The following is a 60,948-nucleotide window of genomic DNA, read 5'->3' as shown; positions in this document are numbered from 1 at the left end:
ATTAGGCAAGTGTATAGCAAAGCCAGTATTAATGGGGGATTTTAACTTGAATACAGATTGGGAGAGGCAGATAAACACCTGTCAGAAAGGTAATGAATTTCTGAAGTGTGTCTGGGACAGTTTCCTACAGCAACGTGTCCCGGATGCGACAAGCAATATTTGATTTAGTAATGAGTTGGATTTAATTAGATGTCCATGCACAGTTAAGTTACTACCAAAAGTGATCTCAACATGAACCAAGTTCAATACCGTGTTTGAAAATGAAAAGCATGAATCCATTACTACAGATTTAGGTCAGGTAAGTCTGACTTTAATGTGATGGAGCAGAGGCTGCCCATCTAGTAAACTAGGAAAATCTACAAATGAGTAAAACAACAGAAGAACAGTGAAAGATTCTATTTTATTATTAATTTTGGGAGATGTGGGTGTCACTGGCTGGCCAGCATTTCTTGCCCATCCCTAGTTGCCCCTTGAGAAGGTGCCTTTGAGAAGCTGCCTTCTTGAACCGCTGCAGTCTACCTGCTGTAGTTTGACCCACAGTGCCCTTACGGAGGAAATTCCAAAATTTTGACCCAGCAACAGTGAAGGAACAGTGATATATTTCCAAGTCAGGTTGGTGAGTGGCTTGGAGGGAAACTTGTAGGTGATGCGGTTCCCATGTATCTGCTGCCCTTGTCCTTCCAGATGGAAGTGGTTGTGGGTTTGGAAGGTGCTGTCTGAGGATATTTGGTGAATCTCTGCAGTGCATCTTGTAGATGGTACACACTGCTGCTACTGAGCATCGGTGGAGGGAGTGAATGTTTGTGGATGTGGTGTCAATAAAACAGGCTGCTTTGCCGTGAATGGTGTCAAACCTCTTGAGTGTTGTTGGGGCTGCACTCATCCAGACAAGTGAAGAGTATTCCATCACACTCCTGACTTGTGCCTTGTCAGGTGGAGTCAGGAGGTGAGTTACTCGCCAGTGTTCCCAGCCTCTGACCTGCTCTTGTAGCCACTGTGTCTATGAGGTGAGTCCAGTTGAGTGTCTGATCAGTGATAACCCTAAGGATGTTGATAGTGGATGATTCAATGATGGTAACACCATTGAATATTAAGGGGCGGTGGTTAGATTGTCTCTTATTGGCGGTGGTCATAGCCTGGCATTTGTGTGGCACAAATATTACTTGCCACTTGTCTGAATATTGTTCAAATCTTGTTGCATTTGAACATGGACTGCTTCAGTATCTGAGGGGTCATGAATGGTGCTGAACATTGTGTAATCATCAGCGAACATCCCCACTTCTGACCTTATGATGGAGGGAAGGTCATCAATGAAGGAGCTGAAGTTGGTTGAGCCTAGGACACTAGCCTGAGGAACTCCTGCAGAGATGTCCTACGGCTGAGACGATTGGCTTCCAACAAACCATGACCATCTTCCTACATGTCAGGTATAACTCTAAACACCAGAGTGTTTACCCCCGTTACCCATTGAATCCAGTTTTGCTAGGGCTCTGTGATGCCACACTCGGTTGAATGCAGCCTTGACGTCAAGGGCTGTCACTCTCACCTCACCTCTGCAATTCTGCTCTTTTGTCCATGTTTGGGCCAAGTTTGTATTAAGATCAGGAGCTGAATGGCCCTAATGGAACACAAACTGGGTGTCACTGAGCAGGTTACAACTGGATGTGACAGGACTGCAGAGCTCAGATCTGATCCATTGGTTGTGGGATCGCTTAGCTCTGTCTATCACTTGCTGCTTTCGCTGTTTGGCGTGCAAGTTTGGTGGCTTCACTGGGTTAATATCTCATCTTCAGATATGCCTGGTGCTGCTCCTGGCATACCCTCTTACACTCTCCATTGAATTACGGTTGATCCCCTGGCTTGGTGGTAATGGTTGAGTAGGGATATGCCAGGTATGAAGTTACAGATTGTGCTGGAATACAATTCTGCTGCTGTTGATGGCCCACAGCGCTCAATGAATGCCCAGTCTTGAGTTGCTACATCTGTGTGAAGCCTGTCCCATTTAGCAGGGTGATAGTGTCACACAACACGATGGAGATTGTTCTCAATGTGAAGACAGGACTTTATCTCCACAAGGACTGTGCGATGATTCCTCTTACCGATACTGTCATGGACAGATGCAACTGCAGCTGGCAGATTGGTGAGAATGAAATCAAGTATGTTTTTCTCTCTTGTTGGTTCCCTCATTGTCTGCCACAGACCCAAACTAGTACCTATGGCTTTAAGGACCTGACCAGCTTGATCTGTAGTACTGCTGCTGAGCTATTCTTGGTGGTGGATACTGAAATCCCACACCCAGGGTACATTTTGTCCCTTTGCCATCCTCAGTATTTCCTCTAAGTGTTGTTCGACATGGAGAAGTACTGGTGCATCAGCTGAGGGAGGATGGTATGTGGTAATCAGCAGGAGGTTTCCTTGCCCGCGTTTAACTTGATGGCACAAGACCTCATGAGATCCAGAGTCAATGTCAAGGACTCCCAGATCAACTCTCTCCCAACTGCATTCCACTGTGCTGCCACCTTTGCTGGGTCTGTCCTGCTGGTGGGACAGGAAATACCCAGGGATGATGGTAATGCGAATTGTTTGTAAGATACGAATCTGTAAGTATGACTGTTAGGTTGTTGTTTGACTAATGTGTGAGTCAGCTCTCCCAATGTTGGCACTAGCTCCCAGCTATGAGTGAAGAGGACTTTGTAGAGTCAATAGGGCTGTTTTGCCATAGTCTTTTCCAGTGCCTAAATTGATACCAGGAGATCCATACGGTTTCATTTCTTTTGAGACTTTGTAGCAATTAGCACAACTGAATGGCTTGCTAGGCCATTTCGGAGGGCAACTGAGAGTCAACCACATTGCTGTGGGTCTGGAGTCACATATAGGCCAGAACAGATTAGGATGGCAGATTTTCTTCCCTGAAGGACATTAGTGAACGAGTTGTGTTTTTCTGACAATCGACAATAGTTTCATAGTCATTGTTAGATTCATAATTCCATTTTTGTTTAAGAAGCATTTAATGCAATACAGAACAAATTCTACCCAAGATGGAAAAGCTCTACTTTACAGCAAAAAACAGCCATGGACGTATTAACTGATAAAGAACAGCCTAAAATTTAAAAAAATGGCTTGCAAAAATGCCACAAGAACACACAGATTCTGCCCAATGGCAATGATGCGAAGACCAGCAAAGGGCCACAAAGCAGTTTCTAAAAGCTACTAAAAGGGGTTATGAAATGAAACTTGCCAGGGACGTCAAAGACAATAAGAAGAAATGTTATGGCTACATTAAGGAAAAGGGGACGGTCAGGAGCAATAAAAGATCAAAAGTGGGGATATTGTCAATGACTATGGGGAAATGGCTGAATACCTCAGTATTTACAGTAGAAAATGATAACAGCCCTGTGGAAGTAAATAGTGGATAGGGGACAGGAACTATATAAAAGTAACACAAGTAAAACATAAATAATGAGGAAACCAATGGAACTAAAGAATGACAAATCCCTAGGACCTGATAGTTTCCACCTGAGAGTGTTAAAGGGAGAAGGGGAGCACATTGGAAATGCCCGAACTATACTGTTTCAGTACTCTTTAGGTACATGACACATCCCTCTGCATTGGAAAAGTGCACATTACCGCGAGTACAGGAGTTGGAAGGTCATGTTGCGGTTGTACAGGACATTGGTTAGGCCACTTTTGGGGTATTGCATGCAATTCTGGTCTACCCCATACAAGAAAGATGTTGTGAAACTAGAAAGGGTTCGGAAAAAATTTATAAAGATGTTGTGAGGGTTGGAGGGTTCATGCCATAGGGAAAGGCTGAATAGCTGGGGCTATTTTCCCTGGAGTGTTGGAGGCTGAGGGGTGACCTTATTGAAGTTTATAAAATCATAAGGGGCATGGATAGGGTAAAAAAAAAGGCAAAATTTTTTCTCCGGTGAATCTCAAAATAAAAGACATAGGTTTAAGGTGAGAGGGGAAAGGGACAAAAGGCAACTTTTTCACACAGAGGGTGGTGCGTATCTGGAAATGAGCTGCCAGAGAGAGTGGTGGAGGCTGGTATAATTACAACATTTGAAAGGCATCTGGATGGATTTTTTTTTCTTCCTTTGTCCATTCAAAGGCGTCACTGGCTGTGCTAGCTTTTATTGCCCATCCCTAACTCCCAGAAGGCAGTTAAGAGTCAACCACATTGCTGTGGGTCTGGAGTCACATTTAGGTCAGACCAGGTAAGGATGGCAGTTTCCTTCTGTAAAGGACATTAGTGAACCAGATGGGTTTTTCCCGACAGTCAACAATGGATTCATGATCATCATTAGACCCTTAATTCCAGATACTTTATTGAATTCAAATTCCACCATCTGCCATGGTGGGGTGCAGACCCAGGTCCCCAAAACATTATCCAGTTCTCTGGATTAACAGTCTAGCAATAATATCACTAAGCCATTGATTCCCTATATGAATAGGTACATAGGTATATGAATAGGAAGGGTTTAGAGGGATATAGGCCAATTGCTAGCAAATGGGACTTGGCTTATATAGGATTTCTGGTCAGCATGGACGAATTGGACTAAAGGGTCTGTTTCCATACTGTATATCTCAATGACTTGAGGAGACTAAGGTAGTAGGCAGGAGAATGACCATTGATTAAAAAAAAATTAAAAATCAAACTCTTCTGAAAGCCCATAAAATCTTAAAGGAGATTGTTAACCAAGGTAGATGTCCACAGAATTGAGGGCAAACTAACATGGCTGGAGAATTGACCGAGTAGCAGATAAAAGAAAGTAGAGATAATGGGTAGGTACTTAAATCTGCAGGATATGACCAGAGGTGTCTCACAAGGATCTGTGTAAGGACCTCAATTATTCATATTATTTATTAACGTGGATAATGGCATAGAAAGTCGGACATCCAAATGTGCTAATGACAAAATTAGGAGGCATTGTCGAAAGCACAGATGATAGTGTAAAATTACAAAGGGATATTGATACACTGGTCAAAACTATGACAGATGGAGTTCAATGTAAGCGACTGTGAGGTTAACAATTTTGGACTGAAAGAAGAATAGATTAGGATGGCATGAAGCTCATATTCAAAAAAGGAAGTGGTTGGAAAAGGTCAGCAGGTCTGGCAACATCCATGAAGAGAAATCAGACTCAATATTTCGGGTCTGGTGACCCTTCCTCAGATCTGAGGCGATGACAGTGAGGTAGGCTCAGCAGCAAACTATGGCATCTGAGGATTGATGACTTTGTTATTGGTTGGGTATGGTGCTGGAGGCAGCAAAGTAATGGTGGAATGGTGTCACAGTGACATTGATGAGGTGGATCACATCAAGAGACTCTGGTGCTGGTGATGGAGGAGGGGAATTATCCCAGGGTGAAAGTTGGTGCTTGAGGATCAGCAAGTTCAAGGTTAATTGGGTCTGGCGAGGCGGGAGTGGTTCTGAGTTAGACTTCTGTTTAAGCTTTATTTTTTTCATTTTTCTCATATTGTGGTGACAAAATGAAAGCTTTTCACTGTATTTTACTGTACTTCTCATTGCAAAACACACAGGACAATGAAATCATTCATTTGAAGTTCTGCTTCTGAATTATTCTAGAGTTGGGTTTGTTGTCTAGTTCCTCCTTAAAACAAGTGAGACAACTCCAACCAGAATGTTATGAATGAATTTGCCCAGGTGTCCCACAATACCAAAGCAGTCAGGTCAATATGAACACAAGCTAGTATCACTACAAAACAGTCCAAACTTTATTAGGAAACAAGTTCCAATAACCTTTAATACTAAACATATTGTGTGTAATAACCAGTTGGCCCCATAAGTTTACAATATTTCCTGAGTCGTCTTGTAGATTTTAGATAGTCACTCTCTCCCCCCACTCTGGATGGTCAGTTGGCGTCTACCTGTTACTGTGCTGGTCTCCTCAGAAAGCCTCCAGAAGAGTTAAGACTGAAGTCAGCAGGTGAACCCTGTTTTATACCACCTTAGCTGGTTTTCTGGAACTTGTTTTGGCCATTCAGTGGGACTCACCTAATAGTTTGAAATAGTGTCAATCATTTGGATGGCACGGTACTGTTAGTTCCTTTGCGTAGCAGGATCCGGTATCTTTCTGTCTGAGCCCCTCTTTTGTTTGGTGGATAAGTTGTTGAGGGTGTGTCTATCCAGGATAACTGTTGCCTTTTTGGCAGCATGTATGGTACAAGGGTTTTGTGATTTCAGAGTCTAACTTTGCCAATGTAACCAGCATCCCTTGCTGCTTGACCAAGTTAGCAGTCTGTGTTTTAGCAGCCAGGAGACTCCTACAGATTCTTATACAATTTTCTGTCTTTCAAATTTGCAGACTGATATTGTTGATATTCTTTAGATTCTATCATCCCCAACATTGATTACACTTCTGCAAACCTCAAATCTGTAGCTTACATTCTTGTTAGAAATAGCTCCCTGTTCCTTGTTACATTCAATGTTAGCTGTCAGTATGAAACAGCCTGTCCTCCAATTAACCCCTTTACTTCAAGATATTCCTTTATTGCCCATTTGTCATGAACCAGTATTATCAAGCATTAACAGTCAATCACTCCCAGGAGTGGACATCCAAAGAGATTTTGCAGTTCTGCCTAACAGATCTTTAAAATGCCATAAATAGGTGCAGAAAGCAAGCAGGAGACAGAAAGGACTGCAGAAACTGGAAGCCAGAGTCAATAAATGTAGACCTGGATAAATATACAAGGTCAGACAGCATCGGGGAGCAGCAAGGTCAATGTTTCAGGCCAAAACCCCTTCATCATGACAGGGGAGGGGTAGGGAGGAGGGGAGGGGAGGGGAGACCAGAAATAAATAGATGGATGGGGCTGAGACTGGGGATAGGTAGGTGGGATGGTGATAGATGGATACAGGTAGGAGGTTATTGTGATTGGTCAGTGGGAAGTGTGGAGCAGACAGGTGAGTAGGAAGATGGACAAGTTAGGATTGGTCAGGGACACAGGAAATGGGATAAGTCTGGGAGCAGAGGAAATTTGAAGCTAGTGAAGTCAATATTCAGGCCCTTGGGCACCTAAGGCAAAATATCAGGTGTTGTTTCTCCAGTTTACACATGGCTCCTCTCTGACAGTGGAGGAGACCAAGGATAGATGTATCGGCAGGGGAAATGGGAGCAGGGAATTAAAATAGATGGCAACTGGAATGTCGGGTTGGTTGATGCGTGCAGACCACAGATCTCCTGTGTATAGCCTCCAACCTGCTAGAAATGGCTGGTTCGGGGTTGGGGAACTATCTCCTACCCAAGATCCATGAACCTGACTGTCCTGGTCAAACCATTGTCTTGGACAGCTCCTGCCCCACCAAGCTCAAATCATCCTACCTCGACTCTTTTCCTTCCTCTTTGGTCTAAGAACTCCCCACCTATGTTTGGGACACAACCCATGCTCTCCACCTTTTCCAAAACTTTCAATTCCTCAGCCCCAACATGTCATCTTCACCATAGATATAAAGTTCCTATATACCTGTATTCCCCATAACGATGGCCCAGACGTCCTCTGCTTCTTCCTCTGCCATAGGCCCAAGCAGTCCCCTCCCAGACACTCTCATTCACTCGACAGAACTCGCCCTCACCCTCAACAATTTTTCCTTTGATTCCTCCCACTTCCTACAAACCAGGAGCTGGCCTTGGGCATCTATATGGGCCTGAGCTATGCCTACCTTTTTGTGGGATTTGTGGAATAGTCCCCTCTTCAACAAATACACTGGCACCATCCATCACCTCTTTCTATGTTATCTTGACAATTGTATCAGTGTTGCCTCATGCTCCCATCAGAAGTTCAACTTCAACTTTGCTAACACCTTTCACCCCACCCTCAAATTCTCCTGGACCATTTTTGACACCTCCCAGCCCTTCCTGGACCTCTCTGCCTTCATTTCTGGAAACCAACTTACTGCCGACATCCATTTCAAACTCACTGACTCCCACAATTATCTCAACTACACCTCTTCTCACCCACCCTCCTGCAAAAATGCCAGCCCATACTCTCAATTCCTCCACCTCTGTCGCATCTGGTCCCAGGATGAAGTGTTCAACTCCAGAACATCCCAGTTATCCTCCTACTTTAGGGACTGTAGTTTCCACTCCTCTGTAATTAAGGATGCCCTCAACTGCATCTGCTCCATTTCCTGTGCTTTTGCCCTCAAAACTCCCTCCCCGCACCAATGACGATTGAGTCCCCTTAGTCCTCATATACCACTCCACCAATCTCTGAATCCAACGCATCATCCTCCAACATTTTCACCACCTACAATCAGACCCCACCACCAGAAAGATATTTCCTTCCCCATCCCTATCCACTTTCCATAGGGACCATACATTCTGCAATTCCCTAGCCAGCTCTACACTCCTCACCAATTTCTCCACCACACGCGGCACCTTTCATTGCAACACCCACTTCTCACCTCTGTCCAATGCCCCAATCTTCCCACATCCAGCAGAGATTCACCTGCACTTCATCCAACTGATCTATTGTATCTGTTGCTTAAAACGTGGTCTTCTCTTATATGAGGGAGACCAAACACAAACTCAGGGACCGGTTCGCTAAGCATCTGCGCTCTGTATGCAACCAACTCTACCTTCCAGTTGCCGTCTACCTTAATTACCTCTGTGCTATCCCCACCTCTCCAGACCTGCCAAAGCATTTTGTCCAAAACGCTGACTTTCCTGCTTCTCTGAAGCTGTCTGACCTGCTGTGTTTATCCAGCTCTGCGTTTATTGACTCAAAACAATCAAGTAGGCTAATGGAATGCTGGCTTTTATATCTAGAGGACTAGAGTATAGAGCTGTAGAAATTATACTGCAAACATGCAAAATCCTGGTTAGACCCCACTTGGAGTACTGAGAGCAGATCTGAGCACCATACCTGAGGATGGATGTATCGGCCTTAGAGGGAGTACAACATAGATTTACAACAATGATACCTAGACTTCAGCAATTATGTTATGAGGACAGATTACACAAAATAGGCCTGTTTTCTTTAGAATTTAAGGGATGATCTGATCAAAGTCTTCAAAATATTAAGAGGAAAAGGCAGGATAGATAAGATAAACTATTTCTGCTGGTTGGGGATTCTAGAAATCGTCTGAAAAATAGAGCCGGACCTTTTAGGAGAGATGTTAGGATGCACTCTACACACAAAAGGTGAGAGGGGTTTGGAACGCTCTTGCACCATCAGCAGTTGCTAGTTTTAAATCTGAAACAGATTATTTTTGTTTTATTAAGCAAAGGTATTGAGGGATATGTTCCCAAACAGGTATATGCAGTTAGGCCACAGATCAGCGTGATCTCACTGGATGGTAATAATAGGCTTGAGGGGCTGAATGGCTTACTCCTTTTCCCTAGTTCTTATTTTCTAAAGCTAATGACGTAGGGGAGAGGATGTGTGATCGAGTGATAGGTATTGCTTCAAAGTCAAGCACATAAACCAGGGGTTTGACCTGTTAACTGTAACCAACTGGGATGATGTCAACAAAAGAAAAAGACCCGCACCTTCAGTTGAAAAAGTGCTGATGGAAATGTGCATTCAGTTTGAAGACCATGTTTGTGAGGAGTTAAACAGGGCTAGAAAGTTTGCCTGAGCTACAGGAAGAGGGCCCAGGAAAGATCGCACTGTGAAAAACTGGGAAAGAAACAGAAGAAAATGTAAATTTGATTGGTTCCCAGAAATTTGCATGTTTATGTGAGACCGAGCAATGTAATGACATTGCACTTTTACTGAAAGTAGGCTGTGGAATATTTATTTGATAATTCAAAATATAACTTGCCTCCAACAAGAATATCCTGTTTATTTAATTTTTTTTGGACTTGGCTCCATAGAAGTGTTAAACTGTGAAATCTTATATGATCACCGATAGTTAGAAGTTCGAATTTGTTTTGAGAAGTTCAGTCTCCAAACAGTGATTGTTTGAAAATAGCATCATTTCAGCTCATCATTAAGCTCAATTCTTTTGGTTACTGCAGCCATATAACAGCCTCCACGCTGCTTGGCCTGCTGTGTTCATCCAGCCTCACATTTTATTATCTTGGAATTCTCCAGCATCTGCAGTTCCCATTATCTCTGATACTATTTTAACCTCACTGCGAAGCCTCTTCCAGGGATGCCTAACCTGAAGAAGTTACCCTCCAGACCAACCTCAGGGAATCTCTCTCCCATTCCAACTATCTTCTTTACTCTCCATCTTTGGTCCGCCTCCCCCCCTCTCCCTATTTATTCCAGTTCCCTCTCCCCATCCCCCTCTCTGATGAAGGGTCTAGGCCCGAAACGTCAGCTTTTGTGCTCCTGAGATGCTGCTTGGCCTGCTGTGTTCATCCAGCCTCACATTTTATTATCTTGGAATTCTCCAGCATCTGCAGTTCCCATTATCTCTGATACTATTTTAACCTCACTGCGAAGCCTCTTCCAGGGATGCCTAACCTGAAGAAGTTACCCTCCTCCCTCCGGACCAACCTCAGGGAATCTCTCTCCCATTGCAACTATCTTCTTTACTCTCCATCTTCGGTCCGCCTCCCCCTCTCTCCCTATTTATTCCAGTTCCCTCTCCCCATCCCCCTCTCTGATGAAGGGTCTAGGCCCGAAACGTCAGCTTTTGTGCTCCTGAGATGCTGCTTGGTTTGCTGTGTTCATCCAGCCTCACATTTTATTATCTTGGAATTCTCCAGCATCTGCAGTTCCCATTATCTCTCTCCACTTTGAGAGGTGCAGGTTTCCTTTAAGTAGCAAGTGGACTCCACACACAACTGCATGAAAGCAAATTACAAAACAAGGATTCACTAAAACAGAGGCTATCTCAGAAGTAAAGGAAGGGAACATCTATAAATTAGAAGCGTCAATATTTACATAACACAATACATCATTCATTGATAAACAGCATATCATTTCTGTGGAAATTATGGTGGCAATTAAACTTGAGAAATTCACTTCCTTATTGCTGTGTTGTCTAATGACATACAAGGTGAAACAGTCAGGCTGCTCCCTGTTATTGAAAGTACTGCTTATACTGTCTCCAACACTTCACTGGCCAGGAGTAGCACTTGGTTAATAAGTGAGCAGCACATATATCAACCGGAAAGTGTTAATTGCTACAATTGTCATGCTAACCAATTTCACCACTAAACTCCTCACGATTAGTTTTAGGTTCATTTATTGTCACGTATTTTGTTACAAAATACAGTGAAATCTGTCATACAGTACTTGCAGCACTGGTATTTCTCTTTCTCCTTGGAAACTGGATACTGTACTCCTCCGGGTGTATACCCCATCCCTTCAGAAAATAAATATTCATATGACTTATATTCAAATGTTTTACATAAATGGAGAAATGTCTCAAGGTATTAAACTAGAGTGATATACATTAAACCATTCATAGCACTGAGCCACAGAAGGAGCTATCAGGGCAGATCACCAAACATTTGGTTAAGAGGTATATTTTAAAGGGAGATACCTGGAGATGCAGAAAGGCTTTGGAAGAGGATTCCAGGCATTAGGATCAACACATTGGAAGTACAACCACCAATCTGGTATTTAGAAGAAGCCAGAACTTGAGAAGCGCACAGATCTTGAAAGCTTTAGGGACTGGAGGACGTGGCAGAGATAGGCGGTGGTATAGGAGCTGGAGGACGTTGCAGAGATGGGTGGTGGTATAGGAGCTGGAGGACGTGGCAGAGATAGGCAGGGGTATAGGAGGTGGAGGACGTGGCAGAGATAGGAAGTGGTATAGGAGGTGGAGGACGTGGCAGAGATAGGAAGTGGTATAGGAGGTGGAGGACGTGGCAGAGATAGGGAGTGGTATAGGAGGTGGAGGACGTGGCAGAGATAGGGAGTGGTATAGGAGCTGGAGGACGTGGCAGAGATAGGCGGTGGTATAGCAGGTGGAGGATGTGGCAGAGATAGGCGGTGGTATAGGAGCTGGAGGACGTGGCAGAGATAGGCAGTGGTATAGGAGCTGGAGGACGTGGCAGAGATAGGGAGTGGTATAGGAGCTGGAAGACGTGGCAGAGATAGGGAGTGGTATAGGAGCTGGAGGACGTGGCAGAGATAGGGAGTGGTATAGGAGCTGGAGGGCGTTGCAGAGATAGGTGATGGTATAGGAGCTGGAGGGAGGATGTTACAGACATAGGGAGGGTCAAAGTCTTAGAGGGATTTCAAAATAAGAAACAAGCTTGTAAAATGGAAGCATCATCGTAAATGGAGTGAAAGTCAGCTAGTTCAAAGATGATAGGTGAATACAATTTAGTGTGAATTAAGCAGCAAAACTTTGGAAATCCATAATTGTCAGAGAAATATGGGAGGCTGAGCAGGGGGGCATTGGTACAGTTATGTCTGGAGTAACAAAGCCATGGATGAGTTGAGGTCAAACACTGCTGCAGAAGTCTAAGTAGGCAGTGTGGTGTGTGGTCACAAGTTCATCCCAAGGTTGAACACAACATTGAGGTTGCAAACAGTCTTTCTCAGCTAAAGACAGACACCATGCATGGAAACAGTGAAGTGGGAGTAGCATCTATGACAGCAACCAATAAATAAGGGCTTCCATCTTCCCAATATTTAGTTGGAGGTAGTTGCTGCTCTTCAACATTGTCTCCTTTGGCAGGAAGAATAGGAAAACAGCAAATTATTTTAATGGAGAGAGAATACCAGACTCTGAGCTACAGGGGATCTGAGAACATGAATCACAAAAAGTTAACATTCAAGTTCAGTTAGTGATCAGGGACAATAAGGTGTGACTGCAAGTGAGGCAGGTTGGGGGACCTTGAGTTCAGGAGTGGAGGAGTCTCAGCTTTTGACCTTATCCAACAGGTACGAGGTACTTGCTCCCTGTGTGGATGAGGAAAAGGGCTGCGGGGAGGATGAGCCAGCTGACCATGGCACTGTGGTGCAGAAGGCCATTCAAGAGGGGGGAGCAAAAAGAGAAAAGTGGTAGTTATAGGGGATTCAATAGTTAGGGGGATAGATTCTCTAAATCCAGAAATGTTATTTCCCCAGCACAGATAGATTTTGAATTGACCCAATTCACGTTTCAGCAGAGCGAGAACGAACTTGTCACCGTTAGCATTATCCAGTCCCTTCAGGAATCCAAAACATAATCCGTGTTTCACTCTCATCCTCCATCTGTTTGTTAACACCGCACTTCTCACTCCTCCCAGGTGCTGAGCACTGAGGACAACAGGTACAAAGCCAAACTACACGGGCAAGCATATCCTATGCAAGCTGGATTAGGAGTACCGCATGGTGTGTTGCCAGCCCGGTGCCAGGGTGCGGGACATCTCTGATGGGCTTGAAAGGACATTGGAGCAGGAGGGGGAGGATCCAGTTGTTGTGTTCCACGTTGGGACTAACATCAAAGGCAAAGCTCGGGTAGAGGACCAGTTCAGGGATTATCAAGCACTGGGAAAGAAATTGAAGAGATTGTTTTTGTCCACTTTGTATGCCTTCTCTTTCAATTTGATAGCCTCCCTTATTTCCTTAGACACCCATAACAGATTACCCCTTTTCGTACAGTCCTTCCTTTTCACTGGAATATACTTTTGCTGAGCACTTTGAAAAATTACTTTGAAAGTCCTCCACTGCTCGTCAACTGTCCCACCTGTTTCCAGTCTACTTCAGCCAAGTCCTCCCTCATTCTATTGGGAAAACTTTAAAGGTCAACAGAAAGCCACAAAAAGAGCTATAAAGAAAAGCAAGATAGAACATGAGAAAAAACTAGCACAGAACATAAAGACAGATAGCAAAGGTTTCTACAAATATATAAAACGAAAAAGAGTGGCAAAAGTAAACGATGGCCCTTCAGAGGATGAGAAGGGGAATTTAGTTCTGGGGTATGATGAAATGGCCGAGGCATTGAACAGGTATTTTGTATCGGTCTTCACAGTGGAGGACACTAACAACATGCCAGTAATTGACAAAGAGACGAAGGTAGGTGAGGACCTGGAAACAATCATTATTACAGAAGAGGTAGTGTTGGGCAAGCTAATGGTGCTTAGGATTGATAAGTCTCCCGGCCCCAATGGAATGCATCCCAGGGTGCTAAAAGAGATGGCGGGAGAACTGGTGGTAATTTTCCAAAATTCGCTGGACTCTGGGGCAGTCCCGGCAGATTGGGGAACAACAAATGTGACGCCACTGTTTATAAAGGGAATTGACAAAAGATGGGGAATTATTGGCCAGCTAGCTTAACCTCTGTAGTGGGGAAGATGCTTGATTCTATTAGCAAGGAAGAAATAGTAAGGCACCTCGATAGAAATTGTCCCATTTGACAGACACAGCATGGGTTCATGAAGGGCAGGTCATGCTTGACAAATCTTTTGGAATTCTATGAAGACATTACGAGTCAGGTGGACAGTGGGGACCCAGTGGATGTGGTGTACCTAGATTTCCAAAGGCCTTCGACAAGGTGCCGCACAAGAGGCTGCTGCACAAGATAAGGATGCGTGACATTAGGGATAAAGTATTAGCATGGACAGAGGATTGGTTGACTAACAGGAAGCAAAGAGTGGAGACAAATGAGGGCTATTCTGGCTGGCAATCAGTGACTAGTGATGTGCCTCAGGGATCGGTGTTGGGACCGCAATTATTTACAATTTATATAGATGATCTGGAGTTGGGGACCACATGTAGGGTGTCAAAGTTTGCATGAGACACTAAGACGAGTGGCAGCACAAAGTGTGCAGGGGACTGTGAACTGTTGCAGAGGAATATAGATGCGTTGAGTGAGTGGGCAAAGGTCTGGCAGATGGAATACAATGTAAATGTGAAGTCATGCATTTCAGTAGGAGTAATAGTAAAAGGGATTATTACTTGAATGGTAAAAAGTTGCATCATGCTGCTATGCAGAGGAACCTGGGTGTCCTTGTGCATGAATCATAGAAGATTGGTCTGCAGATAAAGTAATTAGGAAGGCAAATGGAATTTTGTCCTTCATTGCTGAAGGGTTTGAATTTAAAAGCAGCGAGGTTATGCTGCAGCTGTACAAGGTGCTGGTGAGGCCACACCTGGAGTACTGTGTGCAGTTTTGGTCTTCTTGCTTGAGGAAGGATGTACTGGCACTGGAGGGGGTGCAGAGGAGGTTCACTAGATTGATTCCGGAGTTCGGGGAGTGGGCTTATGAGGAGAGACCGAGTAGATTGGGATTTATGTTCATTGGACTTCAGAAGAATGTTGGGGGATCTTATAGAAACATATAATATTATGACGGGAATAGACAAGATAGAAGTAGAGAGGATGTTCCCACTGGCAGGTGAAGCTAGGACAAGAGGGCATAGCCTCAAGATTAGAGGGAGCAGATTTAGGACTGAATTGAGAAGGAACTACTTCCCCCAGAGAGTTGTTAATCTATGGAATTCCTTGCCCAGTGAATTAGTTGATGCTACTTCAGTAAACATTTTTAAAGCTATAAGGAATTAAGGGATACAGTGAGAGCGCGGGTATGTGGATCTGAGTCCACGAAAAGATCACCCATGATCTTACTGAATGGTGGAGCAGGCTCAAAGGGCCAAACGGCCTACTCCTGTTCCTAGTTCTTATGTTCTTTATGTTCTTAATGTTCTTAACATGTTGGTACAGCAAGTAATTAGGAATGCAAATTGAATATCATCTTTAATCACAACGAGAAAGCTCTAGAGAGCCAAGATGCACAGAACTGGCCAAAAAGCCATTTCTGTCTCTCAATAACTTTAGGTTACAAAGGCATAGTTCGTACTGCTTGTAAATCGAACAGTGGCATTGTCAGGCAAGTTTATAAAATTTAGATAAGTCATGTTAGTGTTATGAACCAGTCCAAACTCCCTCAAAATACATTTAAGAAGATAGCTTAGACCCAGATGTTTTCATACTTTAATGGCAAGTGCCAGGTGCCGCGTTCTGGATGCAAATCTTTTGAACAGACCAGAGTAGGAGTAAGGAGCATGAGCTGAGTCTCATTTACAAGATAATGCCAGAGAGCACTTGTAGGAGTTGGAATAGAATCTAGAGGAAGACCTAAGTTTGTGGGGACAGTGGGGAAGATTTGGAGAAATTTTGTCCCAATGGGATAAGAGAAAGCATGGAAGTGGAACAGAAGATGAATGGATGATCTCAATCTACATGATAGAGACGCCCATGAGATCCTGGCCTCATTATCAGAGGAATATGCAAAAGAAGCAGGGAAGGATGGTTTAAGAAGTTGTCTTAGTGGTAAAGGGATGCTACTTTTGTTTTTCAAGGTGATTTTTGAATTGCAGAAACTATAAGAGAAACAACCTATCTCAACATTTGCTTTAGTTGACTTGAGTATTCCTGAAAAAGGCATTGCCAGGAGAAATGAACCAGAGAACAGCTGTCACATATTTTGCTGAGTTGAAACAGGTGCTGTGTGAACATATTGTTTTGTCTACAAAGCAAAGGCCATTACTAATCAGAGTTAACAGGTCTAATTTAAAATTTAAACAAGGCTTGTCAATTGCTTTTAAGGGTCCATTCACTATGGCAACACCTCTAACAGAGTCCACCTGACAACTAGTCAGATTCTCCTCCCATGCAGTACAGATGTTGGTGTTCTCCTTAAAATGATGTTCTTGTAAACTGCCCTGGTGAAAGCAAGATGAAAAACTTCGATAAAAGGTGTCTTTTTCTCAGCAACACTTACATTCTGTGCCACCAAATGGGGGCTATCTGTATAATTGAAACTCCAAACTGTTCATTGCATCTACTATATCATCCATCATTGAAACACTGATTTTCAAATTAATGTAATAGATTTATTTTGACAAAAGATAGTGATAATATTTTGAAATTTCCTTTCCAATTTCTGTTCAGGCACATCATTCTATATAATCTCCGTAAGTATGTCAGGTACGACAATGTTGACTGCTAAAGTCTCTGAAGCTATAGTCAATAGTGAACCTTGGTAAACTTACAGAAGTAGGCATATGATAGGATCAATGCCATCTAGAAGTCTTGCGCTCCATTCTGACTTGGAACAAATCACAGTTTCTTCATTGGCACTGGGTGAAAATCCTGGAACTCGCTCCCTGACAGCAATGTGGGCCTATCCTTACCAGAATTACTGAAGCGGCTAACTCATCATTAATGCCTCAAGGGAATTGGAAACAGACAACAACACTGGTTTTACGAGAGAAGGTCGCACACTAAGAACAAATAAAATAAATGAATTGGCACACAACACACAAATATAGGGGAGTTAAGTGGCAATGCCACACCCACTAGGCATCAGTCCTGTGATTACCCACACTAATTCAATCGTTCAAGGGCTACCCCACCAGCAATAGGACTTATTTTTAAAAAATTTCCTTTCCCGTTGTCAAACTTTCTTCTGGAATAAAAACTCCACAAGATTTAGGCAAAAAGAATACTCACTAAAACATATTGTATTTCTCATCCATTTCAAGTCTTTTTTTGTAATAAAGTCACTCTTATAGTGGCACAATCTGCAAGACCCAGACTATCCCTTCCAGTGCGAATGTTACCACACTCTCAAATGGAATGGGGACAGCTGAATTACTGGATGAGTAATTCAGACCCAAGGGGTTCAGAAGCCATTGCTCCAATCTGCCAACTTGAAATTGGTTGAGTTAAAAACTGAAAGTATAAAACTGTATATTAGTGAAAGACAAACAGTCATTAAAACACAACCAGTTCATAAACATCCTCTTGGGAAGAAATCTGCCACCAACATGCTGTTGGGTCCATATGTAACTTCAGGGCCACTGCAATGTGGGTAATTTACTGGTCCCCTGAAAAATCACAGCAAGTTCATGAAACAGGGCACTAACAATGCTCCAACTTTTTTGAAACAAGATGTAAACAATCCAAACAGGGCAAGTGCCACACTAGAGCTGGTTTTGGGGAATGAGTCCAGCCAGGTGATTAAAGTTTCAGTCTGGCGGAATTTCAAGAACAGTGACCACAATTCTGTAAGCTTTAAGTTACTTATGGATAAGGATAACAGCAGCCTTTAGGTGAAAGTGCTAAATTAGGGGAAGACAAACTACTACAATATTAAGCAGGAATTTGGGAATACAGGTTGGGATGCCTATTTAAGGAGTCTTTTAAAGGCCAGTTGATTAGATTTGAAAACGAGCACATTTCTAGGAAAATGAACACAGAACAGTACAGCACAGGAATGGGCCCTTTACTAGTCCCTTCTGCCTGCCCTTGCTACGTATTGCTCCATTCCTTGCATATTTACGTGCTTATCTAAACATCCCTTGGCCTCTTACTAGGTCACTGTGGATCCCGTGTGACTTCACATTTTGTATCAGCCTGCCACAACGGACCTGGTCAAAGGCCTTGCTACAGTCCATATAGACAACATCTACCACCCTGCCCTTGATCACCTTTGTCATTTCCTCAAAAAGGTCAACTGAGTTTGTGAGACATGAACTTTCCCGTACATATAGATAGACTGGTGACTTTCCAGAGAAATAGCAGATGGAGTTTATTGCAGACATGCAAGGTGATTCAATTCGGAAGATTTAATGCAGGAGGGAAATACACAGTAAACGGCAGAACCTTTAGGAGCATCAACCTACAGAGGATCTAGGCATATAGGGTCCACAGTTCCCTGAAACTGTCAGTATGGCACATGGCATGCTTACCTTCATCAGTCAGGGCAGACAGTGCAAAAATTGGCAATTGCTGCAGCTCTATAGAACTTCAGTAGGCCACATTTGGAATATTGTGTACAGCTCTAGTTGCTACACTACAAGAATGTGGAGACTTTGGAGAGAGTGCAGAAATGGTTTACGAGGATGATGCTTGGTTTTTCGAGTATCTATGAGGAAATGCTGGACAAACTTGGTTTGTTTTCATGTGGATGTGGGCAACCTGATAGAAATTTACAAAATTATGAGAGGCATTGATAGAATGGATAATCAGAATCTGTTTCCCAGGGTAGAAATATCAATTACTGAGGAATTTAGGTTTAAGGTAAAAGGGGGTTAAATTTAAAGGCGACACAAGAGGCAAGTTGTTTTTTTTAAACAGAGCGTGGTAAGTGCATGGAATGTACTGCCAGGGAGGTGGTAGAGGCAGATACAAGAGCAACATTTAAGAGGCATCGTGACAGATACACAAATAGGGAGGGAAAAGCATTATATGCAACATGTAGAAACAAAAGGCTTTTAATTTATAAAGGCATCATGTGTCAGTGTAGACTTTGTGGGCCAAAGGACCTGTTCCTATGCTGTACTGTTCTTTGTTCTTTTAGTTTCTAGAAATTTCTAAAATAATCACCCGACTTCAAATTTTCTATTTTTAAACAAAAGCTCAATTTTTCACTAAAGTTGTGTGTGCAAGGATGCTGACGTTTATATTCAACTTACAACTAATTTCCCTCCACAATCAAATTTTCACATTTCTGATGTACTGAACAAGGACATCAGCCACATCTGTCCTACTATCAATTTGAATTTGGTGACTTCAGCAGCACCTTGAGACCCACTACCAGTCCACTTGCTAGAAGAACAGCCACGGCACACAGTACTGGTCCCTGGAAAATGAAAAAGACAAAATTAGTCACTCCCATTTCAGCACCAGAGTCAGTATAGTGTGAATTAAAGAGTAAAACTCTGGCCTCAGTGTTCCCATCAAAGAATCCCAGCACAGGGTTAGATACAGGGAAAAGCTTCCTTTACACTGTTCACATCAAACACTCTCAGGACAAGGATAGCTCGGGATTTAATACAGAATATTTTCTTTTCAAACTTTTCCGTCACCTGAGGCATGTCGCTCCTCAGGTTAAACTACCCCAGTCATCTCTCTCATGACAGAGGTGCCTTATGGTCCTCTGGGACTAAGGAGACCTTTCCAGATGTAAACTGGCTGTCGTATGTTATTTAAGATGTTGAAAATAAGGAGTGTATGTTTACAATGTTTCTTTAAGCATGAATTAAAGACACAGAAAATCGGAAGCTTATTCCTTTGCATAATTGATCACCATGTGGTACAGCTGTACCCCCTATGCTCATGCATTAGTAAAGGCCTGGAGTGGAACAGAAGCTCAATGGTTAGCACTGATACCTCTCCGTTTGATTCCACCCTCAGGCGACTGTGTGGAGTTTGCACATTCTCCATGTCTGTGTGGGCTTTCTCTGGGTGTCCAGTTTCCTCCCATTGTCAAAGGTGTGCAGGTTAGGTAGATTAATGGAAAGGATGGGAGAGCTGGGACTGAGTGAAATGCTCTGCAGTGGGCTGGTGAGGATCTGATGGGCCCAACGGCCTGTTTCTACACTGTAAGGATTCAATGATTCTGTGATGGCTTAGTGTGCACATTGCAGGATTTCAGAAATACTGGTCAACCAAGGGATTTGTAAAACAGAGGAACTGAAAGAAACAAGCACTGTTAAAGAGACAGTTCTCAAAAGGTTAACTGACTGGAAGATGACAAATTCCATGAATTGGATCAGCTTTCATTGTGTTCTAAGAGATGGACATAATGATAATGGACACACTGGTCCACATACTTCAAAATTCTATAGATCCAGAATAGGTTGCTGTACACTGGAAGGTAGCAAATGTAACCCTTCTATATAAAGAAGGAATAGGGAGAATAGAGAAGTACAGACCAGTTACTTTGACATCAGTTGTAGAGAAAATGTTAGAATCTCTTATGGATGATGTGATAACTGGACACTTAGAAAATAAAATTAAAAATGGGCAGAGCCAAGCTGAATTTATGAAAGGAAATTGCATTTGACAAGTCTGTTGGGAGTATTTTGTGAATGTTATTGTGGCATATTTGGTGTATTGGATTTTCAGAAGACTTTTGCTAACGTCTTCCACATGAGGTTAGTGAACAAACGTAGAGCACATAGGACTGGCAGTATGGATTGAGAATTGGTTAACAGTTAGAAAGCAGAAAGCAGGAATAAAAGACCATTCTCATGATGATAGGCTATTACTTAAAGATCAATGCTTGATCCACAGCTGTTCACAACCTATATAAATAATTCCGATTGGAGACCAAATGTCATGTCTCCAAATGTACTGATGGATGGCAATGTAAATGCAATGAAGATGCCAGCAGGCTTCAACCAGATTTGGACAGGTTAAATGGAAAAGTTAGATTGCAGTAAAAGGAATACAAGGTGAATAAGCATGAAATTATTCATTTCAGTAGAAAACAAGCAGTAAGCTGGGCCCAGAGATAGTGGGAACTGCAGATGCTGGAGAATCTAAGATAATAAAACGTGAGGCTGGATGAACACAGCAGGCCAAGCAGCATCTCAGGAGCACAAAAGCTGACGTTTCGGGCCTAGACCCTTCATCAGAGGAAGGGTCTCTGATGAAGGGTCTAGGCCCGAAATGTCAGCTTTTGTGCTCCTGAGATGCTGCTTGGTCTGCTGTGTTCATCCAGCCTCACATTTTATTATCTTAGTAAGATGGGCTAATGGTAAGATTCTTAGTAGTGTAGATGAGCAGAGAGATCTCGGTGTCCATGTACACAGATCCTTGAAAGTTGCCACCCAGGCTGACAGGGCTGTTGAGAAGGCATACAGTGTTTTAGCTTTTATTAACAGAGGGATCAAGTTCCGGAACCAAGAGGTTATGGTGAAGCTGTACAAAACTCTGGTGCGGCCGCACTTGGAGTATTGTGTACAGTTCTGATCGCCGCATTGCAAGAAGGATGTGGAAGCTTTGGAAAGGGTGCAGAGGAAATTTACTAAGATGTTGCCTGGTATGGAGGGAAGGTCTTACGAGGAAAGGCTGAGGGACTTGAGGCTGTTTTCATTGCAGAGAAGAAGGTTGAGAGGTGACTTAATTGAAACATATAAAATAATCAGAGGGTTAGATAGGGTGGATAGGGAGAGCCTTTTTCCTAGGATGGTGATGGCAAGCATGAGGGGGCATAGCTTTAAATTGAGGGGTGAAAGATATAGGACAGATATCAGAGGTAGTTTCTTTACTCAGAGAGTGTAAGGGAATGGAACGCTTTGCCTGCAACGGTAGTAGATTCGCCAACTTTAGGAACATTGTCATTGGATAAGCATATGGGCGTACATGGAATAGTGTAGGTTAGATGGGCTTGAGATCGGTATGACAGGTTGGCACAACATCGAGGGCCGAAGGGCCTGTACTGTGCTGTAATGTTCTACGTTCTAAAGGTGTTTCTTAAATTATTAAGGACCATGTCTTTTCACTTTGGAATCTTAAAACTATTGAGTGCATTGAGAAAGAACTGTTTTTCAAAAACAGGGATTTTCCAGGGTTGCTGCATAATTTTACAGCAAGAGACATTTTACAAGTGGATCAACTGCTCTGTGTCTCTTACAAAGCAGTGGAAGTATCCAGATAAAACAACATTAAGTGGGTTGGTCAGCCAAATGCGGTTTATTTCAACATCAGAACCAGGAAGCAAAGACACTGAGCTCCAGTTTCTTCTACTTTTGCCAATAACTGATCTTTTTCTAATTTGTTTGTTTGCGTATGTGTGTGTGTATGTGCATGTGTGAGGAGCGTTTATAAGGGAATTAAGGTTTCAGCTAGTAGTGTTATTTGCCAATGGTTTATGTGCGTTTACCTGTATCTATTGTCTAGTTACTTTTCGTTAATAATAATTGTTCAGTACACAAGCTGGTCCATGCTTTCTATCAGCTTGGGTCTTGAAGTCATGTAAATTGGGAAACTCTGTGTCCCTTAAACAAAAACTTTAAAATTCAGCGTGACTTTATCCATGTATCGGTACAACTGCAGACCAAGGACAGCCAAGTGAGAAATCCACACTTCCAGAACAAGACCTGAACAAGTTTTCAAACTAACAATAATATAAGGATGCTGAGACTTTATAGTTGTAAATTTTACCACCCCTACCTGTGTGTAACTAATATTGCTTCTATCCAATATTTTCTACTTTACTCGTGGCATATGACAGCTATATTTGGGGAAAAAAAGGAATGTCACGTAATGACCTTTAAGAGACATCCCTGTAACAGATCAACATGCAAATGAGCCAAGTACTTAGATTTTGATGCATAGTGACAAGGTGTCTATACTGTAATACTCAAGGCATAAGCTGCGTCTGGAGGTTATTCTGTATTGTACATATTAGTTTAGCTGTAATAACGCCAAGCAAACAGAATCCAATTACCACATTTGTGTTATCTTTACATGACTCAAGAATATCAATGTATATGGTACTGTACCCCATCAAGAGTCAGTGTATATGAAGCTGTGAATGGAAGTGTATCCTAACAATAGAAACTGGAAATGGAACTGAATCCTAACAAAGAGCAACACTTTCAGGAAAGAAGGGTAAATATACCTGTAACAGGTGCAGACATCCATAAATGTGGTATACAACTTTGGATTTTGCTTAAATTGAAATCAATGTCTGAGCACCGATAATGTCTTAATAGTGTTACTTACCCAGCCACCCATTTGTGAGATCCAAGGAACAACAATCTTCAGAATAAATACTTCAACCCATTTCTTAAAAATAGCAAAGGATTCTGACTCCAAAATCTTTAAAAACAGGAACAGAAAAATTATTCACCGTTGTCTGCTACTGCTCCCTGCTCAAAATGTCTTAAGTCAGGTCACAGCTGAAACAAAGTTATAATGACATTGTGCCCTTCATCCCAACCCTGGAATTATTCTCCAGGGCCTTTCCTGCTGAAGAGAACTGTTTCTGTATACCGTGGTTCTGTATCAAAGCCAGAGCTTTCCCAGTAAGGTTAGTCTTCTATCTCTGTTACCTCTAGATTGTCTGAGAATTTTTACTTAATCATTATCCCTCCTTCCTTCTATAAAAGGACATAAGAACCAGGGGCAGGAATAGGCAATTGCGCCTCGTAAGCCAGCTCCACCAAGTAATATGATCATGGCTGACCTGCATATTCCCCAGGCCACTCCCCATAATCATTTACTCCATTACTAATTAAGAATCTGTCCATCTCCTCCAATTTATTCAGTAGTTCAGCATCCATCAGCACTATACATGCTGTCATTGTGACATCATCGAGACATATGACCATCTTCCATTTGTAGAATGACAACACCTTTACTGCTCCTTTTCACAGATTTCATAAAATCCCTACAGTGTGGAAGCAGGTCCTTTGGCCCAACAAGTCCACCCAGGCCCATCCCTCAATAACCTACCTACTCTACACATCCCTGAACATATTTGGACAATTTAGCATGTCCAATGCACCTGGCCTGCACATCTTTGGGCTGTGGGAGGAAACCACCCCACCCAGAGGAAACCCACACAGACAGGGGGAGAATGTGCAAACTCCAGACAGTCAGCTGAAGGTGGAATCGAACCCAGGTCCCTAGAGCTGTGAGGCAGCAGTGCTAACCACTGAGCCACCATACCGCCCCTGTTCCATTGTCAGGATGCATGAATGACCTCTAACCTTTGGTGATCTACAATACTTTTACTTTTGTTGGCACCCATCATGAACACCATATGCCCTGCCAATGATAACATTCCCCTACTGGGCACCACGTCAGGGTAAATCAGACACTTCAGCTAAATCAGAATGCTTTAGCATTCTGTTTGATTTGAAATGCAGCATCTGACCCCTTATCCTTCCCAAGACCAAGATCAAGTTATTACTGCCACAGTTCTGAACTGGCCCATTCTCCAGGGCAGAGGGGCTTCCCATTCCTCAGTTTACAGGAACACTGCACCCCCCCCCCCCCCCCCCCAATTACCTGAGTATATGTTACACCCATTAGGCAGAGTGAAGCAAACATTCAACAGGCAGAATACAAAGCATGTTGTGTTGATTGCTTTCTTCAGCCATACATCCTCCAGCCTCTCTAAATTTCTGCTCACCAAAATCTCTCTTGCCCTTCCTCGGCCTATTAATCCAATGCACCTGTCCTTGTTAATTTATATTGGTTCCTGATACTATAATACATCCTCAGGGGACATTTAACGCTGGTTATACACAGTAAAGTTTTCTCCAAATTGTCTCATCATGCTTTCCCATAGCATTAGCCAGGTACAGAACCAGTCCATTACCCAGGTACAGATCCCATCTGTTCCTGAGATATAGTACATTACCCCATAATGGTACTGTTTATTACCAACACAGATCTGAACTGGCCCATTCCCCAGGGCAGACGGCCTGCCCATTTCGTCGGTTACAAGAACCCTCCCATCCCCCTCCCCCAATTACCCGGGTATATGGTACACCCATTAGGCAGAGTGTAGTGAACATCCAACAGGGAGAGTACAATGCATGTTGTGTTGATTGCTTTCTGCATTTTTGATTGAATGATGAGTACTCACTGCAGGCAGAAATAATTTTGCCAGCTGGAAGAAAAGAATGACAGGAGCAGCTTTCCCAGCTCCTGTAGCGACTTTTCGACTGAAGATGGTATTTGACAAGGACTGTAGAATGTGTAGTGGGTTGGAGCTCTTCAGGAGGGGCCCAAATACCCTGGAACACAAACAGAAACAATGGACATGTGGCCTTTACCTGACCCACCCTAAACTTCCATTCCTAGAGAGGGTCAGTGTTTTACTCTGTAACATGGAGCAGCTTTAAAGAGAAGGCATAAGATTCTGGACCAACAACTGGTTGCACATTTGCAGAGTTTGAACCACAGAGTTGGAAATGAAATAGTGACTGAATTTCTGTGGGGGTTCTCCCGATTTCCCACAGCCTACAAAAACCTCAGGGGAAAGTCTACTGAAAGTAACAAAAATGACCACTGATTCAAGGTTTGTAAAGGATGTGTGAGGAGCACCCAGAAGTTCACAGCAGGACTTCTAGATGCTGCAGGTGAACTTGATTGTTGTGAAGTGAATGAGAACTGAAGGCTAAAAAGCAGCATGTGACAAACTCCAGGCAGTATCTGCTAGGGCATTGCCAGGGTTGGAGGGTTTGAGCTATAGGGAGAGGCTGAATAGGCTGGGGCTATTTTCCCTGGAGCAGAGATTGAGGGGTGACCTTAAAGAAGTTTATAAAGTCATCAGGGACATGCCAGGGTAGGGAGTCCGAAGCTACATTTAAAATGGATCTGGATGGGTACATGAATAGGAAGGGTTTAAGAAGGATATGGGCCAAATGCTGGCAAATGGGACTAGATTAGGATATCTAGTCGGCATGGGCAAGTCGGACCAAAAGGTCTGTTTCCATGCTGTACAACTCTATTATACAGTCACATCACTTCTTTTTAAACGAACTGTGTTTAGGTCCTGTATCATTCTTACTTGTTAAAATTCTGCATGTTTCATCCTTTAAAGCTAGAGAAAAAATACCCCAAACTGAAACGGATCTGAGGGTTTGGTTCAGACTGTTATAAAGTTCCCTTTTCATATCCAAGCGCTCAAATATGTGCAAAATCCAGTGTTCACTAACTTGCCCAGTTGTGAAAGTGTGTGCCTTCGTCCCCTTTGCTGAAGAAATAGCTTGAAAACCGATAGTGTTATGTTTTATAAATTCAATGGTTTTATCTAAGAAGTTATAGTAAAAGATCTCCTATTGTTATTTAAAATTTACTTATACAGCTTTGTACTGAAGAATTGTGACCTCAAAAGAGTTGAGGCAAGAGTTGGAATATTTAAATATATTATATCAGTTATTATTTGATTATTAATTAATTATTTTCATTACTTGAGAATAAAATTTTGGTTGACATTTTAAACTAAACTAAAATAGGTCTGACCTTATGTTCTTTTGTTACCATAGATCAGAATGTGGGGTAATTGAAACTGTCCAAAGCTGAAAGAAATGAATGTACAGGGTGTGAGATTCATTTTTGTTGTCTCACCAAAAGGCTGTGAAGGTTTGAGATGCAGGACCTTACCACTGGGAGTGAATTGAGCCAAATTATTCCCAGAGAGGGAGGTTTGAAAAGAGTCAGAAACCTTTCATGCAGGAGTCATGAATTTACGGAGCAGAAAGAAAAAAAAACTTGTGTGAAGGATCAAGGATCAAAACATTAGGAGTTAATAGAGGGAAAGTTACATTAAAAGCTACTTTTCAGTGAAACACACAGCTGCCTGTATTTTTTAAATAAGGGACAAAACAAGCCCTCAAACACAGGACGGCTAACTCACTGCATAACAATGTGAAATTGCAGATAAAAATTACACATGCCTAAAAAAAACGATGCTGAAAATTTGCGTGCTCACACTTGCACATAAGTTACTTTATTGGTTAAATAAAATCCCAATCAGATAAAAGGAACATTAGGCTCCAAATTTATCTTGTTGGATGAGGTGCCTTGCTTAAGCAAATTGAGCACGTGTTTTTCTCACTCTAGTCCAAAGAATAAATTCAAAAAGCTCAATTTTTTGGAAATTTAATGGAAACCCTAATTATAATAGGTGGCCCTTTCACCAAATATGGGAAAATGATGCAGGTGACATATCATTGATTTGATCAGCGACTGATCATCTTCCACGCAATAGTTAGTTAATTATATTTGTAAACCGTATTTGGGATTGTGCAGTCAGAGATGTACAAGATGAAAACAGATCCTCTGGTCCAACTCGTCCATGCTGACTAGATATCCTAAATTAATCTAGTCCCATTTGTCAGCTTTTGGTCTATATCCCTCTGAACCTTTCCTATTCGTGTACCCATCCAGGTGCCTTTTAAAATGTTGTAATTGTCCTAGACTTCACCACTTCCTCTGGCAGTTCATTCCATGCACACACCACCTTCTAAGTGAAGATGTTGCCCCTTAGGCCCCTTTTAAATCTTTCCCCTCTCACCTTAAACCTATGCCCTCTAGTTTTGGACTCCCCTACCCTGGGGAAAAGATCTTGGCTATTCACCCTATCCATGCTCCTCATGATTTTATAAACTTCTATAAGATCACCCCTCAGCTTCTAACACTCCAGGAAAAATAGCCTCAGCCTATTCAGCCTGTCCCTGTAGCTCACACCCTCCAACACCAGCAACATCTTGTAAATGTTTTCTGAATCCTTACAGGTTTCACAATGCCTTTCTTACAGCAGAGAGACCAGAACTGAATGCAAAATTCCAAAAGTGGCCTAACTAATGTCCTGGGTGGCTGCAGCATGACCTCCCAACTCCTGTACTCAATGACTGACCAATAACGGTGAGCACACTAAACGCTTTCTTCACTATAAAAACCAAAAGAACTGCGGATGCTGTAAATCTGGAACAAAAACAAAGTTGCTGGAAAAGCTCAGCAAGATCTGGCAGCATCTGTGGAGGAGAAAACAGAGTTTTACCTGGTCAAACACCAGGAGTGACAGTGAAATTAAATTCGGTGGGGAAGAGAGATTGGAACGGAAACCCCGTCAGAGGGAGGAGGGGAACTTCTTCAAGAACTTTCTTCACTATCCTATCTCCCTGTGACTCCACTTTCAATGAACTATGAACCTGCACTCAAGGTCTCTTTGTTCGGTAACACTCCCCAGGACCTGACCATTAAGTGTATAAGTCCTGCCCTGATTTGCCTTTCCAAATGCAGCACCTCACATTATCTAAACTAAATTCCATCTGTCATTCCTAGGCCCAGCAGCCCATCTGATCAAGGTCCCATTTTACTCTAAAGGTAATCTCCTTCAGTCTCCCTTACACCCCCAATTTTGTCATCATCTGCAGACTCACTAATCACACCTTGAAACACATTTTAAATTTTGGATTATCTTTTTGAAACAAAAATGAGCTACCTTTTTTGTTTGGGATTTATCTGGCCTGGTGATTTTATGGTCTTTGTATAACTACTGAACTACAAGCTTTCATTGTTGTAATTAAACAAGTGTGTGTGTCTGTGTCTGTGTGCGTCAAAGCTACATCATCAAACTTCATGTATCAAATACTCAGTAAACCCAATGCCAATTCCCTTCCTGGTGGCGAACGTTTACAGAGGAGATTCACTCAAACCCTTATAATGCCTGGAAAAACTGCAATTTGGTGAAAAAAGAATTGAACATTAGTCTTTCAGGCTGAAACTCTGAACTAGTTTTCTTCCTTTGGACAGACAAGTTGGATTCAATGCGCTGAATGATGAGGCCTTGAGTCTGGCTCCCTCTAGCTGAGTTTGTGGGGATTTAATTGAAGAGCACAACTCAGAATCAAGACCATTCCCTCCAACTCATCCATGCTGACCAGGGATCCCAATCTGACCTAGTCGCATTTGGACCATATTTCTCTAAACCCTTCCTATTCATATATACATCCGGATGCCTTTTCTGAGGAGATACACCTCCTCTGGCCATACACGCACCACTCTCTGCATTAAAAAGTTACCCCTCAGGTTCTTTGTTTGGGATTTATCCAGCCTGGTGATTTTTATGGTCTTGGTATAGACATCAAACTGCATGTTTCATTAATAAAATTAGATTTATGCCCGTATGTGTCAAAATTACAGCATCTAATTTCATTTTATGCATTGAATACTCAGTAAACTCCTATTCCCTTCTTGCTGGTGAACATTTATCAACGAGTTTCACTCAAATCCTCAGGTTACCCTGAGGTCCTTTTCAAATCTTTCCCTCTCACCTTAAACCCCTGTTCTCAACACCTCCAGGTATGGAGTTAGGATTGTAACACACCACTCTTGAAGGACTGCCAAGTTATTAACTGCCATGATATGAGGGTTTGTTTTTTCAAATTCCCCTCTACAGTTGTCGATGACTGTCCAAAACAAAGCTTTTGCTGCATTGTTTTGAACGTTGGGCCTATTGGAACAGTTCAAATTTTTTGACATTTCCTCAAGGTGGGTCAAGAAGTTTCCCAATTGAATTACCAGCCTCAGAACCCAAAATCTAGTCAGAACTTTCAACCTTTAAACTGTGTTAGCATCTTGTAAACTTACTGTTTGAATTCAGGATCCTGTGATATAGCCTGTTCGATCTTTTTCAAATATTGTAGTGCTTTTTCCAAGTCCAGAACACTGTCTTCCTCTGCTTCTTTACTGCTGAGAACCTTCTTGGCTCCTTCAGCTCCAACTGCTGCTCTGGGAGCTGCATGCTCCTTTTCATTGACATAGCTGAAAAGGAGAAAGTAACAGGATTGACAAGGATCTGAGGTAGCAAGGCCTAATTGTTAACTTTAAATGATGTACAATTTACAGGCTGCCACAGTGCCATTCTATGGACTCAAGTACCTAACTGCTGCTTGGTGTATTTACAGCTTGGTGCAGTCTAAATCCAGCTTGGCCTGCTTGCTGCAAGGATCAATGTCAAATGCATTCAATTGTCTCAATCCATTTTTCACTGGGTCTGGCCTTCATTCACGATTAAATTAGTGATCTCAAAAATGGCCTGGCTAGTCTAGGGAATGAAGCCTGTGATGATGCAACAAAGTTCAGCGTTATTGCTGAGTGGGAAACCTCCCACTAATCAGTTTCTTGGCCCTGTAAAGATTAAAACATTCCCAGAACCTGCTACAAGTACTGACACACTCTGAGTGGCCCTTTGTAAAACTGACAGTTCCCCTGGATCCTCTGTAAATATTGACAAATACCTAGAGACCAATTTTTTATTCACTCGTGGGACATGGGCATCGCTGGTTGGCCAACATTCATTACCCTCCCTCAAACTGAGAGGCTTGCTAGGTCATTTCAGGGGGCAGTTGAGAGTCTATCACATTGCCATGGGTCTGAAGTCACATGTGGTCCAGGCCAGGACAGGATGGCAGATTTCCTTCCCTGAAGGACTTTAGTGAATGCAGATGGGGTTTTCTGACAACCGGCAATGGTTTCATGGAGTCAGCAGATTCTTAATTCCAGATTTATCTTATGTACTGAATTCAATCCTGCTGTGGTAGGATTTGAACACGGGTCCCCAGAACATTTGCTAAGCTTCTGGATTAATAGTGCAGCAATAATACCATCACCACCTCATCTGCCAACACTGACATTGCTGTCATTACACATTACCAGTTGACAATGCCCAGATAAGAGAGAAATAGTTAGTGACACCAAAATCAGTTGACAAAAGAATCTTTAGCCTAGAGAAAGGACACAGTTGAGCATTTTGGAGAAATGTTAAAATGAACATACCTCCAAAACAGTTCCACAGTGTTGCTAGCATCTTTATCGGCATTGACTTGCTCCAGGGCCCTGAAGCAGCCGGGAATCTCTCGCTCCGGGGTCCTGCTGTAGCCAGGGCCATTGCAGAATGCTGCATGTTCCATTATTTCATCACTGGGGAAATACTGACCACATAGTGGACACTCTTGTTCCTTTACTGCTGTTGTTGCCTGAGAATACTCTGTATTAAACATACAAAAATAAGAAGATGGCCTCCATTATCAGAGGTGTTTCTACTCATTGTCACTGCCATGTCCACTCTGCCAACATCCCACCAAAGGAGTCTGAAACTGATTGGGAGTAGAGTGAAGCCAACAGGGAGCAAGGTGAACCACTTCACTGAAGTGTTTAGAAAATAAAATAAGGCTGTGAGATCACAGAAGATAGAGAGTTGTTTCGTGAGTGAATATTGACACTCTGTTTTCCTTCTTTCCTTCACTCAAAGTTAGGGTGCCAGTTAAACAAATTGAAGGATAATTTTTATCTCAAGAAAAAAAAGTAAATAAACATACTAGCTTACTTCCCTAAGTGGTATCATTAATTGGTGTTTTTCTTTTTTAGTAGTACATTTTATTCTATGATGAAAAAGGAATTACAGGGCAGGTCCTTATTGAAACTTCAGATATATCCATTGTCCCAGATAACTGGATATGCAGGAATTAGCCCCAACAGCATGAAATGAAATTAGTTTTACTGCACCCCATCCACAACTTTAAGAGCTTTATGAGTATCATGTTTATCAATGTGATCGTCCTGCTGTGTAATAGTATATGTGGAGGGCAAACAGGTGAGTACCAGCCAGCCAAGGGGGACCCCAGCAGATGCCTTCAACCAGTATTCTGTCTGAGCATTAATCAGAGTGATAGTTTATTTTGGGAATGTTGCCAGACCCAAGCGCATGGTACCACAGGTAATTCAGTTTACAAAAGGCTGTAGAAAGATGGGATGAAAAATAGTAACAGTTAGTTTGATAGTTAGGGGAACAACTTAGTAACAAATCCAGAATGGTATGGTGCCTCCTTGGAGCCAAGGTCACTGAGTACCTACACAGCACAATGATCGGGAGGGTGAACAGGTTGGCACAAATAGAAATGACAGCTGCAGTCAGAACTTTGGCAGCTACAGCAAATTAGCAAACAAGACCTCAGAAGTAGTTAATTCTGTATTAATCCCTGTGCTGCCTGAAAGTCACTATAGAAGCAGATGAATGCAAGGGATGGTGTGGTAGCGGTGGTCTTTGACAGGGGTGGGGGCTTCATGTTCTTGGAGCGTTGGAACTGGCTCTGGGAGAAATTAGATCTCACTTACTGGACGAGTTGCACTAAAATAGAATCAGGGCTGATATCAGAATATTAGAAGAGCTTGAGAGCACAAGAAAAGGTACATTATCGAGGACAGTTTACAGCAAGGGAGAAAGTTATAAAGTAAGTCAGGGTTACTGTTGATTTATGTGAATGCAATGTAGTTAATATGACTGGAGAGTTATCGGCACAGATTCCCGAATGAAGTATGAAATTGTAGCTAAAACAGACATAACAGACTCAGAGAACAGCAGTATAAAGGTGTTCATAAGAAAAGGAGAAGAGGCAGCAGCATTGATTATGGAGAGGAGGGCTGGTGAAAGAGGATGTCCCAGTGAAGCCAAGGACAGAATCCAACTGTTTCAGCTAAGAAACTAAAATAGGTGCAAAGACATTGTTTGGTGTAGCCTACAGGCCATTGATTAGTGGTGGTAGATTGTTGAAGAACAAATTTGCTAGGCAATTACAAGCAATCCAAGGGTATGTGTACTGATAGAGCTTTGCTGGCAGCAAGAAGCTAATTGGTTTGTGGACCAGAGTCCAGTTACTGATGGCAAAGGCCTTCAGCCTGCCAACAACTATGTGATTGGTTCTCAGATAACTGAACAGTTTGGAGCTGGGAACAAGATACAGAAACCCATTTAACTCTCTCTCCATTCTCTGCAGTAACGTACTCAAAACCCAGTTTATTTTTCTTTCAGAAGTTGCTGCAAGCTATGACTTTTAGCTGATAAGTGAACCAGTCAACTTGTGCCTCTGCAAACCAGTCGAAGCAGCTGGAGAAGAATGGCTGAGAAGCAGCCTTCTAAACAGCACAAAAATCATAGCAAACTTTGGGAACAGGAACTATATTTTCTTTCTGCTCTTCCATCCATCCAAAATCCATGTTTTTTTCCCTGTCTGGATATGTTTAGAAAGGGGATTGGAGTTTTAGTTAGCAGTGTTAAATGCCAATAGTTTACACCTGTTTATACAGTTTAGATACTTGTAAAAAACAATAATTCTTGTTCAATACGGAAACTTCTGTGCTTTCTAGTAATCTGGGCCTGAGAATCAAGTAAACCCAATGGAATCTCTGAAATTTTTTCTGAAAATTTTAACTTTTGCAATAACTCTGGCAAAGGTAGGGCAAACAAATCCAGAGCTCTCTGGGTGAAAAAGAGATGGAGGGTAAGACGAAGTAGAAAACATATGCTTTTAACATATATCAGATGGGTAATATTCGTCCTGAAATATATTCATGTTCTAGATCTTGGTGTATATGACACAATTTTAAAAATTATCAGCTAACATAAAATTTGATGTTATAGGTTGGTAAAATGTGTGACAAGTGACAGGAAATTTCATATTTTACACCTTCATTTATAGACTATGGTGTCAATGGCCAGGTCAGCATTTATGATCTATCGATCATTATGCTGGACAAGGGGGAGTGAGCAATATTAGATTAGATTACCTACAGTGTGGAAACACGCCCTTTGGCCCAACAAGTCCACACTGCCCCTTGAAGCATCCCACCCAGTCCCATTCCCCTATAATCCACACACCCCTGAACACTATGGGCAATTTGGCATGGCTGATCCACCTAGCCTGCACATCTCTCGACTGTAGGAAGAAACCAGAGCACACAGAGGAAGCCCACACAGACACAGGGAGAATGTGCAAACTCCACACAGACAGTCAACTGAGGCTGGAATCGAACCCGGGTCCCTGGAGCTGTGAGGCTGCAGTGCTAACCACTGAGCCACTGTGCCACCCTAATCTTGAATTGGTGCAGTAATTTAGGGAAACCCACATCATTGACAGAGATGGTGTTCCAGAATTTTGATGCTGAGTCACTGAAGGAATGGTGATACACTTTCAAGTAAGGACAGTGTATAGCTTGGACAGGAAGTTGCAGATATGGTGTTCCCATGCATCTAATGCTTTTGTCTCTAACAGGTACAGGTTACAGGCTTGGAACGTGCTGTTGAAGGCAGAGATAGATAGATTCTTGATTGACAAGGAAATCAAGGTTTATGTGGAGGGAAAGCAGGAGTTAAGACCATAAACAGATTAGCCATGATATTGCTGAGTGGCAGTGCTGGCACAAGGAGGCAAACGGTTTATTCCTGCTCACAATTTGTACATTTTTATGCACTGTGCCATAGCCGTTCTACAATTCAATGGTATGCTACAAGGGAACAAACTGACAGAGAGGAGGTAGTCACAATAACACCAGTAACACTGCAGGTAGCTACTGAACATACCTGTGCTGCAGTGTGGAATTGCAGTGATACCCGAGGAAACACCTGAACCCTCTCCAACCAGCCGTTGGTGACAGTGACTGGTGCAAGTTGCGAACTGATAATTCTCACCCTGAATCAGCAGAAAAAAAATTAAACAGGAATAAATACCCCAGAGAGAAAACTTGCCCACCCCTTATCTGTCAGAAACCTACACAAGGAACAAATTATGGCAACCTGCCAAACTTATTGTTTCTTATCCACTGAGAAAATGAATACACCAAGAAGGTGATAACAAAGTGTGGAGCTGGATGAACACAGCAGGCCAAGCAGCATCTTAGGAGAACAAAAGCTGACGTTTCAGGCCTAGGCCCTTCATCAGAGATGAATCTGATGAAGAGTCTAGGCCCGAAACGTCAGCTTTTGTGCCCCTGAGATGCTGCTTGGCCTGCTGTGTTCATCCAGCTCCACACTTTGTTATCTTGGATTTGACAGCATCTGCAGTTCCCATTATCACTCACACCAAGAAGGTGAATTTATTTAGAAGAGAAACTTTTCAAATTGCTGCCAATCGTGACTGACAGGGCTCTTTCATGAGTCTGACCACCACCTCTGATTCTCTACCTCAGTTTGAGTCAGTGCACTTGGCTGGAATGGGTTTTGATTGAGCTCGTGTTTCGCATTGCAATCAGTTGTTTCTGTCGAACAACAGTGTCCTCACGTGTAACCAATCGGTACTGCAACTGTTTGCAACTACAAGTTCATAAAAGTCCAGGATGGTAGTCAGTCCATTGTTCAAGGACTATTCAGTCAGTATCATCCCCCTGCTCTTCCCCCAAAACAATGCACATATTTTGCTACAGAGGCAGAATGCCAAATTGCCGAACTTTCTTTCAGGCAGCATATTCTAGATCATAGCTCAGTGTTAAAAAGTTTAGTTTTGTTGCCTCCATTTCCTCTGCCTTGAAACTGCAAAACCCAGTCTTTCCCGAGAACAGCACAGCACAGGAACAGGTCCTTCGGCCCACAATGCTGTGCCAAACATGACATTGACCAATCCCCATCACTACCTACCTGCACTCACCTATCACCATCCCACCTACCTTCCGCAGCCAGAGCCCACTTCCCCTCCCCCATTACTGAAGAAGGGTCCCGACCTGAAACGTCAACTTTCCTGCTCCTCTGATGATGCCTGGCCTGCTGTGTTCCTCCAGCTCCACAATGTTATCTCAGACTCCAGAATCAGCAGTTCTTACTATCACCAAATTAAACTAATCCCTTCTGCCTGCCCTTTGTCCCTATCCCTCCATTCTTTGCATATTCATGCGCTTATTTAAAAGTCCCTAGAATGCCTCTACCGTATCTGCCTCCATCACTAGCCCTGGCAGTGCGTTCCACACTCCTACCACTCTCTATGTAAATAAAAACTTTACCTTTCTTACCTTAAATGCATGTCCCCTGGTATTAGACATTTCAACTCTGGGCAAAACATTCTGACCATGAACCTTATCTATGCATCTCAATTTTATTGATTCTATCAAGTCTCACCTCAGCCTTCGCCGCTTTAGAGAAAACAACCCGAATTCTTCTAGCCTCTTCTTAAAGCTCAGACCCTGTAATTCAGGCAGCATCCTGGTAAACCTCTTCTGCGCTCTCTCCAAAGCCTCCACATCCTTCCGTTAATGTGGCAAACAGAACTGAATGCAATACTCTAAGTATGGCTTAACCAAATTCTTATAAAGCTGCAGCATTACTTCCTGACTATTGTACTTAATTCCCTGAACAATAAAGGCAAACATGCCGTATGGCACTTTACCACCCTATCTACTTGCGCGGCCACTCTCAGGGTGCTATAGGATTGAACCCCAAGATTTCTCTGTACATCACTGTTGTTCAGGAGTGCTGCCATTAACTGTATAATTTTCCTTAACATTTGAACTCCCACATGCAATATCTCATGCTTGCCTGGATTAAACTCCATCTGCCACTTTTCCGCCCATATCTGCAACCGATCTACATTCAGCTCTAACCTTTGATAACCTTCTACAGTATCCACAACTCCACCGATCGTTGTATTGTCTGCAAACATATGAGCTATCCATCTATGTTTTAAATCCAATTCATTTACATGTGCCACAAACAGAGGTCCCATTACACATCCCTATGGAACACCACTAGTCACCGAACTGCAGGCTGAAAACCTTTGTTCCATCACCACCCTCTGCCTTTTGTGGGCAAGCCAATTCTGAATCTATGTGGCCAAGTCACATGTATCCTTATTTACTTTATCAAATCTGTTTGTGATTTTAAGTGTCTCAGTTAAAATTCCACGGCGAGAATGTGAAACTGAAACCATTTCCCATCCACGTCAAATCCTCGCTTGTGTTACAGTCCCTGTGTACACAGTCTTTGGGATATACTTGTTCATCCTAGGAGGCCTATAGATCTGTGAGCCGAGGACTCCACGGTCAGTGAAGCAGAGCTTTAAGGGGATTGGCCTGTGGGAATGAGCTATACGTTCACGGGACAGGAGTGTGTGGATTTCAGTTCTAGCATTTGTATTTGTGTGTCCAATGTAGGTGTATTGGCCATGGACTATACATCTTTGGAGCTTACAGGATGTGATTCAGTTGGTTTAAAGTACGTTGGTATTGTACAATATAGATAATTGGGGAATAGATCCTCGTTGATGTATTGGATAGAATTCTGTAGGTTGATTGAGCAGCGATCTCCGAGGGTGTGTGTTATGAAGGTTCATGCAGTGAAACAGAGAGACAGGCTGTGTGAGGAGGAGGCAGCACGCGAGACAGATGGATAGACAGCATGAGCAAGTGAGGGAGAGAGACAGAGCGAAAGACAGGTATAGCAGCAAAGAGACAGAAAAACAAATAGAACAAAAGCGTGTGTGGGGTGACTGGGGGTGTCATATCTGCAGGGTAGAGATATTTTCAGAAAAGCCTAGGTACCACCACCATATAAAGTAAAAGCTGCATGTTATTTGTAATTGGCACGATAAATAAAACAATCCAGAGAATGGCTAAAACACTCACCGCAACGGAAGCTGCTCCATGCTTAGTCAACAACCCTTACAAACAGAAATTAAAGACAATGCTTTATTGATCAAGGTTCAGCTTTTTGTCAAATTATGAATAACAGTGGCATTTAATAAGTTATTTAAATGTTGAGCTACAGCCACACAGCAACCTTTCAATTAATAATAGTAAAAACTGAAACTGCTGGAGAAACTCAGCAGCTCTAGCAGCATCTGTGGAGGGAGTAACAAAATTAGTGTTTTGAGTCCAATATGACTCTTTTACAAAGCAGTCAGGCACTGCCCAGTTCAACAGTGTGCTGATACGCAGTAAATGCAGGAGCTATAATGTGCATAGCAAGCTCCCACAAACAAACAATGACTTGAATGAGCTGATATGTTGAGGGAGGAACATTGGCAACAACATAGGGAGACATCTTCCCTGCTGCTCTGTTCATCCACTTGCATCATCATGAACATTGACCAGAACCACAGAAAAGCACAGACAACCTTAGTTTAAAATCTCATTCTAAGGTCATCTCTGATAACGTAGCAGTCAAGCTGACATTTACTATATTCCTATCTTTGCAAACTTAGCTCTTGGGGAATATGATCCTGTGGCACAGGAAGTTACAAAATGATATGGTTTTGTCAGTCTAACCACTGACTGCAGGCAGGAGGCAGGGCTTTCTGTTACTGCAGGTTACTGCTTACCTTCCTCAAATCTTGATCCATCACAATTCCAAGCATGCTGCTGAATTAGTGCTTCGGAAAACCAATTACCACAGAGTGGACACTCCATTCTGCTTTCATAGTGGTTATCCAGTGCTATGTGTGAATGGGAAAAGATGGGTAAAAGGTTAATCTGCTGGTTTAGTCTCTTTCTCTGACCAGCGAACCTGTTTGTCCAGTAGATCTAGCTCTGATCACTGGATCTCTGTTCCTGATCTTCAGATCACTTTCTTTGCTCCCAATTCATCTCTCTCTTTTGGGGCCCTCTTTATACAATGAACTTCTCTCCCAACCATTTAGATCACTCTTTAGTCACTGCTCCCAGAGTGCACATAGCGGATCTCCAGCCTCTCCCAATGCATCTTCTTTTGATCTCCCTCTGCACAATGGCTTTTTCTCTGATTAGTTTCAAATAGATCTCTCTCTCTCTCTCTCTCTCTTCCCCCACCCCCCCCACAACCTCGCTCTCTCTGATTCTGCTGTGGAGTTCCCAGAATTGTCCCTCCCTTTACTTGTTACGCACGTTCCTCAGCTGACTCATGTCTTCCTCTCTCCTCCTATTAACAGACTAAAGTGCAACTGTGGATTATAGCTGACGTGTGCAATCAGGTTACTATATTATCATTGTGTAGCTTGTGGAACTGTGCTGAGACTTACGGTGTTTCACAGACCAACTGATGTAGCCAAGACAAGCCAGCTTTGAAAAGAGGTAGGAATCATTTTCAAATATTGACATTATCTTGCTCAGCATTAAGCGTACTTTAAATCCTGTTACGTAACAATTGTAAGTCTGATATGTGACATCTATGACCATCAAATCAGTCACAAAAGATCAACACCTCTGGAATCGGTCCAAACTCATACTTTCACTTCAGCAAGTACAGTTCTTGCACGTTTTCTAGCATCCCTTAGACAATGAGAGGAATCTATGATTAAAACAAAACTGTAACTAAACTTTGGATGGCTTGAGTAATAAAAAATAATCTTTGGCCTTTTTACAAATTAGTTCTTGACATAAATAGCTGCCTCCTTTCAGGAAGTAGACTGCATTTAGGTAGGCAAATTATCTGAACTGAATAAGTCTAGGAGAGCTGGGGGCCATGCTTACAAGGGCAGAAGCATATCACATGTCGGTAGCTGTCGTCCAAACAACAGTGAATCTGGGGGATCAGACGACAGTTGTCTCATGCAGTGAAAACTGATTCTCTCTATTTCTTCAGCCAACACTGTACTAGGAATGGTGATCATCTTGCATAAGTGAGTATAATGTAATGTCAATCAGAGCCAATATCATCTCTGGGACTAGAGATAATGGGAACTGCAGATGCTGGAGAATCCAAGATAACTAAATGTGAGGCTGGATGAACACAGCAGGCCAAGCAGCATCTTAGGAGCACAAAAGCTGACGTTTCGGGCCTAGACCTTGTTATCATCTCCAGGACTACTTTTGATTAAGGAGGTCAAACAACAATTTCCCATGAATCTCTCCCTGTTTCATTTGGGTTTGATCAGATCTGTTTTCTATCTCTTCTATTAACCTGATTTGGTTCTGGGTAGAGGAAGAGAGCTTGTGAGTGTATGTCATAGAGTCATACAGCATGAAATAGGCTATTTGGTCCAAACAGGCCAACCATAATCCCAAACTAAACTAGTCCCACCTGACTGCGCATGCCCATATCTGTCCAAACATTTCCTATTTATGTGTGTAATGTCTTTTAGGTATTGTAACTTTACCCACATCCACCACTTCCTCTGGAAGTTCATTCCAGACACAAACTACACTGTGCGGGGAAAAAAAAGTTGCCCTTAAGTCTTTTTTAAGTTGCTTCCCTCTCACCTTAAAAATATGCTTCCTAGTCTTCAAATCCACAACTCTATGGAAAAGACACCTGCCATTAACATTATCTATATCCCTCATTATTTTATAAACTTCTTTACGGTCACCCTCTCAATCTCCAATGTTCCAGTTAATAAAGTCACAGCCTATCCAGCCTCTCCTTATAATGAAAATCCTCCATTCCTGGCAATATCCTGGTAAATCTTTTTTGGACCCTCTTTAGCTTAATAATATCCTTCTTATAACAAAGTGACCAGAACTGGACACAGTACACCAGAAGAGGTCTCACCAACGTTTTGTACTACCTCAACATGCTGCCCAACTCCTATACTCAAAAGGTCTGAACAACGAAAGCAAGTGTGCTAAATGCCTTCTTAACCAACCTATCTATATGGAATGCAACCTTCACAGAATTATGAATATGAACTCCCAGGTCTCTTTGTTCTACAACACTACCCAGGGTCCCACTATTAATTGTAACGGTCCTGCCATTATTCATTTTACCAGAACGTAACATCTCACATTTATCTAAATTAAACTCCATCTGCCAAGCCTGAGATCGTTGGCCCTTAATCAAGATCTCTTTGTAATCTTGGATCTCTTTCTTCACTGTCCACTATACCACCAATTTTGGCGTCATCTGCAAATTTACTAACCATGCCTTCTTATCTGAATCATTTCTGTAAATGACAAACAAGAGGACCCAGCACGATCCCTGTGGAATAGCACCATTGACAGGCCTCCAGTCTGAAAAGCAACCCTCCACCACAACTCTGTTTTCTGCCATTAAGCCAATTTTAAATACAATTTGCAAGCTCACCCTGAATCCCATGTTATTCAACTTTACTAATTAGTCAACCATGTGGAACCTTGTCAAAGGGTCTACTAAAGTCTAAGTAAACAACATACATCACTGTGCCCTCATCAATTTTCCTGGTCACTTCCTCAAAAATCTCAATCAAGTTTGTGACACACTATTTCTCTCACATAAGACTGTGCTGACCATCCCTAATCATTCCTTGCCTCTCAATGTGCATATAAATCTTTTCAGAATCACCTCCAGCAACTTAACCACCACAGAAGTCAGGCTCTCAAATTTATAGTTCCTAGGCTTCTCCCTACATACCTTCTTAAACAAAGGCACAATACGGTAGTTACAAAGTGTCCAGTGGCTATTCCTCTATCAAACAGATATTCAGTTTTGGAACTGTAGAAGGGGATAGTCTCTCTGAGGAAAATTGTAGGGGCAGTCAGTTATTGGACGCTTGAAATAATTCTTATGTTAGGCAGCATTTGATGGGATTTAATAAAATGATTGTTATAGGGGACTACTATCAGGGACGTAGACGGAAGATTCTGCGGCAGTGAGCATAAATTTAGCATGGCTTGTTGCTTTCCCGGTGCTAGGATTAAAGACACCTCACAACATTTCAAGCAAATTGTTAAACGTGGGATCGAGAAGCCACAAATCATTGTATACATTGGTTGGAATGACACTTTTAGGGAAAAGATTAGAGCAGTGTAGAGTAAGTTTGAGAGGTTAGGTAGAAAATTAAAAAATAGAACCCTGAAAGTAGTAATTTCTGGTTTACTCCCAATGCCAAACTCAAACAAGGGAAGAAACAAAAGGTTAAAGGAGATGAATCAATGGTGAACAGCTGTGAATTGCTAGGGATTCGGGTTTTTGGTCGGTTGGAATACTTTCTGGCATAGAAAGAGCTGTTCAAACAGGATGGGTCGAATGTCAACTGGAAAGGGATCAATAGCTTGGCAGGGCAACTAGCTCATTCCATTAAGGGAGACTTTATACTGACAGAGAGGGGGTGTGAAGGAATTCTAAGCAGCAGTGTAAACAGAAGGATTGATAGGGAATAAAAACGGAAGTTGCTGGAAAAGCTCAGCAGGTCTGGCAGCATCTGTGAAGGAAATAAACAATTAACATTTCAGATCCGGTGACTCTTCCTCAGTTCTAGACCAGACCCGAAACATTAACTCAGTTTTTTTTTCCTTCACATGTGATCCCAGACCTGCTGAACTTTTCCAGCAACTTTGTTTTTAATCCTGATTCACATCATCTGCAGTTCTTTCGATTGGTGGGGAATGTTCTGAACGTGAGGAGAGCATGTCAATTAGAAAAGACAAATGAGAGTATGTAGTAACTCTGAAAAACTAAACTGCATTTATTTCAATGCAAGGGGTCTTACAGGTGAGGCTGATGAACTCAGGGCGTGTTTAAGAACATGGGATTGGGTCATCAGAACTATTCCAGAAACTTGGCTGAGTAATGGACAAGACTGGCAGCTTAATATTCCGGGTTTTAGATGCCACAGGAAGCTTAGAAAAAGAGGCAATTATTTGAGGGAGTAGTAGAAACTGCAGATACTGGAGAATCTGAGATAACAAGGTGTAGAGCTGGATGAACACAGCATGCCAAGCAGCATCAGAGGAGCAGGAAAGCTGAGGTTTCAGGCCTAGACCCTTCTTCAGAAATCGGATTTCTGAAGAAAGGTCTAGTCCTGAAATGTCAGCTTTCCTGCTCGGCCTGCTGTGTTCATCCAGCTCTACACCATGTTAGCTCTTACCGTCAATAATTTGAGGTGGTCGGGGGCAGGAGGTGGCATTTTTGTTTCAGGAATACATTACTGCTGTAACTCAGGAAGATATTTCTGAAAAATCGCCCACTGAAAATATATGAGTAAAAATTACAAATAAGAAAGGAAAGATCACTTTGATGGGATTGTATTGCAGGCCCCACAATAGTAAGAAGGAAATTGAGAAACAAATACATGGGGAGATTTTAGATATATGTAAACATAAGGTTGTAATACTGGGGGACTTTAATTTTCCAAACATTGACTGGGGCTACCGTAGGGTTCAAGGTTTGGATGGTGACAAATTTGGCAAATGTGTTCAAGAAAATTTTCTTTATCAATATGTGGATGCACCCACTAGAGAAGGAGCCAAACTAGGTCTTCTTTTGGGCAATAAGGCAGGGAAAGTGACAGAAGTAAAAGTGGGAGAACAATTTGAGTCTAGCAGTCATAATTCTATTAGTTTCAAAATGATTATGGAAAAGATAAGCCTTCCATAAAAGTTAAAGTTCTTAACTGGAGTAAGGCAAATTTTAATGGTATGAGACAAAAACTTTCAAAAGTTGATTGGAATAAACTGTTCAAAGGTAAAAGGATGTCTCACAATTGGGAGGCATTCAAGAGCATAATGATAATAAAATGTGAGGCTGGATGAACACAGCAGGCCCAGCAGCATCTCAGGAGCACAAAAGCTGACGTTTCGGGCCTAGACCCTTCATCACAGAGCCTGATGTGCTCCTGAGCCTGCTGTGTTCATCCAGCCTCACATTTTATTATCTTGGATTCTCCAGCATCTGCAGTTCCCATTATCACAAGAGCATAATGATGCAAGTTTAAGGATGGTTTGTTCCTGTTAGAGTGAAGGATAAGGCTGGTAAGATTAAGGAACAATGGATGAATAAAGACATTGAGGTCCTATTCGAGAATAAGAGAGAATCTTATTCCACATATAGACAACTTGGTTCAATTGAATCTCTTAATCGATATGAAGAATGTAGGGGCATTCTTAACAGAGGAATCAAGAAAGCAAAAGTGGGGGGAGGGGTGTATGAGTTAGCATTGGTAGATAAGGTTAGGGACAATCCAAAAGGATTCTCCAAATACATTAAGAGCAAAAGGGTAACTAGAGAGAGGGTAGGGCCTCTTAAAAATGAAGGGGGTCACCTTTGTGTTGAATCAGGAGATGGGAGAGGTGCTAAATGAATATTTCGCGTTAGATTTTACTAGGGAGAAAGACAGACTCTAGAGAATACAGAGAAATAAACTTTGATGTTTTAAAAACAGTTCACATTACAGAAGAGCAAGTTAGGAAAGTCTTAGAGAATACAAACCTGGATAAATCTCTGCGATCTGATCTAATGTATCCCAGAACATTATAGGAAGTAAGGGAGAAAATTATGACACCCCTTGCAGAAAAATTTGCATCATTTACAACTATGGGTGAGGTACCTGATGACTGAAGGATGGCGAATTTTGTACCTTTGCTTAAGAAAGGTTGTAAGGAGAAACCTGGGAACTATAGACCCGCGAGTCTGACCTGCGAGTTGTGGGTAAAGTGTTGGAGGCCATTATAAAAGATAGGATTTATGGACATTTAGAGGAGCAAAAATTGATTAGGGACAGTCAGCATGGTTTTGTGCAAGGAAAATTGCATCTCACAAACTTGATTGAGTTTTTTTGAGCAAGTTACCAAAAAGATTGATGACGGAAGAGAGTTGGTGGTGGAGGGCTGTTTTTCAGACTGGAGGCCTGGGACCAGCAGTGTTCCACAGGTATTGGTTCTGGGTCCTTTTCTGTTTGTCATTTACATAAATGATTTTGATGAGTATTTAAAAGGCATGGTTAGTAAGTTTGAGGATGACACCAAAATTGATGGCATAGTAGAGAGTGAAGGTAGTTTTCTAAGATTACAAAGGGATCTTGATCAAATGGGTTAATGGGCTGAATAATGGCAGATGGAGTTCAATCTGGATAAACGTGAGATAATGCATTTTGGTGCAACCAACAAGGGTAGGGCTTTATACAAATCATGATAGGGCCTGGTTAGCGTTATAGAACAGAGGAACCTAGGGCTACAGTTTTCAAATTCTTTAAAGTTTGCAACACATGTAGACAGGGTGGTTAAAAGGCGTTTGGCACGCTTCCCTTCATTACTCAATCCTTTGAGTACAGGAGTTGGGAATTCATGTTGAGGCTGTACAGGACATTGGTGAGGCCTCTTCTAGAATACTGTGTTCAGTTCTGGTCACCCAGTTACAGGAAGTACATCATAAAGCTATAGAGGGTTCAAAAGAGATTTACCAGGATGTTGACGGGTATGGAAGGTTTGAGTTATAAAGAAAGGCTGGATAGACTGGAACCATTTTTATTGGAGTGTGGGAGGTTGAGAGCTGACCTGATAGAAGTTTATAAAATAATGAGGGGTACAGGTATAGATAATGGTAAACATCTTTTCCATAGGATGGGAGATATCAAGACTAGGGGTCATATTTTTAAGGTAAGAGGAGAGAGATTTAAAACTAACATGAGGCAATTATTTTACGCAGAGAGTAGTTCATGTGTGGAATGAACTTCTTGAGGAAGTGGTGGATGTGGGTACAATTACAACATTTAGAAAACATTTGTTTAAGTAAATGAATATGAAACTATTGGAGGGATATGAGCCAGAAGCAGGCAGGTCGGATTATGTTCGGCATGGACTGGTTGGAACAAAGGGTCTGTTCCCATGTTGTATGACTTTGTGACTATTAGCCACTCTCATGTCATCTGGCACATCACCCATAGCTTTAGATGATAGATATCTCTACAACAGGCCCCGCAATTTCCTCCCTAACGTCCTATAACATCCTGGGATATACTAGATCAGGTCCTAGAGATATATCCACCTTAATATTTTCCGAGAGCCCCCAGCACTATTACTTCTTAATGTGAACTGTTTTCAAGACATCAATATTTATTTTCTAGACTCCATTTCTTACGCTATGGTAAAAACTAACGCAAAATATTCATTTAGTATCTCTCCCACTTCCTGAGCTTCAACACAAAATTGCTCTTTGATCTTTAAGGGCCCTACTCTGTCTTTAGTTGCTCTTTATGTACTTGTTGAGTATCTGTAGATTGTCCTTAAACTTTTCTGCCAAAGTTACCTCATATCCCGTTTTTGTTATCCCGATCTTCCTTTTAAGAATGCCCCTACATTCTTTTTTCAAGAGTTTCAATTGAACATGGTTTTCTATAACTGATATGACTCTGAACTTTCTTTATCACATGTTTGAAAGCCTCCCACTTATCAGATTTCCTTAACTTGTGAACAGTCAATCCAATCAAATTTTGAAAGTTCTTGTTTCATATCGTTAAAATTTGCCTTACTCCAATTAAAAACTTTAACCTTTATGTTTATGATTCTTAAGGAATCCAAGCTGAAAGGGGCAGGCTGGAGAGGCATAAGATCTTTTCATATGTTCCAACCTGTAATAAATTTGGTGAGAAAAGTGAAAATTGCCTTTTTCTTAAAATGTATTCATGGGAAGAGGGTGTCACTGGCTAGGCAGCATTTATTGCCCATCCCCAATTGCCCAGAGGTCACTTCAGAGTCAACCACATGTGTCTGGATCACATGTAGGACCAGGTAAGGATGGCAGTTTCCTTCCCTAAAGGACATCAGTGAATCAGATGGGTTTTTCCTGACAATGGGTTCATGGTCATCATTAGATCCTTAATTCCAGATTATTTTTATTGAATTCAAATTCCACCATCTGCCATGGAAGGATTTGAACTCTGGTCCCCAGTTATCTGGTTTTCTGGATTAACAGTCCAGTGATAACACCACTAGGCCATCACCTCCCCATATGTCCAGTCCATCCATATTTGGAGATGGTGACTTGTCAGTTGATGACATCCTGTCACTGTAACTTCACTATTCAGTGGACTGTTGCTGGCTGCAAAGCAGGCCCAGAAAGCTTGATAAATATTCAAAGCGCACTCAGAAAGGTCTGAATTGTAAGTGAATTTTGAAAAATCTTCACTGGGATTCTTAAAATTTTACATGTTCCATACACAATGATGAAGTATTTATCACTAGTTGTGCATCATGTGACAATATTTATGCCTGGGAAGTGCAAGAGCAAATTATGAAGCAACTCGTGTGTGGTTCATAATCTGACAATACTTAAGATCCCAATTTATAAATGAGGAATTACCATAATAGGAAGCTGATACCATGCAACTGCACTTGAGTGGGATTCAGCACCTTCTCCCTTTCTCCACGCTAGGCCTGAGCACACCTTAGCAAGCCTAACAGTTATTGGCTCACACCCTTCCTCCAATGTAATTGCTCCTTGAACACAAGAATTAGATTCAGGAGATGGCCATTCAGCCCACTGGCCTTGCTCTAATCCTCAATTAGATCATGACTGAGCTTCTACTTCAATACCATTTTCCTACATCATCCACATATCCCTGAATGTCTTTAATATTGAGAAATCTACCCAGAGGACACATTCAACAGGGTCTGCAGGATTTCCAAACATACACCTAGCACTGCCCCCAACATCTAACAGCTCCCCCTTTTCCCTTGTCCATTTCCACCACTCAGTCAGCAGCCACTGCTTGCTCATTTTCCCACCTTTCCCCCACCAGAACACAAGTGGGTGAAAGTTACTTGGACACTTCATTCCAGGAGACAGTCACAACCCCTAGGATAGGATCCTCTGGTGTTACTAATCAGGGACAGGAGGGGGTGACTGAATGAATAGGGCAAGGAGGCCCCACAGCTGAGGGGGCTACAGTCATCTAAACGATTCAGAGAAGGTTTACTAGACTAATACCTGAAATGGGGGAGTGTGCTGTTGTTTTATGAGGAAAGGTTGTACAGGTTAGGCTTGTATCCGCTGAAGATGAGAAGAGTTTGAGGTGACTTCATTGAAACATGAAATCCTGAAGAGTTTTGATCAGGAGGATGTGCAAAGGACGTTTTCTCTTATGGGAGAATCTAGAACCAGGGATCACTGTTTACTAATAAGGGACCACTCAGTTACAACAGAGATGAAGAGGATGTTTTTCTTTCTCAGAGGATTGTGACTCTCTGCCTGGAAAGGGGGTGAAAGCAGAGGCCCTGAATATGTTTAAGCCAGAGGTAGATAGATTCTTGACAAGAAAGGGGTGAATTAGGTCTAGGCAGGAGTTGAAGTAATTGGATCATCCATGATCTTACTGGATGGTAGTATTGGCTTGAGGGGCTGAGTGGCCTATTCCTTCTCCTAATTCATGTGCTTTTATGTATACCATACCCTAATGCCTTTGAGACAGCATCACTCACACACATTAACTGGAACACTCTCTCCTGCTTGAGGCAGATGACAATAATGGGGACCATGGTTACAGAGAACATGCTTATGAAACTATGGTAGATGCTGTTTCAGGCAAAAAAGGGTGGTATGTTGCAGTGTTGACAAATGCAAAGGATCCACCCTGCACGATTGGAGCTATTTATTAACAGCTCTGTGGTCAGAAAAGCAACAGCAAGTATACTGAGTTAAACTGGTCATCTCACCAGTAATTCTGTTGTTTGTGTCTGGCAGGATGTGTACTCCCACAGCAGAAACTGCCCTCCAGAAAGCAGAGGAAATAGAAAAATTAGTCAATAAAAGCCAAGAGGCCATGTCATTTGCATATTGTCCATACAGCAAGTTCCCAGTAGGAGCTGCTTTACTGACTGAGGATGGACGGGTGTTCACAGGTAGGAAATCTGCTCTTCCCGTTATTGTCAAGAAGCTGTAGGTTGGGACCTCTGCTTTTTAACTGAAAGATGTGTTGATAGGGCAGACCCTGACTTGATCAACAACGTGCATACTCAGTTAATGCTGCCACAGGTTAAACTGGTCAGAGGAAATCACCTGGAACCAATTGAGACACAGTAGCTTGAGATCAGTGATAATGGGAACTGCAGATGCTGGAGATTCCAAGATAATAAAATGTGAGGCTGGATGAACACAGCAGGCCAAGCAGCTCCTGAGATGCTGCTTGGCCTGCTGTGTTCATCCAGCCTCACATTTTATTAGCTTGAGATCAGTGTTTGTGTTTCCCCTCATAGATCTACACTGTCCATATCCACAATAACCTTAATGTCATTGTCTCATAAAATCATGAATAACTTAAAAATAAAGAGATTTATTCTAAAAGTCATGAGCTTTTTTAAAAAAATCATAAACCAATTCAGATTGGTTTGTACATCTTACAAGTAGCTTGTTGAATTTTTATCACATCAGTGCCCTTTACCAACGTCTGAGTGCGAGAAGTCCAAATTTCAGGGACCAACCCCCTGTGTCAGAAGAACACACAAGGCCATCTAGCCCAAGATTTAGACTACTGTGCTGATGGGCTAAGTTGGCTGTTTACACACTTGTATTAATGAGAGACCCCACTTGAAAATGTAATGCCCAGTACATAGTAGGCATGTTCCCTCTGACGTGGGAATCTATCTTGGGAGGTGATTAAATAACTGCTTACACTTATTTAAATGTCATCAACTCCAATCAGGTATCAGTTTTTTTAGTGTCAAGGACTCCAAACGCTTTACTTATCCTATGAACCTAGGAAACCGAGCAGAAGCACTGTATACTTCAGACCAAACCTCTCTGCCTCTTTCAGATAATGTCGCCTCAGATGTTGACAGTAAACTTGCACTAATAGTAACAAAGAGTTTTGTGTGTTACCTATTTTGAAAAAACTGCCCCAGAAAGCACATGCTGAAATGACAAGAGGAATCAAGGGCTAATGATGGATAACACACAGAGTAATAGTGTAGCTAACTAAAAATCTATTCTGCCTGTCCATCTCAAATTGAATGTAATTGGTGGTTATAAACTATATCTCAAAGTAACAAGTTTCAACATTTCTGGCTGCAATCCGCATTGGATGCTAACACAGTCACATCCTGTTCTGTTGCCCAAGATATTGCTAACCCAAAGGTCAACAGATCCAGTTAAACATTATTCAGGAACTCACCACAACCTTTCACCAACTGCTCAAATATCCACTGGTCACAGTTTAATTTTAAGCTACTAACATAGCACTGGGAGGCAGAAATGTTGCAGATTCTTGTGTGCATACCTGGCACACAGTATTGACCATTTGAGAGATAGGGCTAGACCTTGCCAATTAATTTGTATGCTATTTGCATTAGTTGTAACATAACTGACACAATACAGAATGGAAAGGCCTCAGGATCAACTTGCAGTTTGTGTTGATTATACTGAATACAACTGCAGCAGTGACAAGAGCTAATATTGGAGTCAGTATCTCTTTGGCAAAGGGAAAATGGAATGAGCCAGGGATCTTTGCTCATAGCCTCTCTCCAGTCACTTGTGCCAAAAAGTTCCTGTAGATGAACGTTAGGAAGGGATCAGTTGAGGGTATGAAGCCCCTAACAGCCATTCAGCTTGGTGTCAGACAGGGCACACCCTTGGAGATTAGTTTTGGCAACTTTTGGAAAGTGAGAAAGTGAGAGTGAGAGATGCAGATCCCTACTAATTTGACGAAAGCAAAATACTGTGGATGCTAGATTGAAATAGAAACAGAAAATGATGGAGAAACTCATGTCTGGCAACATCTGTAATGACAGAAACAAAATTAACATTCAAGTCCATTATGACTTCTTCAGATGTGAAGAGAAAAGTGGAAAAGTGATGGGATTTTAATGTAGAAAGGTTGGGGAGGAACAAGATGGGAAGGTTAGGGGAACGTTAGAGGATGAGGGACATTAGAGGTGTCACAGAACAAAAGACAAAGGGAGTGATAATGAGTTCACAGGAGTCATAGAGATGTATACCTGAGAAAAGACCCTTTGGCCCAACTCATCCACGCTGACCAGATATCCTAAATTAATTAAGTCTCATTCGCCAGCTTTTGGCCTATCTCCCTCTAAACTCTTCCTATTCATGCACCCATCCAGATACCTTTTTGATGTTGTAACTGTACCAGCCTCCACCACCTCCTCTGGCAGCTCATTCCATACATTCACCACACTTGGTTTGAAAAAGTTGCTCCTTAGGTCCCTTTTAAATCTTTCTCCTCTCACCTTAACCCATGCCCTCCAATTATGGACTCCCCTAACCTGGGGAATGACTATTCACCCTATCCATACCCTTTATGATCGTATAAACTTCCATAAGGTAACCCCTCAGCCTCCGACACCACAAGGAAAATAGCCCCAGCCTATTTAGCCTCTCCCTAAGACTCAAACCCTCCAACCCTCGTAACAGCCTCGTAAATCTTTTCCGAACCTTTTCAAATTTGACAACATATTTCCATTAGCAGGAAGACTAGAATTGAATGCAGTATTGCAAAAGTGGCCTCACCAATGTCCTGCACAGCCACAGCATGACCTCCCAACTCCTATTCGCAATGCAGTGGCCAATAAAAGCATGCATGCCAAACACCTCCTTCACTATCCTGTCTACCCATGACCCCACTTTCATGGAACTATTAACTTGCATTCCAAGGTCTCTTTGTTCATCAACGTACTCCTAGACCTTACTATTAAGTGTGTATGTCCTGCCCTGACTTGCCTTCTCAAAATGCAGCCCCTCACATTTATTCAAATTAAACTCCATCTGGCACTCCTTTGCCCACTGGCCTATCTATTCAAGGTCCCTTTGTATTCTGAGGTAACCTCCTTGGTTGCCCACAACACCTTCAATTTTGGTGTCACCTACAAACTTACTAACTGTCCCTCTGATATTCACATCCAAATCATTTATAGGACAAAGCATCATTTCAGACCTAGACTTAATGGCAAGGTAAGGGTCAGCTCTGACTGAAAAAATGTTAAAAGATACGACATGAAGAGGGAAAAACATCAAAATGGAAGTCAGCGCTCATGGCCTGAAGTTGTTGAAGGTTATAAAATACCTAATTTGAAAATGAAGTGCTACTCCTCCTTCTTGCCTTTGAATAATTACATGTTTAATCTCTTCCTTCTCAGGCTGCAACATTGAAAATGCATGTTACACAGAGGGAGTCTGTGCTGAAAGGGCTGCCATTCACAAGGCTATCTCAGAAGGTTTCCGAAAATTCAAGGCAATGGCTATCTCCAGGTACTGACTGAACCTCGCTGTAGGGCTACATCAGGAAGTTGGGCAGTCTAGATACCATATCAAAGTCAACAGTTCTTTCATTTCATATTCTAACTTAATCTCTCCTTGGATCACAAACCAGAGGTTTCTCATCTCCCTCACTTATACAATAAGTTCTTTAAACCAAAGGTTTGCCCTCAGATAGTCCAGCTCCTTGTTTTACCTTCTCTGTAATCTCTTTGATCTCAGCCAAACCCATCACTTTGGAATTTGATCCTTTGCTTCTTCTTTCAATAATGAACATTAGTTGCAAGCCCATCAAAAGTCTAAAAAGTTAAAGCTAAGTTAAAGTCTAGTTAAAGAAACCCTAAAGTGCAGAAATAGACAGACAGTTTAAATTGAAATAGTTTTCACACAGGAAACCAGGCAGAACTGTTAAAGGGGGAAATCAGAGCGATGTCGGAGGAAGTGGGTAATTGGACCAGGTTACAGAAGCACCCCTTCCTTTAAGCTCCCAACTGAACTGAACATGCTGCTGTTGCAGAGACAGTCAGGATGGGAATGGGTCTAAGTGATTCTGTGCAGTGGGTTGGGAATATAAGTGGTACTTCTAGATCCATGGGGAATTCTGGAATAAGCAGAAATGGATAGAATTATTTTAAATTAGATTAGAAGCATAGTGATAGTGTCTCTAGATTGATAACACAGAGTGCAGGATGAATGTTCCAGAGACAGAAAATCAGATCTTACTCAGCAACTAGGGAAATTTAAATTAAATTAATAAATCTGCATATTCTGCTGTCTTGCAGTCATAAATCAGACAACTTCATTGCTCCATGCGGTGCATGCAGACAAGTCATGAGAGAGGTGAGGTCTCATTTTAAATCTTATCCAACGCTCCTTTAATCCACTTGATAATATTGTCCAAAGTTATATACAGGTACAGATTGACAGTGGGTTATCAATCAGCCTGAAATTCAGGGATGAGATCATTCTGCATGGAGTTGGGGGTGGGATCAGACGTTCATAACAATTTACCTAATTCATAAGAAAATAGGAAAGTCATTTGTGAAGAGGACATAAAGTGGCTACAAAGGGATACATATAGGTTAAGTGATTGGACAAAGGTAAAGCAAATGGAGTATATGATGTGGAAAATGAAAATTTTGGCAGGAAGATTAAAATAAACATGTCATTTAAATGGTGGGAGATTACAGAATTCTGAGGGGGGGGATCTGGGTGCCCTTGTGCATGAATCCAAAAAAGTGAGTACAAAGGTACAGCAAGTAATCGGGAAAGCTAATAGAATGCATTAAAATAAAGGGCGACAGATGCTGGAGACGTAAAACAAAAACAAATTGGAGAAACTCAGCAGGTCTGGCAGCATCTGTGGGAAGAAAGGAGATTAAAAATTCTGATGACTATTTGTCAGAACTGTTAGCAGCTGGGGAAAAAAGTGGTATTAATGCTTATGTCAAAGTTACGGTAAGGGGAAGGAAGAATGGGGAAGTGACGATGGAGCCCAGAGGGAGAGATATGAAAAGGATAGCTAAATTAGGAGATTATGAATAGCAGGTCAGGATAGAAAACAAATGCTCAATAAGTGGTAACAAGAACTGACAGCAGGAGAAAATGGATGAGTTGTATATACCATATAGTGTGACTAAGGGGTTTTATGCATGTGAGAATTGGTGACTGTACTAAAAGCCACCCAAGTTAGAACAGGATCAAGCGTGGGTAGGTTAAAAAAAATAGATGGATGGATGGAATCAGGCTCTCAAGTATTGAACTCAATGCTGAGTCCTAGAGGTTGCAGGGTCCCCATGCGGACAATAAGATGTTTTTTGAGCTTGTGCTGAGGCTCACTGGAAAACTGCAACTGGCCTGCTACTGAAATGCTGGCACGGGAACATGGTGGTGTGTTCAAATAGCAGGCTACAAGAAGCTTAGGATCATTTTTGTGAACAGAAGACGGGTGTTCTACAAAGTGGTCACCTAGTCCATGCATCATTTCCCCAATGTAGAGGCGACTGTACTGTGAACAGCAAATACAGTAAAATAAACCAAATGAGGGACAGATAAATCACTGCTTCATCTGGAAGGTATGTTTGGGGTCAAGCAAGACTGTGATTATTTATAATTACAACTGAGGCAGGAGGAGATAACTGGGCAGGTATTCTGCAATTGCTGTTGGGATATGAGGAGATATTGGGAATGGAAGGGGAGTGGGCTGGAGCGTCCTGGAGGGAATGGTCCCTGCAGAATGCTGATAAGGGAATGTAAAGTAATTAGATCAGCCATAATGTTACTGAATGGCAAAGCAGGCTTGAGGAACCAACTGGTCTACTCCTGCTCCTAAATTGTACGTTCATAATATTCCTAAAATGAGTTTATTCCTTCCATCACTCTCTCTCTCGACAGTTTGGAACTAAGTGGGAAGTGCATTTGACAAAACCAGATAAATCCTACAAGACAATGACCATTGAAGAACTCTTGCCAATGTCTTTTGGACCCCAGGACCTGCCAACTGAATAATGAACAATGTGCAAACATGTGCAATCGTTTAAGACAGTAATCTTCAGCTCTACACGATAATAAGGAACCCTCAGCTTTATTCTTATTCTTAGTCATTTTCTAGTCCATTCAATCACCAACTAAAATGTATCCAGAAAATGTAGCATGTTTCTGAATTTGATGCTTGACATAACATTCAAACCATGACCTCAGAAACTTCAACTTGTTCTGCATTTACAAATAAATGTCAACAAAAAAATTTCATTCAAGGTTATGAACCCGCTGAACTGAAAACAGCAGATAAGGCAATAAACTAAAAATATTCCATCAAATATTGTTCATAATTCTGTATCTAATTCAGTGCTGTATCTGTCCTGGCACTGTTTGATGCCTCAGTGTCAACCAAGTTTTACTTTCACTACTTTCAGCTCTAAACAAGTAGAGGGAGGTTTACTCTCCATCAAACCCCTTGTCATCCCCCTGCAGGAAGTATTGAGGGAGTTGGGGTTTTGAGAGATTATGGAGGGGTTGTATTGGAGGGAGTTGGGGTATTGACTGATTATGCAGCGGGGTTATTTGAGGGAGTTGGGGTATTGAGAGATTATGGAAAGGGGGTAGTTGGGGTATTTAGAGATTATGGAGAGGGGTATTTGAGTGAATTGGGGGATTTAGAGATTATGGAGAGGGGTATTTGAGTGAATTGGGGTATTGAGAGATTATGGAGAGGGGGTATTTAAGTGAATTGGGGTATTTAGAGATTATGGAGAGGGGTATTTGAGTGAATTGGGGTATTGAGAGATTATGAAGAGGGGGTATTTAAGTGAATTGGGGTATTTAGAGATTATGGAGAGGGGTATTTGAGTGAATTGGGGTATTTAGAGATTATGGAGAGGGGTATTTGAGTGAATTGGGGTATTTGAGTGAATTGGGATATTTAGAGATTATGGAGAGGGGTATTTGTGTGAATTGGGGTATTTAGAGATTATGGAGAGGGGTATTTGAGTGAATTGGGATATTTAGAGATTATGGAGAGGGGTATTTGAGTGAATTGGGGAATTTAGAGATTATGGAGAGGGGTATTTGAGTGAATTGGGGTATTTGTGTGAATTGGGGTATTTAGAGATTATGGAGAGGGGTATTTGAGTGAATTGGGGTATTTGTGTGAATTGGGGTATTTAGAGATTATGGAGAGGGGTATTTGAGTGAATTGGGGTATTGAGAGATTATGAAGAGGGGTATTTAAGTGAATTGGGGTATTTAGAGATTATGGAGAGGGGGGTATTTGAGTGAATTGGGGTATTGAGAGATTATGAAGAGGGGGTATTTAAGTGAATTGGGGTATTTGTGTGAATTGGGGTATTGAGAGATTATGGAGAGGGGTATTTGAGTGAATTGGGGTATTTGTGTGAATTGGGGTATTTAGAGATTATGGAGAGGGGTATTTGAGTGAATTGGGGTATTGAGAGATTATGAAGAGGGGTATTTAAGTGAATTGGGGAATTTAGAGATTATGGAGAGGGGGGTATTTGAGTGAATTGGGGTATTGAGAGATTATGAAGAGGGGTATTTGAGTGAATTGGGGTATTTGTGTGAATTGGGGTATTTAGAGATTATGGAGAGGGGTATTTGAGTGAATTGGGGTATTGAGAGATTATGGAGAGGGGTATTTGAGTGAATTGGGGTATTGAGAGATTATGAAGAGGGGGTATTTAAGTGAATTGGGGTATTTAGAGATTATGGAGAGGGGTATTTGAGTGAATTGGGGTATTTAGAGATTATGGAGAGGGGTATTTGAGTGAATTGGGGTATTTGAGTGAATTGGGATATTTAGAGATTATGGAGAGGGGTATTTGTGTGAATTGGGGTATTTAGAGATTATGGAGAGGGGTATTTGAGTGAATTGGGATATTTAGAGATTATGGAGAGGGGTATTTGAGTGAATTGGGGAATTTAGAGATTATGGAGAGGGGTATTTGAGTGAATTGGGGTATTTGTGTGAATTGGGGTATTTAGAGATTATGGAGAGGGGTATTTGAGTGAATTGGGGTATTTGTGTGAATTGGGGTATTTAGAGATTATGGAGAGGGGTATTTGAGTGAATTGGGGTATTGAGAGATTATGAAGAGGGGTATTTAAGTGAATTGGGGTATTTAGAGATTATGGAGGGGGGGTATTTGAGTGAATTGGGGTATTGAGAGATTATGAAGAGGGGGTATTTAAGTGAATTGGGGTATTTGTGTGAATTGGGGTATTGAGAGATTATGGAGAGGGGTATTTGAGTGAATTGGGGTATTTGTGTGAATTGGGGTATTTAGAGATTATGGAGAGGGGTATTTGAGTGAATTGGGGTATTGAGAGATTATGAAGAGGGGTATTTAAGTGAATTGGGGAATTTAGAGATTATGGAGAGGGGGGTATTTGAGTGAATTGGGGTATTGAGAGATTATGAAGAGGGGTATTTGAGTGAATTGGGGTATTTGTGTGAATTGGGGTATTTAGAGATTATGGAGAGGGGTATTTGAGTGAATTGGGGTATTGAGAGATTATGGAGAGGGGTATTTGAGTGAATTGGGGTATTTGTGTGAATTGGGGTATTTAGAGATTATGGAGAGGGGTATTTGGGTGAATTGGGGTATTGAGAGATTATGGAGAGGGGGTATTTAAGTGAATTGGGGAATTTAGAGATTATGGAGAGGGGTATTTGGGTGAATTGGGGTCGCGGGTGAAAGGCCGCTCCCGATTCTCCAGCGGCCCCGGCCGAGTCTCCGGCTCCCCCCGCGCTGCGCACCGGGGCCTAACTCACCGCGCGGTCCCGCTCGCACCCTCCGAGAGTCCGACTCTCCCGGTGAGCAGCAGCAGCAGCGACTGAGCCTGCGCAGGCGGTGGCCTCATGGTACTGTCACTGGATCGGGAGCTGGGGAGCCTGCTGGACCGCGGTTCGAAACCCCTCCGCGTCCTGGGCCTTTTACCTGTAACAAAATCAAACATTACCAGTCAAGTCATGATCAGTTACCCTACTATTTGAGCGCTGCATTCTCTCCACAGATGCTGCCAGACCTGCTGAGTTTGTTAAAGTTTAATTACCTGCTCCCCTCGTTCCTCAAGGACCACAGTTTCCCATCCACAGTGGTCATAAACACCCTCGTCCGTGTCTCACACATTTCCCGCAACACATCCCTCACACCCCCTCCCCACAAATAATGACCAAAAGAGAATCTCCCTCGTCCTCGCGTACCATGCCACCAACCTCCGGATCTAACGCATCATCCTCCACCATCTGCAATCTGATCCCACTACCAAGGACATTTTAGCTTCTCCAACCTTATCAGCTTTCCGGAAGGACCACTCTCTCTGTGATCTCTTGTCTGCTCCACACACCCCACCATCCTTGGCACTTAGAACATAGAACAGTACAGCACAGAACAGGCTCTTCAGCCCACGATGTTGTGCCGATCATTGATCCTCATGTATGCACCCTCAAATTTCTGTGACCATGTGCATGTCCAGCAGTCTCTTAAATGCCCCCAATGACCTTGCTTCCACAACTGCTGCTGGCAACGCATTCCATGCTTTCACAACTCTCTGTGTAAAGAACCCGCCTCTGACATCCCCTCTATACTTTCCTCCAACCAGCTTAAAACTATGACTCCTCGTGCTAGCCATTTCTGCCCTGGGAAATAGTCTCTGGCTATCAACTCTATCTATGCCTCTCATTATCTTGTATACCTCAATTAGGTTCCCTCTCCTCCTCCTTTTCTCCAATGAGAAAAGTCCGAGCTCAGTCAACCTCTCTTCATAAGATAAGCCCTCCAGTCCAGGCAGCATCCTGGTAAACCTCCTCTGAACCCTCTCCAAAGCATCCACATCTTTCCTATAATAGGGCGACCAGAACTGGACGCAGTATTCCAAGTGCGGTCTAACCAGTTTTATAGAGCTGCAACAAGATCTCACGATTCTTAAACTCAACCCCCCTGTTAATGAAAGCCAAAACACCATATGCTTTCTTAACAACCCTGTCCATTTGGGTGGCCATTTTAAGGGATCTATGCATCTGCACATCAAGATCCCTCTGTTCCTTCACACTGCCAAGAATCCTATCCTTAATCCTGTATTCAGCTTTCAAATTTGACCTTCCAAAATGCATCACCTCGCATTTATCCAGGTTGAACTCCATCTGCCACCTCTCAGCCCATCACTGCATCCTGTCAATGTCCCGCTGCAGCCTACAACAGCCCTCTATACTGTCAACGACACCTCCAACCTTCGTGTCGTCTGCAAACTTGTTGACCCATCCTTCAATCCCCTCATCCAAGTCATTAATAAAAATTACAAACAGTAGAGGCCCAAGGGACAGAGCCCTGTGGAACACCACTCACCACTGACTTCCAGGCAGAATATTTTCCTTCTACTACCACTCGCTGCCTTCTGTTGGCCAGCCAATTCTGTAAGTTCCCCTGTATCCCAATCCTCCTGACCTTCTGAATGAGCCTACCATGGGGAACCTTATCAAATGCCTTGCTGAAGTCCATATACACCACATCCACAACTCGACCCTCATCAACTTTTCTAGTCACATCCTCAAAGAACTCGATAAGGTTTGTGAGGCATAACCTGCCCCTCACAAAGCCGTGTTGACTGCATTTAATCAAGCCATGCTCTTCCAGATGGTCATAAATCCTATCCCTCAGAATCCTTTCTAACACCTTGCAGACGACAGACGTGAGACTTACTGGTCTGTAATTGTACTTTTCCCTGCAACCGCAGGAAGTGTTACACCTCCTCCCTCACCCCCATCCCAGGCCCCAAGAAGACTTTCCACATCAAGAGGATGTTCACCTGCACATCTGCTAATGTGGTATACAGCATCTGCTGTACCGGTTATGGCCTCCTCTACATCGAGGAAACCAAGCGGAGGCTTGGGGACTGTTTTGCAGAACACCTCCGCTCGGTTCGCAATAAACAACTGCACCTCCCAGTCGAGAACCATTTCAACTCCCGCTCCCATTCCTCAGATGACATGTCCATCCTGGGCCTCCTGCAGTGCCACAACGATGCCACCCGAAGTTTGTAGGAACATCTCATTATTTCACTTGGGAACCCTGCAGCCCAATATTATCAATGTGGACTTCACAAACTTCAAAATCTCCCTTCCCCTGACTGTGTCCCAAATCCAGCCCAGCTCAAAACTGTGTCCCTAACATGTCCTCCCACCTATCCACTCGTCCCACCCCCATCTCCTGCCTATCAGCCTCATCCCGCCTCCTTGACATGTCCATCCACCCTGGACCGACCTATCCCCTCCCTAACTCCCCACCTACACTCACCTTTACTGGCTCCAACCCCGTCTCCCTGATCTGTCTGTCTCGTCTTCATCTATCTTCTCCTCTATACATCTTCTAACCACCTCTCCCTTTCTCCCCATTTATTTCAGAATCCTCTTCCCTTCCCCCATTTCTGAAAAAGGGTCTAAACCTCAAACGTTAGCTTCCCTGCTCCTCTGATGCTGCTTGGCCTGCTGTGTCCATCCAGCTCTACACCTTGTTATTTCAGATTCTGCAGCATTGGCAGTTCCAACTATCTCTTGCCTGCTCCCCTTCCTGGTTTCCAAGGGTCACTGAATGTGGTTGACGCTTATCTGATGTAATTGTTTGGTGTCACTGTCCCGCCCTCACTGACACTCGGTAGCAGCAGTGTGTACTATCTACAAGATACACTGCAGAAATTCACCAAAGATCCTTAGAAAGCACCTTATAAACCCTTATCCATCCAGAAGGTCAAGGACAGCAGGCATGTGGAAAGACCATCAGCTGCAAGTTCTGCTCCAAACCACTTACCATCACCAGCACTGTTACTTCAGTGTCATTCTCTTTCTAATAACACTGCAGGTACAAATGGATCGGGTAATATCAAGTGAAGATGCTAAATTTTGGTCTCCTTTCATTCATTTTTGTCGTGTGGAAACCACAATTGTAATCTTATTACATAGAACATAGAACAGTACGGCACAGTAAAGGCCCTTCGGCCCATGATGTTGTGCCGAACTTTTACCCTAATCTTAAGGTCTATACAACCTCCACCCCTACCTTATACTATCATCCATATGCCTATCATCCATCTGCCCTACTCTTTCTCTGGTCATTCTCTTTTCCTCACATACATCATTTGGGAGGCAATAGCCTAGTGGTATTATTTTTGAAATGTTAATCCAGACACCCAGGTGATATTCTGGGGACCTAGCTTCTAATCCTGCCAATAGCAGATGATGGAATTTGAATTCAATAAATATCTGAAATTAAGAATCTAACGATGACTGTGAATCCATTCCCGATTGTCGGAAATACCCATCTGGTATACTAATGTCGTTTAGGGAAGGAAACTGTCATCCTTACCTGGTCTGGCCTACATGTGACTCCAGACACACAGCAATGTGGTTGACTCTCAACTGTCCTCTGGGCAATTAGGGATGGTCAATAAATGCTGCCTGGTCAGTGATGCCCTCATCCCATGAATGAATAAAGAAAAAACTTATTGGCCCATGTTTGGCACATAGCAGTTTTATTATAATAAACAGATTTCCAGCTTTTCTTCCAAACTTTACTATCCATTAGATTATAAAAATTGGACAAATATATTTTACTGAAAGCAAAGTACTG

At 42.4% G+C, this 60,948-nt stretch overlaps 2 protein-coding genes across 4 annotated transcripts; one reads left to right on the top strand and one right to left on the bottom strand.

The window, feature by feature from the left end:
- Window positions 1–16,735: 16,735 nt before the first annotated feature.
- LOC125447215 (uncharacterized) lies at window positions 16,736–57,457 on the bottom strand. Its single transcript, XM_048521444.2, has 10 exons — window positions 57,380–57,457; window positions 57,099–57,264; window positions 38,262–38,375; window positions 37,567–37,601; window positions 34,541–34,649; window positions 30,961–31,171; window positions 29,773–29,946; window positions 25,259–25,409; window positions 23,386–23,481; window positions 16,736–19,510 (listed from the first exon to the last, which is right to left on the bottom strand). The coding sequence occupies exons 3-10, from the start codon at window positions 38,347–38,349 to the stop codon at window positions 19,421–19,423; spliced, it is 954 nt and encodes a 317-aa protein (XP_048377401.1). The 5' UTR covers window positions 38,350–38,375; window positions 57,099–57,264; window positions 57,380–57,457; the 3' UTR covers window positions 16,736–19,420.
- On the top strand, window positions 38,231–54,627 carry LOC125447217 (cytidine deaminase-like). 3 transcript variants are annotated; one of them, XM_048521446.2, is made up of 6 exons: window positions 38,231–38,249; window positions 38,847–38,988; window positions 48,287–48,444; window positions 51,691–51,802; window positions 52,591–52,648; window positions 54,203–54,627. In XM_048521446.2, exons 3-6 carry the CDS (start codon window positions 48,288–48,290, stop codon window positions 54,314–54,316), a joined length of 441 nt encoding a protein of 146 aa, XP_048377403.1. In that variant the 5' UTR covers window positions 38,231–38,249; window positions 38,847–38,988; window position 48,287; the 3' UTR covers window positions 54,317–54,627. The 3 variants fall into 3 exon arrangements, with proteins under 3 accessions (XP_048377403.1, XP_048377402.1, XP_059496529.1); XM_048521445.2 differs by lacking the exon at window positions 38,231–38,249 and adding an exon at window positions 38,328–38,406; XM_059640546.1 differs by lacking the exon at window positions 38,231–38,249 and having other exon boundaries at window positions 38,799–38,988.
- Window positions 57,458–60,948: the final 3,491 nt, after the last annotated feature.

This window comes from Stegostoma tigrinum, chromosome 38, assembly GCF_030684315.1.
Source record: "Stegostoma tigrinum isolate sSteTig4 chromosome 38, sSteTig4.hap1, whole genome shotgun sequence".
Classification (NCBI taxonomy): domain Eukaryota; kingdom Metazoa; phylum Chordata; class Chondrichthyes; order Orectolobiformes; family Stegostomatidae; genus Stegostoma; species Stegostoma tigrinum.
Note: the sequence above shows the minus strand (reverse complement) of the source record. Positions and strands in the feature narration are given on the sequence as shown.

Coding starts and splice junctions, on each gene's coding strand:
- LOC125447217 (XM_048521446.2), top strand. CDS start 48,288: ATGTGTACTCCCACAGCAGAAACTGCCCTCCAGAAAGCAGAGGAAATA. Junction 48,445..51,690: donor GGATGGACGGGTGTTCACAG/GTAGGAAATCTG, acceptor CTTCCTTCTCAG/GCTGCAACATTGAAAATGCA. Junction 52,649..54,202: donor GCAGACAAGTCATGAGAGAG/GTGAGGTCTCAT, acceptor CTCTCTCGACAG/TTTGGAACTAAGTGGGAAGT.
- LOC125447215 (XM_048521444.2), bottom strand. CDS start 38,349: ATGGAGTGTCCACTCTGTGGTAATTGGTTTTCCGAAGCACTAATTCAG. Junction 25,410..29,772: donor CAGGATCCTGAATTCAAACA/GTAAGTTTACAA, acceptor TTTGTGTTCCAG/GGTATTTGGGCCCCTCCTGA. Junction 19,511..23,385: donor TCTCACAAATGGGTGGCTGG/GTAAGTAACACT, acceptor TTCATTTTCCAG/GGACCAGTACTGTGTGCCGT.